The sequence below is a fragment of the Rana temporaria genome, chromosome 2 (genome assembly GCF_905171775.1).
Source record: "Rana temporaria chromosome 2, aRanTem1.1, whole genome shotgun sequence".
Lineage (NCBI taxonomy): Eukaryota > Metazoa > Chordata > Amphibia > Anura > Ranidae > Rana > Rana temporaria.
The window spans coordinates 468,182,157-468,254,245 of NC_053490.1; the positions used below are offsets into that span (position 1 = coordinate 468,182,157).

The 72,089-nt window shown below is 43.8% G+C and overlaps 2 protein-coding genes across 6 annotated transcripts in view; one reads left to right on the forward strand and one right to left on the reverse strand.

The window, feature by feature from the left end:
• The first annotated feature begins 7,572 nt into the window (after window positions 1–7,572).
• LOC120927788 lies at window positions 7,573–39,868 on the forward strand. Of its 5 annotated transcripts, none has more exons than XM_040338701.1 (12): window positions 7,573–7,805; window positions 14,402–14,983; window positions 19,554–20,117; window positions 22,590–22,662; window positions 27,337–27,443; window positions 29,680–29,755; window positions 32,953–33,071; window positions 35,412–35,513; window positions 35,699–35,925; window positions 36,614–36,686; window positions 39,020–39,082; window positions 39,384–39,868. In XM_040338701.1, exons 2-12 carry the CDS (start codon window positions 14,405–14,407, stop codon window positions 39,570–39,572), a joined length of 2,172 nt encoding a protein of 723 aa, XP_040194635.1. In that variant the 5' UTR covers window positions 7,573–7,805; window positions 14,402–14,404; the 3' UTR covers window positions 39,573–39,868. The 5 variants fall into 5 exon arrangements, with proteins under 5 accessions (XP_040194635.1, XP_040194636.1, XP_040194634.1 ...); XM_040338702.1 differs by having other exon boundaries at window positions 7,573–7,800; XM_040338698.1 differs by lacking the exon at window positions 7,573–7,805 and adding an exon at window positions 7,858–8,117.
• A 21,220-nt stretch (window positions 39,869–61,088) lies between these two features.
• Window positions 61,089–72,089, reverse strand: part of DCBLD2 (discoidin, CUB and LCCL domain containing 2) — a 134,906-nt gene continuing 123,905 nt past the window's right edge. Inside the window, exons 13-15 of the mRNA XM_040338703.1 lie at window positions 69,696–69,745; window positions 68,217–68,339; window positions 61,089–62,339 (exon numbers count right to left, since the gene is read on the reverse strand). Of these exons, the coding sequence (XP_040194637.1) occupies window positions 61,909–62,339; window positions 68,217–68,339; window positions 69,696–69,745 (604 nt within the window). The 3' untranslated portion in view covers window positions 61,089–61,908. The remainder of the gene's footprint in view (window positions 62,340–68,216; window positions 68,340–69,695; window positions 69,746–72,089) is intronic.

Genomic DNA, 72,089 nt, shown 5'->3' on the forward strand with positions numbered 1-72,089 from the left:
TGGGGGCGCAGGGCAAAAACGGTGCCCTGCGCCTACGTAAAAAAAGCGCAAGGCTACCTGAATCTGGGCCACTATTTTTAGCGTGAAAGCGCCTGAAAAACACCCCAGTGTGAAAGGGGGTCTTACAGCACTGGTTGTAGTATCCTCATAGGAACGCCTACAAATTGGGCTTCAGCTTGGGGTACAGTCAGCTTTAACAAGAACAAAGAAAGGGACTGAGTGCTATATGCACTTAATTCTCTGGGGGATTTGATTTTTTTTTTCTATGTTTTGGTGATACTTTAAAAGAAGCATAACCCACACATGAGTGCTAAGAGATGGTTGCTTCTTTATTTACAGTACAAGCTTTGTAAATGCTGTGTATAAAGCATGTAGGCTTAGACCAGGGGTGTCAAACTGGCGGCCCTCCAGCTGTTCCGAAACTACAAGTCCCATCATGCCTCTGCCTGTGGGAGTCATGCTTGTAACTGTTAGCCTTGCAATGCCTCATGGGACTTGTAGTTTTGCAACAGCTGGAGGGCCGCCAGTTTGACACCCCTGGCTTAGACCCTGTTTAACTATACCTCTATAAGCCTGTCCCATAACATGCAATTGTCAAGACATGCTCAGTGCACAACATCTTGCTTCTAATTGCAGTGCTAAGGGTGCACCAGGTCCTTCACAATCCTAGCTACACCCCTGCCAATGGTCACTGGAACAATAAAAAAGGAAAATCTTCCCAATGGGGACACAGACAGCAATAAAAACCTGTCAGGGGTTCTAATCGTTATGTACTTCATCCAAAATATACAGAAATGTGTGGGCTATACAACTGTAGACTGCCTTAAAGCGGAGGTTCACCCTAAAAAACATCTATGTACCATCTCATCCAGCATACTTGCATCAGCTACAGTTGGAAAATGGGAACATGATTGACGTCAGGCTATGGCGCGTCACGTGTTTCTGAAAATAGCCGGACTAGGTCTCGGCTCTTCACGGCGCTATACGGCGCCTGCGCACGGACTAGGAGCTGACTGCGCAGGCGCCGTATATACAGCCGAGTCCTATTTTGGCTATTTTTGGAACGCGTGACGCACCATAGCCGGACGTCAATCATGTCCCCCTCTTCATAGGAACGCCTACTTCCTGCGGGAGTCTGAAAGGAAACTGAGGGATTAAACGATAAATACAGCGCAACAAAAAAAAAAAGCATACTGTAGCTGATGCAAGTATGCTGGATGAGATGGTACATAGATGTTTTTTAGGGTGAACCTCCGCTTTAAGGCAGTCTACAGTTGTATAGCCCACTTCCACTTTCAGTTACAGGGCTATGTTTTATGTACTGCAGCTAAAGATACAAAGCACCAAACCATGAAATGACATGTTATAAAACGACCAAAATAAAATCATTTTCTACACCACTAAAGCATATTTATTGAAGGTGGACTGTCATCCTCAGAGATGCAACAACAATGACATCTAGTGACAACAATGAGGAACTACCTCAGTTTCTATCAAGCATCATAGCCATACCAGTAAAGTAGGGGTGCATTTATTTATTTGATTTATTATTAGTATTTATATAGCACCGAGAATTTATATAATGCTTAACATATGTATTGTACAGTCACATCTGTCCCTGCCCTCAGTGAGCTTACACTCTAAGGTCCCTAACTCATATTTATACATACACCACATACGAGGGGTAATTTAGACAGGAGACAATAAACCTACCAGCATGTCTTATGCCATAAGCTTTAGTTAAAGTAGATCTAAAGGGGGAACTTTTTTTCTTTTTGTATAGAGTAATTGAGGGTTATACCCCTGTCAGGTTTTTTTGCCATCTGTGTCCCATTGATAGAAAGTCACCAGGGGAGACCATTGGGAAGATTTCCCTTAAAAAGTGGAGTTCCACCCATAAATATAACATTACATCAGTAGTTTTAAAAAAAATGTCATTAGTCCTTTACGAAAAAAAATTTTTTTGGTAGATGCCTTCAAAGTGTTGTTGCTTGGCAGAATAGTTAATCTTCCGACTTCCTGCACCTAGGTGCTTAAGCTTCACCGCACAGACTCCTGGGAATGTAGTGGGTGTAACTTTCCAGGAGTCTGTGCACTCCCCAGTCTCAAAGAATCATGTGACTTGGACAGCACAGGTGCTGAAACCTGATCTGACACTGCTTGTGCAGCACTGAGCATGTGCGAGATTTGCAAGGCTGAAATCCAGGAAGTCATACAGTCTGGCTTCATGATGCACACACTTAAGATGGCCCCAGTCAATTTCTATTTTATAAAGTGTCTCAATGCTGTAACAACCTAACAAAACGGACCTTAGTTTACAGACTAACTTTACTAGAATACATTAAGCTTGTGTATTACAGGGGTATTTATATTTAAAAAGTGCAATTGTGGCCGGAACTCCGCTAACTTCCTGTCCCACAGCCAGTGAAAGGAAGTCCCTCCAAAGTGAGGGAATTCCGAGGTGTCAACAAAACTAGTGTCCCCTTTGGAATATTTCCCCTCTATGGTGTCAGTCCAAAATTCAGGATTTTCTTTTACTTTTGTTCCACCGTAAACAGGACAAATACATACCTCCCAACTTTTGAACTTAAAGGGGTTGTAAAGGTTTGTTTTTTTATTTTCTAAATAGGTTCCTTTAACCACTTTACTACCGGCACGATAATGCTGTTGTTCTGAGAGGACTTCATATGACGTCCTCGCTTAGGGGGTGCGCGCGCGCCGGCACGTTATTGGGAACCCGATGCGCGTGCCCAGCGTCCGATGGCTGCCGGGCACCAGTGATTGCCCAGTAACTGAGCAGGACCATGGATCTCTGTGTGTAAACAAAGAGATCCACGTCCTGTCAGGGATAGGGGTTCGATGCTGTGCCCCTTGTACATAGGGACACAGATCGGTCACCTCCCCCAGTCAGTCCCCTCCCCCTACAGTTAGAATCACTCACTAGGGTACACATTTAACCCCTTGATTGCCCCCTAGTGTTACCCCTTCCCTGCCAGTCACATTTACACAGTAATCAGTGCATATTTATAGCACTGTTTGCTGTATAAATGTGAATGTCCCAAATTAGTGTCAAACGTGTCCGGTGTGTCCGCCGCAATATCACAGTCACGATAAAAATCACCGATCGCCGCCATTACTAGTAAAAAAAATGTAAAAAAAAAAAATGCTATAAATGTATCCCCTATTTTGTAGCCGCTATAACTTTTGCGCAAACCAATCAATATACGCTTATTGCGTTTTTTTTTTACCAAAAATATGTAGAAGAATACGTATCGGCTAAAACTGGGGGAAAAAAACTTTTTTTTATATATTTTGGGGATATTTATTATAGCAAAAAGTAAAAAATATTGTTTTTTTTTTTTTGTTGCAAAAAAAAAAAGGGGTGATCAAATACCACCAATAGAAAGCTCTATTTGTGGCGAAAAAATGATTAAAATGTAATTTGGGTAAAGTGTAGCATGGCCGCGCATAGTCAAAAAATGGCTTGGGCAGGAAGTGGGTGAAAGTGCCTGGTATTGAGGTGGTTAAGCTAGTGCATTGTTGGTTCACTTACCTTTTCCTTCAATTTCCCTTCTTAGGCCGGGTTCACACTGTCGCCGCATGCGGCGCACAGGAGGGGTGCGGTGCGTGCTGGTTCGCTGGTTCAGGTCCGATTTCAGCCTGAATTTTGGGCTGAAATCAAACCTGAAACACACCAAAAAAGCATGCGTTTTTCTGACACACCGCACTGGACCCACTGCAGAGATATGTGAACCTGCTCCATAGAGAGCCAGTCACTTTCTCCTGCTATGCGAATTGAATGAGGGGAAACCCGCATTCAATTCGCATAAGTGTGAACCCGGCCTAAATGTTGTTTTTCTTTGTTTTCTTTGTCTGAATTTCTCACTTCCTGTTCCTCCTCAGTAAGCTATTCTGGCTGACTAACCCTCAGTCAGAACGGCTCGGATGATGGTGGCAAGCTTACTGAGGAGAAACAGGAAGTGAGAAATTCAGACAAAGAAAAAAAAACTTTTAGAAGGGAAATCAAAGGAAAAGGTAAGTGAACCAACAATGCACTAGCTTAAAGGAACCTATTTAGAAAATAAAAAACAAACCTTTACAACCCCTTCAAGAATGAGGGACACTTGAAGGAGGAAGCGACCGACAGCACGCTACATTCACTGTGGCAAAAGTGGGCGTGGTGCGGAGTGACAGCAGGACACTGAGCATCAATGCAGCCTCACTGTGTCCATCAAATTAAGCTTTACTGTGTCTGCAAATGCAGCCTCACTGTGCTCGTGAATGCAGCCTCACTGTGTCCATCAAATGAAGCTTTACTGTGCCCATGAATGCAGCCTTACTGTGCCCATCAAATGCAACTTTACTGTGCCCGTGAATGCATAAGAAGTGGCTTTCTATGGGGGCACTTGCTGAAGAGGTGGAGCCAGAAGTGCTGTCAGGGGACCTCAGAAGAAGAGGATGGGGCTGCTCTGTGCAAAACCACTTCACAGAGCAGGTAAATATAACATGTTCATTATTTGAATTGAAAAAAAATATTGAAGCTTTAATATCACTTTACAGTGGTAGTAAAATCTTTAAAATCAATGTTTTTCCAATCTTCTATCGTCCAACTTTGGTGAACCTGTGCGAATTGTAGCCTCAGTTTCCTGCCCTTGACTGAGAGAAGTGGCCCCTGGTGTGGTCTTCTGCTGCTGTAGCCCATCCGCTTCAACGTTGGATGTGTTGAGCGTTTAGAGATGGTATTCGATGAAGCTGACTTTCATCAGTCTTGCCTACACACCATCAGTCAAAAATCCGACCGTGTCCAACGCGGTGACATAAAACACTACGACGTGCTGAGAAAAATTAAGTTCAATGCTTCCGAGCATGCGTCGACTTGATTCTGAGCATGCGTGCATTTTTCTCCAATGGAGTTCCACACAGACGATCATTTTTTTCTATCAGTTTTTTATCCATAGGAACATTTTAAAACATGTTCTATTTTTTCTCACTGTTGGAAAACAAACTGATGGGGCCCACACACGATCGGTTTGTCCGATGAAAACGGTCCATCGGTCTGTACAGGGCTTTAGTCGGCTCCAGCTTGCTGGCTCTGGTTTTATCCTATAGTCTCCTCCTAAGTCGACACATGTCTGACTTCTCCCATGACCCCCATCCCGGTGGCACTCCCCCTGTTGACGCCTCTCCAGACTCCCTCAGAGACTGCAGACATGATCAGAGGTTGCGGACATGATACCAGAGATGGTTAGAGGCTGCAGATATGATACAGGAGATGTCTGAGGCTGTGGGCATGGTACAGGAGATGTCAGAGAATGTGGGCATGGTACAGGAGATGTCAGAGAATGTGGGCATGGTACAGGAGATGTCAGAGAATATGGGCATGGTACAGGAAGTGTCAGAGGCTTTGGGCATGGTACAGAAGATGTCCAAGGCTGTGGGCATGGTACAGAAGATGTCCAAGGCTGTGGGCATGGTACAGGAGATGTCAGAGGCTGTGGGCATGGTACAGGAGATGTCAGAGGCTGTGGGCATGGTACAGGAGATGTCAGAGGCTGAGGGCATGGTACAGGAGATGTCAGAGGCTGTGGGCATGGTACAGGAGATGTCAGAGGCTGTGGTCATGGTACAGGAGATGTTAGAGAATGTGGGCATGGTACAGGAAGCGTCAGAGGCTGTGGGCATGGTACAGGAAGTTTCAGAGGCTGTGGGCATGGTACAGGAAGTGTCAGACACTGTGGGCATGGTACAGGAGATGTCAGAGACTGTGGGCATGGTACAGGAGATGTCAGAGACTGTGGGCATGGTACAGGAGATGTCAGAGGCTGTGGGCATGGTACAGGATATGGTTAGAGAATGAGGACATGATGGTCAGAGACTGGACTGCAGACATGATACAAGAGATCAATGCAGCCTCACCAGTGCCCTTCATTGCCGCCACAAGGTGGCCATCATTACAGCCTCATTGTGCCCGTCATTGCAGCCTCAAGGTGCCCATCATTGGAGCCTCGCAGCTTCAATCTGCCCATTATTGCAGACTCACCATTCCCATCATTGACGCATCAAAATGCCTATCATTGCAGCCTCATTGTGCCTGTCATTGCAGCCTCAATCTGCCCATCATTGCAGACTTACCATGCCCATCATTGCAGCCTCAAGCTGCCCGTCATTGCAGACTTACCATGCCCATCATTGCAGCCTCAAGCTGCCCGTCATTGCAGACTTACCATGCCCATCATTGCAGCCTCAATCTGCCCATCATTGCAGACTTACCATGCCCATCATTGCAGCCTCAAGCTGCCCGTCATTGCAGACTTACCATGCCCATCATTGCAGCCTCAATCTGCCCATCATTGCAGACTTACCATGCCCATCATTGCAGCCTCAAGCTGCCCGTCATTGCAGCTTTAATGTGCCCGTCATTGCAGCCTCAAGGTGCCCATCATTGCAGCCTCATTGGTACTACACTGACTATGCCCATGCATGCAGTCTCAGCAGCCAGTACCTGGATTACGCACAGCGGGCATCTCTCACTGTGTCTCGGAGCTCAGTATGAAATGTTCGGCCGCACTGTCACAAAAGTCAGGCCCTCCGCATTGAGTTGCTGCCATGTGATTGGCTGATTAGCTATTTGTGTTACCAAGCAATTGAACGGGTGTACCTAATAAAATGGCCGGTGTGTGTGTGTGTGTGTGTATATATATATATATATATATATATAATATGATTCTGTATTGTAATTTCTATTTCTCTCTTTTGAAAAATAACAATAGATGACCTCTAACTTTCTGGACACCTTGATCTGTTAAAGGAAGTTGAAAAATAACTTACTGGCACCATTACCAAGCTAAAACAAAGAATGGAATGAATCTAAGAATGGGTGAATTGTAATACAGGCATACCCCACTTTTAAGTACACAATGGGACCAGAGCATGTATGTAAAATGAAAATGTACTTAAAGTGAAACAATACCTTTTTTTCACTTCTAGGGTGTAGTGGGGGGTCAGGGGCTGTAGTAGGGGGCCAGGGGCTGTAGTGGGGGTGTTAGGGGAACACTGGAACAGGGCGGGCAATGCTCTCGGAGCTTCAGCTCCTTCTACTGCGGCTGCAAAATGTCTGTACAGTACTTGTAAGGCACTTTACATACACTCGCGGGTATGTCCTTACTCGCGAGTGTATGTAAAGTGAGTGTACTTAAAGCGAGGTATGCCTGTATAACACCCTGATATAAAGAATACACAGTACACACACATACACACATGGGGCGCTCTCAATGAGAATCACACATGTCTGAGCACAAACAAAACACATAATGACGGCGTGCCCTCCCACTTCTACCATAGAGGAGGAGCCGCTAATCATTCCTAGCTCAGAGCACCGCCCCATCACTAGCGCACAGCGGAGGATTGTACCCGCCCATCAACACTGCTAGCCAATCCAATCCATAAAACTACCGGCCGCTCCCACCCACAGCGCTAACGGCCAATCCAACCCACAAAGCTACCTGCCGGACCCGCCCACAACTCTACCAGCCAATGACACCCACAAAACTACCTGGCCGATCGCGTCCACAGTACTACACCGGCCATTCAAACCCACAACACTGCTGGCCAATCACAGCTCTCATTGCTCCTATTGTTAATCCGTATTAACAGGAAAACGATTCGCCCACAGTGGAGGTGGGCGTGGCATCGGCTAGCGGTTGGTTGAATAGTTCCCATCCAGATCATGTGATCTCCTGGAGCGGAAAGGGGAAGGTGCGCGGGAGGATTCAACTTGGAGGCGGAAGTCCTTTTAAACGGGTGAGGTGTGTATGAGATCCCCGATTGTTTCCTCCCCCCGCTATTCTGCTTCGCTCACTCATTTCATGACAATGGACTGATAGATGGCAGGAATCCTGACACCAGATGTAGTGTTGTGTGACCCCACTGAGGAGGAATGTTCCTCACTTCCTGTCCCTGTGACACCCCTACCAGAGAAGTGCTTGTCACCTGGAGGGCACAGAGCCATTGTCAGCAGCTTTACATTGTCTCTTCTATTGCACCTTACCAGTCCTCAGATTGTGGTGTCTGCATTCGTTTTCTTTTATCAGGATTTTGTTCCTTTTATTTTCCTTCTGGTGATCCAGGAAATATCTCCCTCCTGTCTAGTCTGTGCTCTCTTCTCTATGGTATCTGTAGACAGCCATGGTTGTCACCCAGTAAGGATGAGCTCTGGCGTGTTCGTAAACCCCACGTGCAGAGCCCGCCAGGAGGTCATCACTGCGCTGATCACAGGCATGGAGACATTGTACGATGTGCGGCTGCAGAGATCAGGAAATGTCACTGCCTGTGATTAGCGCAGCGCCGACTTCCTGGCGGGCTCAGCACGTGGAGTGTGCGAACACGCCGGAGCTCATCCTTATCACCCAGGCTGGACTTCAAACAAGTGGGCCGCTGTATGTACCTATTACATGGGGGGGGGGGGGGGGAGAGTAGTTCACACAATGAGGACAAGGAGGTTTGTGCGTTCTCCTGAACGGTTTCATGAATTAAAAAAATAACAAAACACTAAAGTTAGCCCAATTTTTTTGTATAATGTGAAAGATGATGTTACGCCGAGTAAATAAATACCTAACCCGTCATGCTTTAAAATTGCGCACACTCATGGAATGGCGCCAAACTTTGTTACATAAAAATCTCCATAGGCAATGCTTTAAACATTTTTACAGGTTACCAGTTTAGAGTTATAGAGTAGGTCTAGTGCTAGAATTATTGCTCACGCTCTATCGCACGCGGCGACACCTCACATGTAAGGTTTGGGCGGCGTTTACATATGTGGGCGGGACTTGCGTGTGTGTTCGCTTCTGAGCATGAGCTACCGGGACAGGGGCGCCTTTATATTTTATAATTTTTTTGATCACTTGTATTCTTATTACAAGGAATGTAAACATCCCATGTAAGAGGAATAGTGTGTGACAGGTCCTCTTTATGGCGAGAGGTGGGGTCAATAAGACCCCACATCTCTCCTCCAGACTGGAAAGCATGAGATCGGGAAAAAAATTCAGCGGTCTCATGCTTTCAGCTGCGATTGCGGCTTTGTTTACTTCCGGGTACCCGGGTGTGACGTTATAACGTCGCGCCCGGGCCTCTGACGGTCATAGAGATGACCAGTGAAAATTATTATTTTTTGGGGATTTTTATTATAGCAAAATTGTGTTTTTGTTTTCAAAATTGTCTGTCTTTTTTTGCTTGTAGTGATCAAATACCACCAAAAGAAAGTTCTATTTGTGGGAAAAAAAATTATATATATTTTGTTTGGGTACAATGTCTCACTACTGCGCAGTGTCAGTTAAAGCGATGCAGTGCTGTATCAAAAAATGGCCTGGTCATTAAGGGGGCAAATACACATTCCCCCCCCCCCCTAAAAATCATAAAAAAAATTGAAAAAAAAAATTGTTATACTCACCTGAAAGGGCGGTTGCTATGCGGAAGTAGCTTTTCTTCCACCGTGGAGGATCTTCAGGCTCGTCCTACAGTATTAACCCTTTATCGGCCGCTAGCGGGGGTTAATACTGCACCGCTAGCGGCCGAATCCTGCGGCAAATCCGACGGTTTAGCGGCGCTATACTGCCACCGCGCCTCCAGGCACCAGTGTGAAAGGGGCCTAAGTAAGGATGGAGGCGCCAGGACCGAGGGATCGCCTGCGATTGCCGTCGGGGGACCGACATCGCGGACAAGTAAGTGTCCTTATTAAAAGTCAGCAGCTACACTGTTAGTAACTGCTGACTTAAAAAAATAAAATAAATTGCGGGTGGAATCCCGCCTTAAGTTGTTAAGGTATACTAAATAGCACAGTGCTCACACTATGTCATATTTCCCTTCTTATGGTGTCAAAAACCTGATTGATTGATCCTGCCAGTTCCTGTGTCCCCCTGTCTGTGCTGATCACGGCAATCATGGCTGCTGATCACCGATTAACGTGGTCAGTTTACATGCCTCCGTCATCCTCTGCTCTGACAGCGTGAGAGCGGCTCTCCTACCGCCCCTCTTGCTGCTATTTAGCTCAGGGTTTGACAAATTTGCTTGGAATCTAGGAGCCAGCTAATAAAAGTTAGGAGCCAAAAAACGCACCCCGTCCCGCCAAGCTCGCGCGCAGAAGCAAACGCATACGTGAGTAGCGCCCGCATATGTAAACAGTATTCAAACCTCACATGTGAGGTATCGCCACTATTGGTAGAGCGAGAGAAATAATTCTAGCACTAGACCTCCTCTGTAACTCAAAACATGCAACCTGTAGAATTTTTTAAACGTCGCCTATGGAGATTTTAAAGGGTAAAAGTTTGTCGCCATTCCACGAGCGGACGCAATTTTGAAGCGTGACATGTTGGGTATCAATTTACTCGGCGTAACATTATCTTTCACAATATAAAAAAAATTGGGCTAACTTTACTGTTGTCTTATTTTTTAATAAAAAAAAGTGCGCTTGTAAGACCGCTGCGCAAATACGGTGTGACAGAAAGTATTGCAACGACCACCATTTTATTCTCTAGGGTGGTAGACTAAAAAATATATATAATGTTTGGGGGTTCTAATTAGAGGGAAGGAGATGGCAGTGAAAAATCACATTAGAACTGCTGTTTTTTGCTACTTGTATTGTAATGTAACCTGTAATGCCAACGGCCACTACTTTGATTCCTTCTGCAGGCCTCAGCGTCCTTCTGTGAAGGCCACAAAGCCGCGGCCTCAATTACCGGCTGGCCGGTAATTGAGGCCGTGGCTTTGCGGCCTTCTGCAGGCCTCAGCTTCCCCAGGTGCCAGGTCACAATTTCTTGTCGCAATTGCGACCTGGCGCCCAGATTTTGTCGAGGCCTGATTTAGCTGCATGATGCGGCTAATATACAAATATCCCTGTTGTATTAGGCTGCAATTCACAAAAGTGTATATTTTTTATGAAAAGGCTAAACACCTTTTCTCACAACGCTGCTGTGTGGTCACCTGATCCCCCTGTGCTGACCATCCCCGATCTATGGAGAGAAGAGGGAGGGGCCGAGATTCCCCAGCACAGGGAGGATCATGTGACTGCACTGTGGTGTGAGAAAAGGTGTTTCAGCCTTTTCATTAAAAAAATGAATACGCTGTTGTTAATGACAGGATACCTGGAAGGGATACATGTACGTCATATCAGAGTGACTTTACAATCACTTTAAAGGGGTTGTAAAGGTAAAAAAAAATTCCGCTAAATAGCTTCCTTTACCTTAGTGCAGTCCTCCTTCACTTACCTCATCCTTCCATTTTGCTTTTAAATGTCCTTTATTTCTTCTGAGAAATCCTCACTTCCTGTTCTTCTGTCTGTAACTCCACACAGTAATGCAAGGGTTTCTCCCTGGTGTGGAGAAAGCCTCTTGAGGGGGAGGGGGAGAGAAGGCAAGTTAGGACACTCTCGACTTTGCAGATAAAGAAAGGAGCTGTGTGTTAGTGGGCGTCCTGACACTCCTGCTCGTCCCCTCAAGAGGCTTTCTCCACACCAGGGAGAAAGCCTTGCATTACTGTGTGTAGTTACAGACAGAAGAACAGGAAGTGAGTGTTTCTCAGAAGAAATAAGGACATTTAAAATGCAAAATGGAAGGATGAGGTAAGTGAAGGAGGACTGCACTAAGGTAAAGGAAGCTATTTAGGAAAAACATTTTTACCTTTACAAACACTTTTAAGGTGAAAACCCTCCAGTACTAGTTCACCCCTTTAGAGGAGTACAGATGTCATTGCTGACCTTCTGAAAATGTTAGTTGTCTGGCCTGGAAATAACAAACAAAGACAAATCTCCTGCGCTCCGGTATTTTTGGAAGATGTTATGGGATGGTAAAGTTCAATTAAAAAGTATCTTCCAGAGTCTTGCAGCCCTCCTCAGAATCGTGGGAATTCATGAGACTAAAAAAGAGAATGGAGGGCGCACCGACCTAGTGTGATACTGCTAAATGAATTTTATTAAAATTGTTAAAATAAATCATTGTACTCACAAAGTGGAGTTAAAAATCAAGCCTTGAAAGACGATACAGCAGAAGTCCAACAACATCAGCAGGATACGATATTCACTTGAATCTACGACCGATGTTAGGGATGACGCGTTTTGGGGGCGTACCCCTTTCCTCAGAGCTTGGTGGTCTGAGCCCCACGGTGAGGGAACACTGCAGACCACCAAGCTCTGAGGAAAGGGGTACGCCCCCAAAACGCGTCATCCCTAACATCGGTCGTAGATTCAAGTGAATATCGTATCCTGCTGATGTTGTTGGACTTCTGCTGTATCGTCTTTCAAGGCTTGATTTTTAACACTTTGTGAGTACAATGATTTATTTTAACAATTTTAATAAAATTCATTTAGCAGTATCACACTAGGTCGGTGCGCCCTCCATTCTCTTTTTTCTTTCTTAGTTGTCTGGCCTGTTCATGTGTAATACTTTCTCAGTCACTGCTTGAGAATAAGTATATAGATCAGTGACTAAAAACCTAATCATTTGATCCTTACTAAACCAAACATTATCTAGGGCAGTGGTCTCCAAACTGTGGCCCAGGGGCCGTATGCGGCCCTTTGCGTGCTTTTTTTTCTGGCCTTTGGGGCACAATTCCTCCCAATGAGCTCAACTATGGGGCACAATTCCTCTCACTGACACCAAAGATGGGGCATGGTTTACTCCCACTTATACGGGACATTTCTACTCCCGATGGTTCCAGTCAAATGCAACCCCCCCCCCCCAGAAAATGGTATGAATTCTTTCCATAATATTCCTTCCTGGTCCTTGTAGGAAAATACCTCTTTGTCTTTTAGGGGGGGCTCCTCCCTTTCAATGGTGTGCTTTATCACCTGGACATACCAGACACCGTCACCGGGGATAATCTAATCCCAAATGGTTCTGCTTCTTCTAAAGAGTCTTCGGCAGACAAATCTTTTGACATTCGTCCTGAAGTCTGAAGAGGGGAATTACTAGTAGACGGGCCCGACTGGGAGAGATCAGTATCTTTGTTCTGAAGGGGTTGAACCATATTTTGTGGTGGTAGAGTAGCCGCTAACTCGCAGAAGGAACCTTCCTCAACTTGTGTAGGGCAGCGACTTGTTGACTATTCAGATCTGTCAGCTACGTTTTTTCTGAAACCGTTCTTGCAAACCAGCTTATCTGGTAGAGGGGTAGCTCCTCAAGACCAGCACTTTTTGTCTGTAGTATGAGCTGCATAGGAGGACCTGTTTAACATTATCATCGAAAGTAAATGAGAATCCAAAATTTTGGGTTGTCGCCAGAGCAGGAATAAAGGGAAAATCTTCCAGTGGGGTCACAACCGGGGATTTCCCTCCACTGTAGAGGGATTTCCTCTGTTTGGACTATGGGACAGGAAGTGAAGGGAAATCTCCCTTATGGGACACACATGGCAAAAACAACTGATGGATTTTAACCCTCCCTTACGCTTTGCAATTCTTTTTAACCACTTAAGGACCGGAAGATTTGCCCCCTTAATGACAGGCCATTTTTTGCAATATGGCACTGTGTCTTTTTAACTGACAATTGCGCGGTCGTGCAACGCTGCACCCAAACAAAACTGGCATTCTAACCCCCCCCCCCCCCACACAAATAGAGATTTATTTTGGTGGTATTTGATTACCCTATTTATACTGACAGATCCCCCGTTCTGGCTCTCTGTGGAGTGATCGCGGGTCGCCGGCGGACATTGTGGCCGCTGTACAGCTATGGCGATTCGCGCAGGAGAGCCAGCCTGACGCCGACGGCGGCTGGTCAGCAAGTACCGCATTTATCGGCGTATACCGCACACTTTTTTAAAATCAGGGGAAAATCTTGGGTGCGCGATATACGCCGATCCCCGCTTCCTGCGCTGTGTTTGAACGCCGCCGTCGACATATACAGAGCGCAGTACACTCAGGTACACTTGGCCAGGCTCAGGTCCCCTTGCGTTCACGCCCTGTGCCGCCTCCTAGCCTTTATGCGAGAGGAGCCGAGCGTGGCCGAGCGTACTGCGCTCGGTATATGGCGGCTGCGTTCAAACACAACGCGGGGATCGACTCAAAAACAGCGCGGGAGAAGCGGGGAGGATACCACCAAGACCGCAGACAGACGCCTGAACGGACAAGGCCGCCGTTGGACACCGGGCAAGACACCGACGAGGGGCATTCAAACTAAGTATTTTCTTTTTTTCCTGAAATTTCCCTTCCAGGTTGGGGGTGCACGCTATACACCGGGCGCACTATATGAAGATAAATACGGTAGTTTTATACTTTAACTTTTCTTGTGTCTTTTCTGTTGATGAGTGGTTACACGTTTCCTGGCACATACGTGGCTACAGTCTACATTGGTTGTTCTGCCCTTGTCAAAAATCAGGATCGCACTTTCTAAAATTAATAATAACTCTTTGTATTTTGTAGGTGATGGCACTTCCGGACACTGAGAGGAGGTCATCTGGCTGGAAATGCTCCAAAACTGCTCTTCAGGAAGAAGATGCCATAAACCTTGTAAAGCAGTTTGCAGAATTGAAGCGTAAAGAAAGGGAAAATGACCCTGAAGTGAAACGCGTAAAGAACAAATATAAGCTGAGGGCCTCGGCTTATGCATCCCCTTGTAATATTTTACACACTGGACGCCAATCTCCTTGTTCTCCAGGCCTGGGGCTTCTACCTCTGCTCCCCTCTCAGAAATGTGAGCCCCAGGATCCTGGAAATGAACCATTTAAACAATCATCATCCTTTCCAGTGAAAAAAATGGACAACCTGGTCCCCTCTGGCGGGCAGCTGCCACACACCCCTTCATCTACTGAGCCTAAACAATGTCATGTACTGAGGGAGATTCAACCCAATGTCAGCAGCTTGCAGGAACTGTCTCAAACTGTCCACAACTCTAGTATATGTAACACAGCTGTAATTATAAGTAATGTAGAGGATGTAAAAATATCCGACCCTTTGAAAGACCCAGAGAATGCGATTCCGATGTCTAAGATCAGTGCACACACAGTGAGTTTTCCATTGTTTTTATATGTACATAGGCTGCTTTAGGCAACTCGGCATTTTGACAGTTTTGATAATGTGAAGTAGGGCAGTCAAATGATCAACGGTATAAATATTTATTTGGTCAGATTCCCAGGATCTTTTGTAATAGTCTCTTTTATTAGACTTTAAAAGTAGGAAACAAGTTACCTGGATTACATAAACTGCAAACAAAGTTCAAGTTTTGCAATCTGCCGTACATCCATCTTAGTCATACATTGGATCTTTCAGTGTTTAAAGGGGTTGTAAAGGTACACTTTTTGTTTCCCCCCTAAATAGCTTCCTTTACCTTAGTGCAGTCCTCCTTCACTTACCTCATCCTTCCATTTTGCTTTTCAATGTCCTTATTTCTTCTTAGAAATCCTCACTTCCTGTTCTTCTGTCTGTAACTACACACAGTAATGCAAGGCTTTCTCCCTGGTGTGGAGTGTCATGCTCGCCCCCTCCCTTGGACTACTGGAGAGTCAGTATGCCCACTAACACACAGCTCCTTTCTCTATCTGGAAGGTACAGAGTGTCCTGACTCTTCTGTAGTCCAAGGGAGGGGGCGAGCATGCCACCCCACACCAGGCAGAAAGCCTTGCCTTACTGTGTGGAGTTACAGACAGAAGAACAAGAAGTGAGGATTTCTAAGAAGAAATAAGGACATTGAAAAGCAAAATGGAAGGATGAGGTAAGTGAAGGAGGACTGCACTAAGGTAAAGGAAGCTATTTAGGAAAAAAATTGTACCTTTACAACCCCTTTAACACAGCTACATGTTTTTTTTACATACAATAGGTATAAAAATATAATGTCGGGTCACCTCAAGAAAACACCCAACCACGGGACAGCAGCTCAGCCTGTGATAAGGACCGGCTTCAGCCAATCTCCATCCAAACCACACCACCGATGCATTTTACATCACCGATAGGGCTTAGTCATGAAAGACCATGAGGCGAAACACGTCAGGGGAAGTTGCTTGTATGGAGACAGGCTGAAGCCATTCATTATCACAAACATAGGCTGAGCTGGTGTGCGGGCGTTGGATGTTTTCGTACAAGGAGTAGCATAGAGTCGGGACAAGCTCTTTCTTCTGCCTGCACCCAATAGTAGGAGGCATCTGATTTCTGGATGCATTTTTACAGAGGCACCCCAAGTTTTGCATTATCACAGCTCATCTCAAGACACATAAAATGTCCACGTCTGTTCTGTGTTTTGTCAAGTATAAGGCAGCTGTATGGTTACATATGTTTACATGTATTACATTGGTACACTGATTTATATTTTTGCAGAAAATAGCGAAAAACAAAGAGGGGGTAGGAGTAGAAAAGTCAAGAATGACATTGTAAAACAAGGCTAGTGGAATAGTCAGCCAAACATTCAGAAACCTTTCCTGGTGTGTTGGGTTCCTGCATTTACCTCATGTGAGGGACACTATTTGCAAGACAATTTCGTTTTTTTGTGTGGGCCTTCTTGGTGTGTGTGTGTGTGTGTGTGTGTTTTCTTTTTTTTTTAAGAATGACTGCTGTTTTCCACCTGCACCAGGCTTCAATGCGTTTTCCATATAAATCAGAAATGTACACACTTCATTGAATCTTGTGATGCTCCAGTTTGATACTGGAGTAGACTTTTCACAGGGAACCTGATAGGACAGAAATATGGGAGGTGTAGTTTCTTATCAAAGGCAGCGTTTTCTAACAAAAGACTGCTTTACTTGCTCTTCAATAGGACATGCTGCATCCAAAAAAACATGATGTAAAGCAAGTCAAACACCGTCTCTGGATTTCTATGGGCACTACTCAGTCAGTAAGATTTTGCTGACCTGCCCTCCACGTGCGTTTCAAATGCACATTGACACAAGCCCTTAACCACTTCATTACTGGGCACTTAAACCCCCTTCGTTCCCAGACCAATTTTCAGCTTTCAGCGCTGACGCATTTTGAATGACAATTGCGCGGTCATACAACACTGTACCTAAATTATATTTTTATCATTTTTTTTTCCCACAAAGAGAGCTTTCTTTTGGTGGTATTTGATCATCTCTGCGATTTTTATTTTTTGCGCTATAAACCTAAAAAGACAGAAAATTTTGAAAAAAAAAACCAATATTTTTTACTTTTTGTTATAATAATATCCCAATTTTTTTATACAAAAATGTAAATTTCCCTCGGTTTGGGCCGATATGTATTCTTCTACATATTTTTGTTTAAAAAAAAAAATCGCAATAAGCGTATATTGATTGGTTTGCGCAAAAGTTATAGCGCCTACAAAATAGGGGATAGATTTATGATTTTTTTTTTTTTTTTTTTTTTATTAGCAATGGCTGCGATCTGCCTTTTTTTTTTTTTGTCAGGCCTGCGATATTGCGGCGGACGTATCGGACACTTTTGACACAATTTTGGGACCATTCACATTTATACAGCGAACAGTGCTATAAAAATGTACTAATTACTGTATAAATGTGACTGGCAGTGAAGGGGTTAACACTAGAGGGTGAGGAAGGGGGTTAAGACCCCATTCACACCTGAGCGACGGCCGCGTTCGGCGGTAGCGGCGTATTTTGCCGCGGGTGTGAAACTTTCAATTTTTTTTTTTTTTTTTTCAAAAGTCTTCCCATTGCTGTCAATGGGAAAACGCCACTGTCGCCTGAAAAAAAGGGTCCGGGACTTTTTTTCAGGCGACAGGCGTTCGGCGTCTATGAGATGTGAACCATCTCCATAGACAGCAATGGGAATTCTCCCCTCTAGCGGCCGAAGCGTCCGGCGTCGGGCGTTTTGTCGCTCAGGTGTGAATGCAGCCTAAATGTGTATCCTGGGTGTGTTCTAACTGTGGGTGGAGGGGACTGACTGGGGGAGGTGACCGATGCTGTGTCCCTATGTACAAGGGACACAGATCGGTCTCCTCTCTCCCTGACAGGACGTGGAGCTCTGTGTTTACACACAGAGCTCCACGTCCCTGCTGTCACCGCCGATCGCGGGTACTTGGCGGACATAGCGGCCGCCAGGCACACGCATCGGCTTCCCAGCGATGTGCCGGGCACAGTGTTTCCCCGCTGCGTGCACAGGGAATGTAAACAACAGGACGTCCACTCGGCACTTGAGTAGCGCGCTGTGGACGTCTTTCGTCTATAGCGCGGATCTCAAGTGGTTAAAGGGGTTTTAAACGTTTGCTTTTGTGTTTAGTTTTTTTACCTTCATGCATCTTGCTTAACTGAGCCAGTTCACCTACTCGGCTCATCCTCTTCTCCACGGAGTCTTGGTGTTGATTGGATAAATTGATAGCAGCACAGCCATTGACTCCCGCTGCTGTCAATTAAATCCAATGACGTGGGGGCGTGGCCGAGTCATACACTCGGCGTCTATGGATGCCGAGTGTATGACACAGGAGTGTGCCCGCAAGGTAACAAGAGCTTTCCAGAGGGGTTATCTAATGCAGGGAGGAGCCGCTGTGGGACCCCAGAAGAGGATGTTCAGGGGCCACTCTGTGCAAAATGAACTGCATAGCGGAGGTAAGTATGATATGTTATTTAAAAAATACCTGAACCTTTACAATCCCTTTAAGGAGCAGGCTTAAAGGCTCTCAAATGTTCTTAAAGGCTAAGTTCACCTTTTGAAAAATAAAATAACAAATGCACATTTTTTATTAATAATAATATAATTATTATTTCTTTCTAAGGAGTCTGCAGAGCATTGTACTCACGATCGGCAGACCCTCAGGATAGCTGTCTGCCCATACCTTCGTCATGGATAGGTAGTTACTTGAGAGCAGGAGGATCAATGAACTATGAAGACGGTCACCAGTGCACTTGTAGTTTATTGATGATGGTATTTGTAGTCTATTCGTTCACAGGAAACTGAATGAATCACATGCTTGTATGGCCAGAGCCCTGCATCACTGTGCTGTTTTCAAATTGTGACAGTGGGTGGGGAGAGGATTCCCCCACCTGCTGTCACAGGGAGAGGAGGTGAGTGGGCAGATGCTGTAACATGTTTCATAGGTGAACTCATCCCTTAAATTGGCTGAAAAGAGTCAAAATTGTATATATATCCTGCCGCATTTGTAGGCTTTATCAGTGAGAAAATGCAGAGATCTACACTGATGTGCAGATGGCAGTAATGCACAGCAAGCATTCAATAATAACAACTCATCTGACAGCACTGAACTGGAATTTGGTTACCATTTGCTACTGTGTAGAGCAGGTCACGTATGTGTTCGCTTCTGCGCGCAAGCTCGTCGGGACGGGGCGCGTTTTCTGGCTCCTAACTATTTTAGTTGGCTCCTAGATTCCAAGCAAATTTGTCAACCCCTGGTGTAGAGCATATTTGTGTTACCCTTTGCATCGGCTCATTAAATAGGGTTGTTTGCCAAAATCAATGAAACCTACAAAATATTTTTATTTATTTAAAAAGACTCCATATGCACATGCAAGTTCCACACAAAGCAACTTGGATATTCCTAAAACAGATTGGACAAATGTCCCAGTAAGCCAAAGTGCCTTAAAAAACAACGGAGCATTGTGGGATCTTTCTTTCTTATTTCTGTTTTTGTATATTGCAGGTGATGGCTCTTCCTGACACCGAGAGGAGGTCATCTGGCTGGAAATGCTCTAAAACTGCCCTTGAAGAAGAAGATGCCATGAACCTTCTAAAGGAATTTGCAGAATTGAAGCGTAAAGAAAGGGAAAATGACCCTGAAGTGAAACGTGTAAAAAACAAATATAAACTGAGGGCCTCGGCTTATCCATCTCCTGGGAATGTTTTACACACTGGACGCCAACTTCCTCGCTCTCCGGCCCCGGGGGTTCTACCTCTGCTCCCCTCACAGAAATATAAGCCACGAGAACCTGAATATGAGTCGTCTGATCAGTTTTCATTTAAAGACATGGACAATATAGTCCCTTCTGGTAGGCAGCTGCCACGCAGCCCTTTATTGGCTGAGCCTGAACAATGTCATGTACTGGGAGGGATTCACCCCAATATCCAGAATGTAACCAGTATGCAGGAACTCTCCCAGACTGTTAACTCACCTGGAATTCGAAGTAATGAAGAGGATTTAAACATGCCTGACACTTTGGAAGACCTAGAGAAAAGGAATCCATTGTCAAAGATCAGTGCACACAAAGTGAGTCCTTTCATTGAGTTTACTCCAAGTACATAGGCTGTTTGTTTTTGGGGTAGCTTAAATACGTATTAAAATTGCTTTGCTGCCCTTCCTCTACACTTTTAAAACTAAAAATAGCGCCTAAAAAACTCCTCCCCTGCCTCTCCAGTGTGAAAACCAGAGTTCTTTCACACTGGAGCGGTGCGCTTGTAGGATGGGGGAAAAAAAGTCCTGCAAGCAGCATCTTTGGGGCGTTGCGGGAGCAGTGAATACACCGCTCCTAAAGCGCCACTGTCATTGAAATCAATGGCCAGTGCTGCCAAAGCAGCGGCCCTTTGCAGGCGCTATTAAAGCGGTTGTAAACCGCATAAACTTTTTTTTTTTTTTTTTTTTAAACCTGCAAGGCAAAAGGCATAATCAGCCAGTATGCACCGCATACTGGCTGATTATGAAATACTTACCTCGGAACGAGGTGAGGAACACTTACCTGGTTCACGCCGAGCGAGATGTCATCTTGCTCCGGCGTGTCTTCCGGGTATCGCCGCTCCAGCGCTGTGATTGGCTGGAGCGGCGATGACGTCACTCCCGAGATTTAAATTCGGCAAGGTCCGGCGGCTGCCGGTCCTTTAGCCGAGGATCCCCCCTGCACATGCGCCGCTGCAATCAGCGGCGCATTGCGGGGGGGAATATCTCCTAAACCATACAGGTTTAGGAGATATTCTTGATACCTACAGGTGAGCCGTATTATAGGCTTACCTGTAGGTAAAAGTGACAAAAAAGGGTTTACAACCACTTTAACCTTTTTTTCAGCCGGTAGCATGGGTTAAAAGCCCCCTGCTAGCAGCCGAAACGCCCCGCTATAATGGCAGTAAAGCACTCCCGCCCCAGTGTGAAAGTGCTCTAAGTGTTACTAAACCCTGGACCCTGCAGTCACTATATCTGGTCTTGCACAGTACATGGAAATTCAATTATTTTAGTAAATATAATCTGCTAAATACCTTTTTCTTATCAGCAGTATAAAGCAGTCTTGTGACTATCAGTGTCTTGTTAAAGCTTGTAGGAAGAGTTTTTTTTTTTTTTTTTTCTTCTTCTGCAACAACTGTCCTATAACGATGCAGGACCCCCTGACCCTCTGTCTGGACAGTGCTAATTGGCCCTGTGCTGATCACATGCCCCATCCCAAGAAAAAAAACTCTCTAGCAGTACACACCAAACTGAGCATGTGCAGCTTGTCCCCTGGCTCTGTATTATCAGGAAATTATTAGGAGCCAGTGGAAGGACGAGAAAATCAGAGAAGACAGGTTCAAATAACCCTTTTACACAATGCAGAGGATTAACCCCTTAGGTTCCACTGTGAGTATAACTAGCATGCTTTATTGCATATACAGACTGATTTTACTATTGTGGGTTTAAAACTTTAAAGTTAAACTTTAGTCAAAAATAAGTCCTGCTAGAATTACTGCAGGCTGGCTCCTTTTGCAGGTAAAACATTAAAAATAAGTGCCTATACTGTGTAAAATCCAATAATACACTGCATCACCCTGCTCTGCACATGCTCAGTTGCTCTCTCCTTGCAGGCACTGTTGAATTTGTAGAGAAAGATCTGTTGATAGCCTTGAGGCCCCTTTCACACCAGGGCGGGAGGTGTGGTGGCGGTATAGCAGCGCTATACTGTCGGAATTGCCACGGTATTCGGCTGCTAGCGGCCGAAAAAGGGTTTATACCACCGGGTATAGCCGCGGTGTCCCATTGTCTTAAATGGGAAGGAGCGGTAAACACACCGCTCCAAAGATGCTGCTGGCAGGACTTTTGGAACGGTCCCGCCACAGGCTTTCACACTGAGACTGCAGGGCAGGAGTTTTTCAAGCGGTATTAAGGCACTATTTGTAGTGCTAAACCGCCTGAAAAAATCCTTAGTGTGAAAGGGGTCTTAAGTGGAATAAAACCCTTCTATCCTTTACCTCCAAAGAAGCTGCTTCTCTTTGATCTGCAAATGTGATCAGTTACAAAGTGTATGCAGTTTTCTGCAGGGGGGGGGGGAACTGATGTGACATCAACATTGTGGTGTGAACAGGGCAAAAGAGAAAGTGATGATCTCTATCTGTGCAATGAAAACTGGTGTCAATGTTCATAAAGACTCACTAAAACACGCATGAAAACTGATGTTAAAACTGCACGTTTTTTCCATTAGTTTGTAAGCATGCATGGTGTGAAGGAGGCCTTGGATGTCCTTGTTGCTGAAGTAGATTGTGTGACACACACACACACACACACACACACACACACACACTGAAGTGGCTGGGTGTGTATGATATGGTACTTTTAGCAAACAATAATATGAAGCACATGGAGTTAGGTTTTTGAACCTTTTTTTTTTTGTTTGTTTGTTTTTTAGTAGACGCTGCCTGTGTACAGTATACAGAATGCACGGCTCCAGTTTGTACAGTAAAAGTTATAACATGTAAGAAAATATTACCCTCTTTTTAATTTTAGGAAACTACTGAAGAGGTGAAGGTCTCGAGCCAGACTCATAATATCAGGAGAATAAGTGAACTACCTGTTCAAGGCAAGTATTTATTTAATAAAGTGGTGACCAGCTAAAATGTTCATTTATTTATCCATTCAATTTAAAGTTTTAAAATAATATTTAAATTTGACAGTATTAAAATAAAAATTTGAAAGGATGTAATCTGACATCTTTCTAATACCTGTTTATTCAGTAGCAGAGAATCTAGAGAATAAAATGGCGATCATTGCAAAATGTTATGTCACACTGTATTTGCGCAGTGGTCTTTCTTTTTTTTTTTTATTCTAAAGTGTATTTTTGTGCGTGTACTCGAGAGGAGCCGGACTGCAGGAGTTGGGAGTAGGAAGGCCTCCCCCAGAGGCAATCTGCCACCTTTCTCCATGCCCCGGGTGGCAATGGTGGGTGTGTGAGGGGGTCCTCCCACACAGCCCGCCCTACCTGCTCCGCTTTGAAGCCCAACGGGGCAGAGGGACTCCCTATAAGGGAGTGAGAGGATTTGCCCGCTCAACCAGCCCCGTTAGTCCTTCGCCTCTCTTTTTAGAGACCGCGTGGTCAAAGTGCGTGCATGTTAACCCAATTTCGAGTGCGTGTAAGTGTGGTGTTTTTTTTTGTGGGAGGGGGGTGGGTGTACTAAGCGCAGGCTTACCTCGCATAGCACACCCACCGGGAGCCGGGCTGAGACCACCAAACTCAATTCACATGTAGCTGAGACCGGGATCCGAACCCCTAGCTGCAGAGGTGAATGGCTTGTCAGCGCAGTGCCAATCGCGTTGAGCCACCGCAGCCCCCCCTCGCAGCGGTCTTTCAAACGCATTCTTTGGGGGGAAAAACACAATTTCATTAATTTAAAAAAAAAAAAAAAACGTAAAGTTAGCCCAATTTTTTGGTGTAATGTGAATGATAATATTATGCCAAGTAAATAGACATCTAACTCGTCATGCTTTGAAATTGCACACATTCGTGGAATGGTGACAAACTACGGCAGTGTTTCTCAATTCCAGTCCTCGGGGCGCACCAACAGGTCATGTTTTCAGGATTTCCCTCAGATCAAACTGCTGTGGTAATTACTAAGGCAGTGAAACTGATAAAATCACCTGTGCACAATAATGGAAAGCCTAAAAACAAGACCTGTTGGTGCGCCCCGAGGACTGGAGTTGAGAAACACTGAACTACGGTACCTAAAAAAATCTCCATAGGCGGTGTTAAAAAAAACGGTATCCAGTTACAGAGAAGGTCTAGTGCTAGAATTATTGCTCTCACTCTGACGATTGTGGCGATACCTCACATGTATGATTTGAACACTGTTTACGTGCGGGTGTGACTTGCGTGTGCGTTTCTTCTTTTGCTGCGCGAGCTCTCGAGGACGGGGACGCTTTCAAAATTAGTTTTTATTAAAAAATTTTACTTTGTCACTTTAAAAAATAAAATATGTAACACTTTTATTGCTGTCACAAGGAATGTAAACATCCCTTGTGACAGTAATAGGTGGTGACAGGTATTCTTTATGGAGGTATCGGGGGTCTAAAAGACCTCCAATACCTCCTTTGCACTTTAAAGTATTTAGAGCGCCAAAAAATGGCGCTTCTGAATACTGTATATATTTTTTTAAACGGCATCATTGCCAGCCAAGTAAACCGGAAGTGACGTTATTCCAGAAGAGCCGACCGTCCGCTCTAGTTTCCAGCCTAGCATGCAGTCGGCTTTTGTCTTTCATTTGTAACCTACTTTTATGAACAGGAAAATCACAACGGTAACTACATTCAGCTGATTTTCTCAATTTGAATGAGAATTTTCTTAACCACTTAAAGGCGAGTTCCAGCCATTTGTATGTTTATTAAAAGTCAGCAGCAACAAAAAGTGTAGCTGCTGGCTTTTAATAAACAGACACTTACCTGCTCCAGCGACGCGCCGGCCGGGGCTCCGCTCCTCTCCCCCCCTCCCCGGCCGGCGTCTTCATTCTCAGTGTGGGCACCCGGCCGTGACAGCTTTCGGCTTCACGGCCGGGCACCCACTGCGCATGCGCGAGCGGCACTGCGCATGCGCGAGCGGCCCGGCGCCGCGCCGTGTAATTGGCCAGGAGATCGCCTAGGTCCTGTGACGTGTCCTAGGCGATCGCCTACAGCAGCCCCTTCCTGAAGGCGATTATGCTTAGTCGCCTACAGGAAGGAGGAAGTGGGACAGGAAGTCCCACTCTTGCTGAAGCCCCCACTCCCCCCCCCCAAAAAAATTACATGCCAAATGTGGCATGTAAGGGGGAGAGGAGTGGGTTAAGAGGAAGTTCCAAATTTGGGTGGAACTCCTCTTTTAGGACCGAGCCCCATTTCTCTTTCGTTCATGGATGGACACAGCCTTAATCTTGACATAGTGGGATTAGCCTATCTATCTTTAGGAGTGACTAGGCAGAAGTGTTAACTTCAAAGCAGAACTGTCCTGCCCAGGGTGCGGTCCCACTGACTATATCCCCTCAGCCTGCACCAAGCAATTCAGTTTTTTCTGCCAAACTCAACAAACCTGCAGACAAAGGTACATCCGCATGAAGGTTTGCCCCCACCCATCTCTCAGGTGGGGGGACGTCTTCGCGAAATCGCGATCTGGTGGACATCTCGGGTCCCCGATCGGTGGGTTTGCAAAGTAGTGTCTTCAGGGTACAAGATAGAGCTTCTATCCTGCCCACCAAACAGATTGTTTTTTCCCTCCAACCGCCAGCTACAACCGACTCGTCAGGAAGCCCTATTTGGGGCAGTACAAGACCTGCTGAAAGCGGGGGGCTATTCCTGTCCCAGTACAGGATCGGTTAAGGGGTTTTACTCCAATCTGTGCATAGTACCAAAGAAGGAGGGCGTTCGCCCAATTCTGGATCTCAGGGCCCTCAATTGCTTCATGTAGGTACAAGATTCCGGATGGAATCGGTTCGCTCTGTCGTCACTGCCCTCCAGCCGGGGGACTTTCTGGCATCCTTGGACATCTGGGATGCCTACTTACATGTCCCCATATGCACAAAGCATCAGAGACTCTGCGCTTTGCGGTCGGGGAAGACCACTATCAAGTTGTGCCTCTCCCCTTTGGCCTGGCATCGGCACCAAGGGTGTTCACCAAGGTGATTGCCCCAATTCTCGCCCTACTAAGACAACGTGGCATCGCTGTCGTGGGCTACTTGGACGACCTGCTTCTGAGGGCCGCTTCAGCCTCAGAATTAGAGGTGAGCGTGTCTATAACATCAGACCCTCAGACACTTGGGTTGCTACTGAATATTCAGAAGTCAGTAATGGTAACGACTCCATGCCTAGTATATCTGGGATTGATTCTAGACTCCTCAGAGGCAAAGGTTTGCTTTTCGGTGGAAAAGTTGCAGACCCTTCAGGCTGCGGTGCGGTAGTTGACATCCCAGAAGGGTCGTCACTCCGCTTTTCATGTGAGTCCCGGGCCTCATAGTGGCCTCCTTCGAGGCGGTACCATAAGCGCAATCTCACACGCTAGTGCTACAGAAGGAAATTCTGTCCAGATGGGACAAGCGCCCATCATCCCTGGATTATCTAATCGGGGTGAGCCACTTGGTCAGGGCCTCCCTTGTTGGTGGCTGACCTCACCGACACTTCTGTCCGTGAAGTCGTTCCTTCCTTTCACTGGATAGTCATCATGACGGACACCAGCCTTAATGGTGGGGGAGTCTGGGGGGTTCAGTCGACCCAGGGTCGCTGGTCTCCAGAGGATTCCCATTTGCTGATCAAGGTCCTGGAACTTCGGGCGATCAGGCTGTGCCTCTCCACATGGTCTCAGAGGCTACGAGGGCATCCAGTCAGGATCCAGGTGCCTCAGAAACACCGTTTGAGAACATTAGGGAAGTTCCCTTGTTGACACTTTCTCAGAAAGTGGTCCTTTCGGTGGCTGTTATGTCAGTTAAGAAAAAAGAAAAAAAAAAAATTATATATATAATTTTTTTTTATTTTTTTACACTGTTCTTTTTTTAAAAAAAAAATAAGTGTAAATTTTATTCCTAGTACAAGGAATGTAAATATCCCTTGTAATAGAACAAATCATGACAGGTCCTCTTAAATATGTGATCTGGGGTCAAAAAGATAAAAAAAAAATGTCCCTTTTAAGAGCTATGGGCGGAAGTGACGTTTTCACGTCGCTTCCGTCCCGCTAAGGTATGGAGACGGGTGGGGGCCATCTTCCTCTCACTCGTCTCCATACCCAGCACGAGAGAGGACCTGATTGCCTCCTCCACTACCGATGGCTCCGGTAAGCGGTGGAGGGCGCGGGAGAGCGGCAGGGGGCCCCCCCTCTCCCGCCACCAATAACGGTGATCTCGCAGCAAATCTGCCACAGAGACCACCATTATCGGAAACCGGACCGCCAGCTGAAGACGAGGATATCTGGGTTATGGCAGCTAACAGCTGTCATAACAGAAATATCCCTCTTCAAAGAGAGGACGTATATAGTTGTGCGGCGCTCCGGAAGTAGTTACAATGTAAGACTTTGTTAATATGTAGTACAAAGTGGAAGGTGTAGGTACTCATTGCATTGAATTGCATTTCAGTTTTAGAGGTGCCATTACTGGAAAAAAAAAAACTGGTTGCTTTGTTTTATTGACATTTGCCTTATAGTGTGAGGCTAATGTTTTTTATGCTCCTGTTTTGATAAGAGGTAGCTTTTTTGTTTATATGCATTTTAGATGATTTTGAAACGGTTTTCATTTATATTTTGGTGCAGGGTTGAATCAAATGCGTATTTCAGGAATATTGGAAAAGATGCCTGGCTATGAGTGTCGCGGTGAAGACCTGGAGTTCCTGACATACATGAAGGCCAAAGTACTGAAGGTAATCACACTACCTTAAACACACATGTAAGCTTTTTGCTGCCAGGGCTGTTTTGCACACATGCTTAAAAATGTATTTGAGGCCTGAAGATTGCATAGACAACACCAGTTCCAAAAAAGTTGGGACACTGTAAAATCTGCATAAAAACAGAATGCAATGGGCTACAAGACCCATATTTTATTCACAATAGAAAAAAAGAAACCCTATTGTATGTTTAAACTGAAAAAAAAATACTATTTTAAGAATAAAAAAAAATGGTCATTTTGGAATTGATGGCAGAAACATGTGAGGCTGCAGAACTCAACAGGCATATAGTTAAAGCAGATTTCCTGATGTAAGTACAGTTTTCATGCTGGAAAGCAACAGCAGCTTCCAGAAGTGGCAAGATGGATGCGGCTCCAAACAGCATTTGCTGACGGCTTGGTAATGACAGGAAGTGGAGGGAATGTGGCTACATGTTTCCACACGCCTGCTGCGCTCTGCAGCCTCACAGTGATGCTATGGAGGTCTATATGGGTTTTTTGACCAGCCTTGATCCAATTTTATCTAGTGAGTGCATTTTTGTTGTCTTTTATTTTTTGTAAAATCGAGATATATAATGTTATACTTACCTGCTCTGTTCCCGTGCATTTGCACAGAGCAGCCCGGATCCTACTCTTCTTAGATTCTCAGATCCCTCTTCTGTGCTCCTGGTATCCAGAAAACGCATTTCAAAAAAGTTATACATTGATTTTCATTTTAATGATTGAAAAACGTATTTCATCCCCGATCAATCGGCAAGATTTCTGGCTCACAGGTGTCTTCTATACGGATAACAATCTGAGATTAGGAGCACTCTCTCTTAAAGGGAGTGCTCCTTATCTTAGCTTGTTACCTGTATAAAATACACCTGTCCACAGAAGCAATCGCTCATATTCCAATCTCTCCACCATGGCCAAGACCAAAGAGCTGTCCAAGGATGTCGGGGATAAGATTGTAAACCTACACAAGGCTGGAATGGGCTACAAGATAATCGCCAAGCAGCTTGGTGAGAGGGTGACAACACTTTTATTATTATTTTATTTATTTAAACGATTATTTGCTAATGGGGGGGGGACAAACAGACGTGACATCAACATTGTGGTGTGAACAGGACAGAAGAGAAAGTGATGATCTCTATCTGTGAATTAAAAAAAAAATATATAAAAACTGGTGTCAATGGGCCAGATCCTCAAAAGAGATATGCAGGCGGATCTGCTGTTCCGCCTACGTATCCCTGTTTCTATCTTTGGAACTGATCCACAGAATCAGTTTCCAAGAGATAGACAGAAGATCCGGCAGGTGTAATAGTTTTACACTGCCGGATCCTAAGATGCAGTACCGCGACCGCCGCTGGGGGCATTCATCGTCGAAATTACGCGTCGGGTATGCTAATGAGGAGTTACGTCGATCCTCCAAGCTTTTTCGCGTTCGATACGTCGCCGCTACGCTAGTTTCCCGTCGCTTAGTTACACTTTTGTAAATCAGCCCTACTTTTACACAGCAGGCGTACTGCTATGTAAAGTATGGCCGTCCTTCCCGCGTCCAATTTTTTAATTTTACGTCGATTGCGTAAGTCGTACGGAAATACGCTACGCGCTGATCAAAAAATGACATCACGTCGCGCAAAGCACGTCGGGAAATTTGCGTCACAAGCATGCGCAGTACGTCCGGCGCGGGAGCGCGTCTAATTTAAATGGGACTCGCCCCATTAGATTAGGAACGCCTTGCGCCGGACGGATTTGAGTTACACCGCCGCAAATTTCCAGGTAAGTGTGTTGTGGATCGATACCTAACTTAGGAAATTTGCGGCAGTGTAACTTAAATCTGTTAAGTTACGTTGCGCTGCGGGGCTGTGGATCTGGCCCAATGTGCATAAAGACTCACTAAAACGTGCATGAAAACTGATGTAAACTCGTGTCTCTGCAAGTGAAATCTGCACAGTGTATTTATGCATGTATGGCGTGACCGAGGCCTTGGGTGTCGTCGTTGCTGAAGTAGATGTGCGACACACCCAGCCACTTCAGTGAGTATGATATGGTACTTTTAGCAAACTATCTCCTCACATATGAAACGCATGGAGTAAATAGTATGGAACTTTTTTTTTTCTTTTCTTTTAGTAGACACTGCTGTGTACAGTATACAGAATGCACGGCTTCAGTTTGTACCGAAAATGTAAGAAAATATTACCCTCTTTTTTTATTTTTTTTTATTTTAGGAAACTACTGAAGAGGTGAAGGTCTCGAGCCAGCAGACTCATATTATCAGGAGAATAAGTGAACTACCTGTTCAAGGCAAGTATTTATTTAATAAAGTAGTGACCAGCTAAATTGTTAATAAAACTTTAAATTGAATGCATAAATATATGATTTAATTTTAACAGTATTAAAATAAAAATGAAAGGATGTAATCTGGCATCTTTCTAATACCTGTTTATTCAGTTTAAAGACACATTTGTGTGTGTGTGTTGTGTGTTTTTTTTTTTTCACCGTATGAAAAAAGGACTCTACTGGTACCAGGGATAAGGCGCATAATAACTTTTTAATATATTTTATTTACAACGTAATAAAATACACAAGTGATGATAATCCCTATTAAGGTTATATCTTCATTGCTCAAGAGTATAAATCGCTGTACATAATGTCAATGTCTCAAATCAAAAGGTCAACCATTTCTCAAAGATGCTTCCTCAGGAAATTTTCTTTGAATACAAAGAAGAGTAAAGCCACGTACACACAACGTTTTTCTCGACGTGATTCTTGTCAAGTCTGCCTTGCATACACTCGGTCGTGAAAAAATATATATGCTCAAGCAAAGCGCAGTGACGTACAACACGTACGGCGGCACTAAAAAGGGGAAGTTCCATTCGATTGGCAACACCCTTTGGACTGTTAATGCAAATTTCCCTTCTCATAAACCTGCTTCTGAGCATGCACGTTTTTTTCCCGCCGTTAAAACCTACACACGACCGTTTTTCACGACGTGAAAAATGATGACGTAAAAAAATTAAGCATGTTCTAAATTTTTCATGTCGCAAAAAATGCTCTGGAGCCTACACACAGTCGTTTTTTAATGACCAATTTAAAAAATTGCATTTTTCTCATCATGAAAAACGGTTGTGTGTATGTGGCATTACATGTTCCTCCAGAGCAAGAAAGATGACAAACGTGGCAGCCCACAGGCCCAACCAGTCAGATATGTTTTAGACAGCTTACATAGCTCATGAAGTATTAAAGCTTCATTTTATTTAAAATGAACAAACGTCATATTTTACCTACTGCACAGAGCATCTCCGATCCTCTTCTTTTCAGCCCCCCCCCCCTCTTAGCGCTTCCTTACCAGAGCTCGCTCTGATCCAGCGATGAGACAGAAGCAGGAGCCCATTGGCTGTCGATCACAGCCAGTGAGCCAATGAGGAGAGAGCATGAGGGGCCAAGCCATGGCTTTATGTGTCTTATGGATGCAAAAAGCAGTTGGCTTTCTCTGGAGGCAATGCTCAAGCTGGATCAGGGTGAGCTCCGGTAAGGAAGCGCTGGGGGGGGGGGTTAAGGAAAATTCTTCAGCCTTTAGAGCCACTTTAATGAAGAAAAACATGATATATATTTTCTCATCGGCCAACAGAAATATCAATTATCCCGGCACAACAGGAGACACAGGCTATTCAGGATAGAAGATGGAATTTTCTAAAACGGTTGTTCTCAACCCTGTCCTCAAGTACCCCCCAACTAAGGATGAGCTTGGGCGTGTTCGCACACTCCACATGCAGAGCCCGCCAGGAAGTCTGCACGGCGCTGCGCTAACCACAGGCAGGGAGACATTTCCCGATCTCTGCAGCCGAGCATCGGGACAATGTCTCCCTGCCTGTGGTTAGCGCAACACCGTGCAGACTTCCTGGCGGGCTCTGCACGTGGAGCGTGCGAACACGCCGGAGCTCATCCCTACCCCCAACAGGCTATGTTTTGGGAATTTCTCTTAGATAAAATAGATGTCCAAAATACCAAGTCATTGACTCTAATTTTAAAGCACCTGTGCAAGATAAAGGAAAACCTGCAAACATGGCCTGTTGGGGGGGTACTTGAGGATGGTGTTGAGAACCATTGTTCTAAAGCACCATATACACTATCCTGAAGTTAAGGACAGCACCATAAACAAATCCTGGTGGCTTGTGACCGTAGGTCCTATGATAAAGTTGTAATATAGATTGGGCCAATTAAATTCCTTCAGAGATGGACTGTCGTCTGGTAGGAATGTCATCTGTAAGGGCTCTTTCACATGGAGCGCCCGTACAGGTCCGCCTGTCATCCGATCCCCTATGGAGGGGATCGGATGAACACGGACCATATGTCCGTGTTCATCCGATCCGATAGACAGATGGAAAAGTAGGTTTTTCGGCTGTCAGCGGGCATGTCACAGCCGCGGATGTCAGCTGTGACATGCCCGCTGACAGCCGAAAAACCTACTTTTCCATCTGTCTATCGGATCGGATGAACACGGACATATGGTCCGTGTTCATCCGATCCCCTCCATAGGGGGGAGCGGAGAAAAGACAGGGCGGTCCCTGCACAGTGTGCGGTGACCGCCCTGTCATACGCCGGCTCAGCGGGGATCAACGGAGCGATCCCCGCTGAGCAATCGGAGGTGCACGGGGCAGATCATTACTGATCCGCCCTGTGTGAAAGGGGCCTAAGTAAAAAAGGGGCTCTATGCAAAGAGGGCTTCACACTCCTCTTGGCGGATATAAATACTTGCCTGCCTCGCGCCTTAGACTGCGATCACCTGAACCCCTGCCAAGTTTGTGTTTTTTTGGTAAATGCAGTTTAGCTAGCACTGACCTGCTGCACAGTCACTGATCCACTTTTGTTTGTATTTGATGACCTGGTCATTGAAGTAGAGTGTCTGTTATACAGTATAAATGACCATTTCTATTCAATGCCAGATTTTCAGGTTGGTGCCATTCCAGTGTCATTCCAGACCAAAAACTGGAAACTGCGGTAGAGGCGGATGACCACTTTTGTTATCCAGTAACCCACAGCAAATAAGGATATGACTGTCTTTCACTGATCTTCTAGTGGTAAACTGAGAGTTGGTTGGATGTTCTGATTTACCAGTCATCTTAATACCAAGTGTCTGAAAGACGTCTGTTTGCAGCCTAGACTTTTGTCTTTCATTTGTAACCTACTTTATGAACAGGAAAATCACAAAGGTAACTGCATTAAACTGATTTTCTCAATTTGAATGAGAATTTTCTTAAAATGTAAGACCTCGTTTAATATGTAGTACAAAGTGGAAGGTGTAGGTACTCATTGCAGTGAATTGCATTTCAGTTTTATAAGCGCCATTACTGAAACAAACTGGTTGCTTTTGGTTATAGACATTTGCCTTGTAGTGTGAGTCTAATGTTTTATGCTCCTGTTTTGATAAGAGGTTGCTTAATTGTGTATATGCGTTCTTGGATGATTTTGAAACCTTTTTTAATTATATTTTGATGCAGGGTTGAATCAAATGCGTATTTCAGGAGTATTGGAAAAGATGCCTGGCTATGAGTGTCGCAGTGAAGACCTGGAGTTCCTGACATACATGAAAGCTCAAGAGAAGGCTAAAGTACTGAAGGTAATCTGACTACTGCAAACGCACGTTTTAACAGTTTTTCTGCCAGGGCTGTTTTTTTTTTTTTTGCACACATGCTTAAAAATTAATTTGAGGCTTGAAGATTTCATAGACAACCCCAGTTAAAAAAAAGTTGGGACGCTGTGTAAAATCTGCATTTGATGCAGTGTGCGGAGTATGGTCTGAGTGCTGCCCCCCTCCCCCCCTCAACCTCTGCAGCAATGCTGGTAGCACTCATGTGTCTATTTCCCCAAAGACAACCTCTGGATATGATGCTGAGCACATGCACTCAACTTCTTTGGTCGACCATGGCGAGGCCTGTTCTGAGTAGAACCTGTCCTGTTAAACTGCTTTATGGTCTTGGCCATCGTGCTGCAACTCGGTTTCAGTGTCTTGACAATCTTCTTATACTTTAGGCCATCTTTATGTAGAGCAACAATTCTTTTTTTTCAGATCCTCAGAGAGTTCTTTGCCATGAGGTGCCATATTGAACTTCCAGTGACCAGTATGAGAGAGTGAGAGCGATAACACCAAATTGAATACGCCTGCTCCCCATTCACGTTAGACCTTGTAACACTGACGAGTCACATGACACCGGGGAGGGGAAATGGCTAATTTGGGCCCAATTTGGACATTTTCACTTGGAGGTGTACTCACTTTTGTTGCCAGCGGTTTAGACATTAATGGCTGTGTGTTGAGTTATTTTGAGGGAAAGATCATTCCTTCAGTGTTTTCGCATGAAAAGGTAAATTAAAATATTTACAAGAATGTGATGGGTGTACTCACTTTTGTGAGATAGAGTGTGTGTGTGTGTGTGTGTGTGTGATTATTTTTTTTTTTTTTCCTACAGACTAAATAATATGCATTTATTTCAATATTATTTTTAACACCAACGATGTAGCAGAATACATTTTGGCCGAAATTGTATTTTATTGGATATTTATTATAACAGAAAATATAACTTTTTTTTCTTTTTTTACTTTCGGTCTTCTTTTTTTGTGTTTTTGTTTTTATATCACAAAAAAAAGGAGAGGGGGGAAAAAAAAACAGTGGCGATCAAATGACATCAAAAGACAGCTTCTATTTGTGTGAAAAAAAATAGTATACAAATTAATTTTGCGCGGTCATGCAACGCTGTACCCAATCGCCAGCACAGTACTGAATCGCTAAAAATGGCCTGATCATTAGGGGGTCAATTCTGAAGTGGTTATCCAGATATCCTGTAGACTGGTTAAAGCGGAGTTCCGGCCACAATTTCAATTTTTAAATATAAATACCCCTGTAATACACAAGCTTAATGTATTCTAGTAAAGTTAGTCTGTAAACTAAGGTCCGTTTTGTTAGGTTCTTACAGCATTTAGACACTTTATAAAATAGAAATTGACTGGGGCCATCTTAAAGCGGGGGTTCACCCTGTTAAAAAAAAAAAAAAAATGTTTTTTTTTATTAGACCATTACATTCGGCATCGTAGCGCGAGCTACGGTATGCCGGTCTTACATTTTTTATCCCCGTACTCACTGTGCTATCGATGATTGAAGAATCCGGGGAATGGGCGTTCCTATGGTGAGAGAAGGTGATTGACGGCCGGCCCTGGCACGTCACGCTTCTCCGGAAATAGCCGAAATAGGCTTGGCTATTCACGGCGCCTGCGCATAGCCTGTGCGCAGGCGCCGTGAATAGCCGAGACCTACTCCGGCTGTCTTCGGGGAGCGTGACGTGCCAGAGCCGGCCGTCAATCATCCTCCCTCTCCATAGGCACGCCCATTCCCCGCGGGAGTCGGATTCTTCAATCATCTATAGCACAGTGAGTACGGGGTTTAAAAATTTAAGACCGGCATACCGTAGCTCGCGCTACGATGCCGAATGTAATGGTCTAATGACGTGAAGGAGGGTGAACTACCGCTTTAAGTGTGGGCATCATGAAGCCAGACTGTATGACTTCCTGGATTTCAGCCTTGCAGATCTCGCACATGCTCAGTGCTGCACGAGCAGTGTATTTGGTTTCAGATCAGGTTTCAGCACCTGTACTGTCCAAGTCACATGATTCTTTGAGAATGGGGAGTGCACAGACTCCTGGAAAGTTACACCCACTACATTCCCAGGAGTCTGTGCGGTGTAGGTTAGGAAGCTTAAGCACCTAGGTGCAGGAAGAGGGAAGATTAACTATTCTGCCTAGCAACAACACTTTGAAGGCATCTAAAAAAAAAAAAAAAATTTCTTAAAGGACTAATGACATTTTTTTAAAACGACTGATGTAATGTTATATTTATGGGTGGAACTCCACTTTAAGAGAATGTCGAAATACACTTAATTGACTGTTGAGTTTGACTTTTATTTTCTAGGCAGAGTTGCTTTGCTTACAAAAGGATCTTGCAGCAACAACGCAGGACAAGGAACTGGTCAATGGCAGGAAGGATAAGATTGAAGAGGATATTCGAAGAATGGTAATATTTTACACCTATTCACTTTCATGTGTTTGTAACATGCCTCAATGCCCTTTAATGATTTATGTACCTTCTGATGTGTGTGGATGCATTTCATATATTTTTTTTTTTTGCCATGTCAAGCACTCTAGCATATAGGTGTGCACAGACCTTTATGACTTGACTGTCGTTAATCTGATTTGTAGAAATTGGTCTTTAAAAAGACTTTAAAGCTAGGAAGAGCCTTCCTGAGCAGGACAGGGGATGCCGCCAGTGTCCAGGGTCTGACACCCGAAGATGTTTTCAAGCAGTTAAAACATTTGACCATTCAGAGTGTACATCAGCAGGAGAAAGCTCAACTACTGGCTGCAAAGAAAGAAGTCACTAGGAGACGAGAAGAAACGGCCAGTGAAACAGGACAGGACACAAAAAGGTAGATCTATCTCTATATTAACCTCCAAATGAATACGCAGTACACAGCAGCCCTGCATACTCTGATAACTCTCAATTTCTGAAATGCTTATTTTCTGTTAACCGCTTGAACTCAGGAAGGTTTTACCCCCCTTCCCAGACCAGAACTGTGTGCGTAATTGGCCACAGCCGATTAGCTGACTTCAGCCAGATCTAAAACAGTTTTGGGGCTTTCACACTGGAGCGGTGCTCAAGCCCGAGGGGCTTTCACACTGGAGCGGTGCGCTAGCAGGATGGTAAAAAAAGGTCCTGCTAGCCGCATCTTTGGAGCGGAGAAGGAGCGGTGTGTTTACAGCTCCTCCTCCGCTGCTGCCCATTGAAATCAATGGGATATCGCTGCTTCGGCAGCGCATTGCAGGTGGTTTTAACCCTTTCTCGGCCGCTAGCAGGGGGGTTAATGCACCCCGCTAGCGGCCAAAATGACCCGCAAATCCGCCCATATCGTCGGCGGTAAAAATAGTGGTGTTTTACCGCCGACGCTATGGGAGGAACAGTGTGAAAGGGCTTTAAGTAAACCATGCATCTGACTGTAAGAAAACTGCCCCAACATCCAAGTACAGTTTCCTTTGTCAGCCCACTATATTGCAAATCGGACATTGTGACTTCCAAAAATATTTTAATCATTTTTTTCCAATCTTCTTGTTTTACAGTTTACTGATATCTAAAATTGAATCCTATGAAAAACGTGTCAACACAGCAGAAGAGAGTCTCCAACGGCTAAATGTAAGATCACTTCTTATTTGTTACATCCATATTGCCTGCATATAAGAAAGACACACATTCTGATGGAACACAAACCAAAGTAATCTCTAGGAGAAGAAACAATAAGGGGGTTATTTACTAAAGGCAAATCCACTGTGCACTACAAGTGAAGTCACTGTAGATCTGAGGGGGACATGCAAGGAAAATAAAAAATAAATGCATTTGTTTACTTGCACATGATTGGATGATAAAATCAGCAGAGCTTCCCCTCAGATCTACAACAATCTAGAGTGACTGAACTTACAAGTCCACTTGTAGTGCAGAGTGGATTTCCCTTTAGTAAATCAACCCCGATGTGTTGGTTAGTTTTTTGCTCCAGTTTTTATGAATCCCATTTACTTTGCAGGAAAGATGCACCTTGTGAGTAAATCTGTTTAGTTAAAGAGGAAGTAAACCCTGGTGGGTTTTTCTTCCTTTCTTCTTCCCTGAAAAGTAAAGGCATTGGGCCAGATCCACATAGATCTGCACCGGCGCAGCGTATCTTACGGTGGCGTAGTGTATCTCTGGCAGCGGAATTCAAATCGGCGATTAGGGGGCGTGATTCATTTAAATGAAGCGCGTCCCCGCGCCGAATGAACTGCGCATGCTCCGTTTTCTAAATTTCCCGCCGCGCATTGCGCAAACAGACGTTGCAAGGACGTCATTTTTTAAACTTAGACGTGACTTGCGTCCATCCCGATTCACGGACGACTTACGCAAAAAGAAGAAAAAATTCAAATTTCGACGCGGGAACGACGGCCATACTTAACATGGCAAATCTAACTATACGCTGCAAAAAAGCAGCTTTAACTATACGCCGGAAAAAGCCAACTAGAGACGACGTAAGAAAATGCGATGACCGCGCGTATGTTCGTTTATCGTCGGAAATGGCTAATTTGCATACCCGACGCGGAAAACGGTGTGAACGCCACCCAGCGGATGCCGAAGTATTGCATCTTAGATCCGAAAGGCGTACGAGGACGTACACCTGTCGGATCTAACCCAGATGCCGTCGTATCTTGGTTTGAGGATTCAAAACAACGATGCGACGCGGGTAATTTGAAAGTACGCCGGCGTATCAGTAGATATGCCTGCGTACTCTGTCTGTGGATCTGCCCCATTGTATATGAGCTGCTCTAATAACAAATTAACAGAAATATTTTTGTGAATCACTCTTCCAAGAGTGTGGATCACTTTTCAGTGCCCTAATTTAGACAATGAGTCTGTGTAAATAGTTATATGCATATGTGTAAACCTATATTCAAAAAATGATTATGAATAAAAATGGGTAGAGATAAAAGATTAAACAAAGCCGTGAGTCACTCTTCGGAGTGTGTGAACCGCTCTACTTGGTGTTCTCAAATAAAAAAAAATAGAATTGGAATATTATTAATGTCAATCACTCTTTTTTTTTTTTTTTTTTAGTTTAACAGTTCACTAGTGCAGTTTGCTTTTTGAGTTCATGTAGGTCAGGGGTGTCAAACTCAATTTCATGGTAAGCCGCATCAGCATTATGATTGTTCTTGTATCTGTGAAGCCTCGTACACACGACCGGTTTGGCAGTTTGCCTTTGGCAGTTTTCCTGGCAGGAAAACTGCCAGTAGAGCTTTTGGCCTGCAAAACCGGTCGTGTGTATGCTTCCTCACAGTTTTCCCGAAGGCAAAACTGCCGGCAATCCTGACGGGAAAATAGAGAACCTGCTATTCTATTTTCCCGCCGGGATTCCCGGTAGTTTTCCTATGGGGAAACACTGCGAGGGAGCGTACACACGGCCGGGATTCCCGGCCAACACTCTCCCCACAGTTTTCCCGACGGGAAAACCTCTCGTGTGTACACGGGGAAAGTTACCGAGCAGGTTCTCGGTTGTCCCGTTGGGATTCCCGGCGGACTTTATACCGCCGAGAATCCCGGTCGTGTCTACAGGGCTTAAGATTAGATGTCCAGAGCATCCCCTCCCCTTACATTAGATGTCAAGAACCACCCCACACTTTAGAAGTTGAGTCCCCAACTCTCCCTTACATCACAGTGCACCCCCCTATCTTATGCTGCTGCTGGGAAGAAGCTGGAGGCATTGCTTGAAAGTATGGGTCTGGAGGAGGGCTGGAGGTGCGAGGGCCACATGAAATGGCCCGCGGGCCTTGTGTTTGACACCTGTGATGTAAGTGATTTCACAACATTTGTTTTTTAAAGTTTTTTTTTAGATGTCAAATATTGGTTCCTTTTTATACTTACAAGGCACAGATTATTGGCATTTACTGCGTTGTGCAATCAGAACAAGTCACATTTTAGTATGTGTTTTTTTTTTTTTTGCGTAGGATGAAATAATAACTTTGAAAACTCAAAGTAAAAAAACAGAAGAAAAGAAATCTGAGCTAGCGGTAAGTTTCCACCATTCTTTCACACGTTTTTATTTGATGTTCAGAATGGATTACAGATAGTTGTTCATGTGGGTAAAGGATCCTTATTGTCTGGTCTGTGTTCCTGTATATCTCATAAGACTGGAAACTTGCAGACAATAAGTATACATAAAACGTGTGATATAGTGAGGCCAGAATGGTTGTTTTATTTAGTTTTGGATTAGGGTTATTATTTATTTTATGTTCTATATGTCTCGGTCAGGGAGAGTTCCCTTCACTTTCCCAGTTTTCAGTGTTTTTTTTTTTTTTTTTCTCCCTACAGCAAAGTGTACAGAAAATGAGAGAACAGATTAGCCAATGCTTGGAACAGTCGGCTCCTCCAACACAGACAGATCTTTCTGAAGAGGACCGTGAAAGAATGAACCGGAGACTGCAGAGGATTCTCCATAGAAAAAAACTTTATCTAGAAAGAGAGAGAATTCTTCAGAAACTAAAACGCGACCTGAAATGAATGGATCCGCAGTGTAACTTGTAGTATTTTATTTTGGGTCAAACTTACTTTTAGGCATTTGCTTTTTATTGACCCTGAAGCTAAGTTTAGTATACTGCACCTTGTAGTACGCCTCATTCAAAAAACAATAGACGTGACAATTGCAGGGGATTTTTTGTGAAGAAAAATCAATTATCGAATGTAAATTATTATTTTTTTATCTATAATGCAAAAAATTGTCGTGTGTACAGCCCATCTGAAAGCTTGACATTATCTGCAGTCACCACTAAACTGTTAAAATAAATGTCACACTAGAACTGCGTTGTATTTTTATTGGTGATATGAAATGTGAAACTTTTAGGGCCCATTCAGATCTTTTTAGTGCAGTTTATATGCATTACACATGTTATTTAGAATGAGTTTATGAACTAACAAGCATTAGACTAACTAATCTTCCCTGTGTGAACATTTCACAGGTCCGCTCCAAGGTAATCCAGGTATCCTGTGACATGAATGTCCTGGGTTCGCTGAAGCGCAATATTTTGGGTGCAGAGGAGAGTCCAAATGGCAGTGTCATAAATTTGAAATGCTGGTCTACCACCGTAAAACACAGAAAGTGTTGATGTGGAGCAGTGGCGTTGCTAGCCAGATGTGGGCCGCACCAGGGTGACACTCACAGGTAGCAGCACCACTAACACCGCCCACTTCCCTGTGGCTCGGGCCGCGGCTGAGACTTTTTCTTATGGGTGTAGAAGTACCTTTTCGTCAGTGAAACCTCTGATGAATTTATCAAGGGGATTCTCTAAAACGGTGGACAAACTTTCCAGCAACAAATGTCCTATGTCGGCTAATCCGATCATGTGTACACAAGTCCATCGGACTAAAGTCCAAAGTATAAACACATATGCTCAGAACCAATGCTAAAGATCAGACAATAGCAGAAGTTGCCCAAAGGGTGGCGATAAAGAGCAGAAAAACCACATAGTGTGTCTATTACATCTAGGGCCGAAACAACTAATCGATTAATCGATTATGAAAATTGTAATCGATTAATTTCATAATCGATTAATCGGCCAGTAACATAATGGGGTTAAAAAAACTAAAATTAGCCCTTTATAGTACAAAAAAGCAAATCTTTACTGTAAATATGAATTTCACTGTCCCACAGTAAAAAAATTAACCACTTACAGTAGCGACTATTTGCTCTTTTTGTACTTATTTTTGTTTTTGCCAAACCCTATTATGTTACGAAACATCTCAGGCCTGGGTTCACACCTCTGTTGTTTGGTGCTTTTCCTATGGGACACGCTCACATCCATGATTTTTTTTCAGCTGCTGCGTATTTGGAAAGGGCAAGGAGTTTTTAACGCAAAAACGGTGCTATTTAGTTTTTTTTGGTTCAATATACTTCAATGGAGAAGCTGCAGAAAAGCATGTGATGTGTTTTTGCGGCAATTTGTGTTTTTTAATCTGCCCAACAAATTGGCCCAAAAAAATGCTAATTATTTTTTTATTTTTTTAAGGCTATTATCCGATTAATCGAAACAATAATCGGCCAACTAATCGATTATGAAAATAATCGTTAGTTGCAGCCCTAATTACATCACTACATTTGTGTTGGCTGAAAAAGTCCTGCCGTGTGTATGCATACCATTACAAGCAGCCTCAGTAGACCAAGTTTTAATCTACAAAATCCTATAAATGTGCACAGAAGAAACTTCTAGAGCTTTGCCAGATCATATTTGCTGGTGCATTCCCACCAAATAAGGCTGAAGGCATCAACTGCAATCATTGAAAGAGGGAACATCGTCAATAGGAATTGATTTGAGGACTGAAATGGCAGGATCTAGTTTCGGCACAACGCATTTATTTATTTTTTTCTTAATTTTCTTTTCTATAGAATATATTTAGATTAAGAGCATTTTTTTTTTTTTTTATTAGAGGTAGACCGATATGGGTTTTTCTCTGGCCGGTGCCGATATTTAGAAAACTGTGTGAAACTAACAGAGGAGAGAGAAGCTATCAGCTCGATGCCTCGAGTGGGCAGGACCCAGCAGCTAAATTTCACCAGCCAATGATTGGCCTGCTTTAGAAAGGGGAGCGGGGCCACATACACGTAGCGGCCATGCCCAGATACCATCCCAATCGCTGGTGTAATACCCGCCCACCCTGGCCCTGCTCACCTTGGCCGGGTCCGGCTCACCCCTGACATCGAGCTGACAGCTCCTCTCTCTGTTACTTGTCAGTTTCACGCTCAGCGCGGCGCTTGATGCTGCCAGAGCCACTGAGTGTGGAACAGGGAGGAGGAACGGCCGTCAGTGTAAAATATCAGCCTAATTTTGATAATAATCGGCCGATTTATCAAAAATGGCCAAATATCGGTCTACCGCTAGTCTTTTTGTATGTAGCCTGCCTTTTAGTACCCATAGGAGTTGATTTACTAAAGGAAAATCCCCTGTGCACTAGGAAGTGAAGTCGCCGTAGAGTTGAGGGGAAGATCTAAAATAAGGGGAAGCTCTGCTGATTTATATCATCCAATCATGTGAAAGCAAAAATGCTTTTTTTTTTCTGGCATGTCCCCCTCAGATCTACAGCAACTGCACTTCCTAGTGCACAGTGGATTTGCCTTTAGTAAATAACTCCCAGCGTGTCTTATTTTTGCTGTGGAGAATCAGGTGCTGCAAAGGAAAAGACTGGTCCGCCTCGTGGTAACATTGGAAAGCATTTGTCGAAAAGTCAATTTGTGGAGTAGAGAATGCAGGGGGTAGCAAACCCTTTGCATTTTCTACTACAGTGTGAGGATCTCTCGCTTTTCTCCATTTCAGTCTCAAAGATGTTTAAAGGTTCCATCTCTGATTAAGGAATAGAGTCGGGGAGGAGTGTAGCGTTTTTGACTCATGGAAGCTGAAGGTTCTTGGAGGGCTGCAAGCTTCCCATATAATTCATAGGGGTAGAGAATTCTGCATTAATCAGACAGGCTGTGAGGGAGCCAGAGTTAGAGGATGGAAGCGGTATCACTTTGTCCCCTTTCACACTGCGTAGTTTTTTAGGCGCTTTAGCGTAAAAAAAAAAAAAAAAGCGCCTGAAAGAAGCTGCATCTGCAATCCCAATGTGAAAGCCGGAGTGCTTTCACACTGAGGCGCTGCGCTGGCAGGGCATCAAAAAAAAAAAAAAGTCCTGCAAGCAGCTTCTTTGCACCGCTCCTAAAGCCCCCTTCCCATTGAGGGAGCTTTTTTTTAACGCCAAAGCGCCTGAAAAACACCCCAGTGTGAAAGGGGTCTTAGCGGTGCTTTACCAGCGTTTTTTGGGCGCTGACAGTGTGAAAGGGCTCTGAAAGCACTCGGCCTTTCACATTGGGATTGCAGATGAGGCTTCTTTCAGGCGCTGTACATGCTCTTTTTAACGCCAAAGCGACTGAAAAACGGCCGAAAAATGCCCCAGTGTGAAAGGGGTCTTTAGGAAAGGGAATAGCCATCTTCTTTATTTTTTTTAAATTACTGTTCTAGGAAAAATCCTGGAAATAGGAGGCTCTGAATGATTGGGGCTGTGCACCCCAGGGTAAACTACAGGGAAGACCTCTATAGCTGTGTATTATTTAAAACAAATGTACAAGTGTTTTATTCCCTTTTAAAAAACAGAGGACTTTTAAAATATTTTTGAAAGCACCTGCTGTATAAAATGTTGCTACCATTCATAATACTAGTGTCATTATTTCACTCATTGTAAAGTTTTTTGTTTTGTTTTGTTTTAAATAACAAACATGTCATACTTACCTGCTCTGTGCAAGGATTTTGCACAGAGCTGTCCAAATCTTCCTTTTCTGGGGTCCCCCGGTGGCACTCCTGGCTCCCCCTCCTCCTCTTCATTCAGTGCCCCCACAGAGAGCCGCCTTACATCGGGGCACTCGTGCGGGCAAGCTCCCGCGTACTGCTGCTGCGACCATTAACACAGACAGCAGGACTTGGCCCCGCCCCGCCGGGTCACTGAATTTGAATGATAGCAATGGCTCCCGCTGCTGTCAATCAAATCTAATGAGGACACAAGACAATCTGTCCAATGAGGACACAAGACAATCTGTCCAATGAGGACCCAAGACAGCGGCTGGAGCTGCTGGGCTCGTTCTCGTCGCTGGAAATATCGAGTCGGGTTCAGGTTAGTAAAAGGGGGGCAGCTAGACCACAAAAGGTTTTTCACCTTAATGCATAGTGAAAAACATTGAGACTTTACAACTCCTTTACAGTGGTAGTAAACCCAAAATCCATAATTTTCCTCATTAGAAGCAGTGTGCTATCTGCTTAGGGCCCTTTCACATGTGCGGACTGTATGTCCGCATTTTCATCCATCCGTTGCGGATGAAAACGGGACATACATTGGTCCCTATGTGATTGCAGGTGTCAGCGGATGAATATCCGCTGACACCCATAATCATCCGCACCCGCAAAGCTCCGATTTTTGCGGACGGAAGAAAATCCTATTTTTTCTACCGTCTGCGGATCGGATAAACACGGACATACGGTCAGTGTTCATCCGATCCCCCCACAGGGGAGAGCGGAGGAAAGACAGGGCGGTCCCTGCACAGTGTGCGGGGACCGCCCTGTCAGCCGACGGCTCAGCGGGGATTTTACGGAGGATCCCCGCTGAGCTTTACAGACACACGGAGGCGGATCATTACTGATCCGCCCCGTGTGAAAGGGTCCTTACTGTCAGTTTCATCGTTCTCACTTGAGCCTGTTAGTAGCTGTAGCCTGTTTTTCTACTTTAGTGATGTCACCAGCACTAAAGCTTCCCTGGATGACATTATTAAAGAGGCCACAGGAGGTAAGAGCACTCTGCTCCCACAATCCAAAAAGGAGAAAGAACCACGCCGTAGGCAAGGGCCCTTCTTTACCGCACACAAGCGTTTTTTTCGTCCGCCCAGTGCGGCAGGTAAAAGACCTCAGGCCGATAAAGCGCCTGCAAGGAACAGAGACGTCCCTGGTTTAGCAAACCCAACAAGCCTGCAAACAAATCTACGTCCGCATGAAGGTCTGCCCCCCACTAATCTCTTGGGTGGGGGGGACGTCTTCGCGAATTTGCGACCCGGTGGACATCTCTGGTCCCCGACTGGTGAATTTGCGAAGTAATTTCTTTAGGGTACAAGATGGAATTCCTATCTTGCCCACCAAACAGATTTTTCCCCCTCTAACCTCCAGCTACATCCGACTCGTCGGGAAGCCCTACTTGGGGCAGTTCAAGACCTGCTGAAACGCAGGGTGGTTATCCCTGTCCCAGTACAGGAACGGTTTCAGTGGTTTTACTCGAATCTGTTCATAGTACCAAAGAAGGAGGGCGTTCGTCCAATCCTGGACCTCAGGGCCCTCAAATTGCTTTGTGAAGGTAAAAAGATTCCAGATGGAATCGGTTCGCTCTGTTGTCACTGCCCTCCAACCAGGGGACTTTCTGGCATCCTTGGAGATCAGGGACGCCTATTTGCATGTCCCCATATGCACCAGGCATCAGAGATGTCTGCGTTTTGTGGTCGGGGAAGACCACCATCAATTTGTGGCTCTCCTCTTTGGCCTGGCATTGGCACCAAGGTGCTTGCCCCAATTTTGGCCCTACTTAGACAATGTGGCATCGGTATCGTGGGCTACTTGAATGATCTTTTTCTGAGGGCCACTTCAAGCTCAGAATTGGAGGTAAGCGTGTCTATAACCTGTCAAACCCCTGACACTTTGGCTGGGTGCTGAACACTCAGAAGTCAGTAATGGTACCAACTCAACGCCTAGTGTATCTGGGGTTGATTCTGGACTCCTCAGAGGCAAACGTTTTTCTCCCTGTGGAGAAGTTGCAGACCCTTCGGGCTGCGGTGCGGCAGTTGACATCCCAAAGATGGTCGTCATTCCGCTTTGCATGTGAGTCCTGGGTCTCATGGTGGCCTCTTTCGAGGCAGTGCCATATGCGCAATTTCACACACAAGTGTTACAGAAGGAAATTCGTTCCAGGTGGGACAAGTGCCCATCATCCCTGGATTGTCAAATCTGGGTGAGCCACCTGGTCAGGACCTCCCTAGTTTGGTGGCTGACATTACCGGCACTTCTGGCCGGGAAATCATTCCTTCCCCTTCACTGGATGGTGATCATGACGGACACCAGCCTTACCAATTGGGGGGGGGGGGGAGTCTGGGGGTTCAGTTGACCCAAGGTCGCTGGCATATGTCAACCATCGGGGAGGAACAAGAAGCTCGGCTGCAGCGTCAGAGGTCACTCACATCCTAAGGTGGGCAGAAAGGAGCGTACCGGCCCTGTCGGCCGTATACATTCTGGGCGTGGAAAACTGGCAGGCGGACTACCTGAGTCGATAGATGCTGGACCAAGGAGAATGGTCTCTACACCAGGATACGTTTCAGCTCCTTTGCCAAAGATGGGGCACGCCAGACGTAGATCTCCTGGCAGCTTGACTCAATTAGAAGGTATTGAAATTTGTAGCCAGGTCAAAAGACCCATGGGTAGATGCGACAGATGCGTTAGTGGCACCGTGGAGTCAGTACCGGCTAATCTATGCCTTCCCTCCTCTAGGGCTCCTTCCTCATCTGCTTCGCCGAGTTGAGACCGAGGGGATTCCAATGATCCTAAATGCTCCAGATTGGCCTCCTCGGTACGCCGACCTAGTGCGTCTAGTAGCAGACGTCCCTTGGTGTCTACCTCTGAGAGAGGACCTGCTGTCACCAGATATCTGCCCTGGCTGTCTTTTTTCAGCGACCCCTGGCGGCTCACTCTCTAGTGTGAACGTTTGTACCGAGGGTTCGGCATGTGGCCCCTCCGGTCCGCCCCCCACTACCTCCGTGGGATTTGAATCTGGTCCTCTCGGTGCTTCAGAAGCCACCGTTTGAAAACATTAGGGAGATTCCCTGGTTGACACTTACTCAGCAAGTGGTCTTTTTGGTGGCTGTTACGTCTATTAGACGGGTTTCTGAGCTGGCAGCCTTGTCATGCAAGGCTCCTTATCTGATCTTCCACAAGGATAAGGTGGTGCTGTGTCCGCAGCCTTCTTTCTGCCTAAGGTCATTTCGGCCTATCTCAATGCGGACATTGTACTTCCATCTTTGTGTCCTCATCCGTCGAATTCTAAGGAGACAACATTGCATTCCTTGGACGTTGTCCGAGCTCTGAGAGTATACTTATCTACTACGGCTCTGTTCCGGAAGTCAGACTCACTGTTTGTTTCGGTGGCTAGTCCCAAGAAGGGCCTAGCTGTCTCGTCGCCCACCATCTCGAGGTGGATCCGACAGATCATGATTCAAGCTCACGCCATAGAGGGTCGGGTGCCCCCCTTTCCTGTCACAGCGCATTCGACCAGGGCAATAGGCGACTCTTGGTTTTGAAGGAAAAGAGACCGCCGCTCTAGATGAGTGCAATAAGTGTCCTCCTCAAAGATCGTGGGTGCTGGCAATGCACAAGGCAAAAATCAATGAAAGGAATTCATGGACAGCCGCACTCCAAAATAAACCTAAAAAGGTAGCCTTTATTGTTGTAAAAGGCACTACAAAACACAGCACAGCAAGTAGAGGGATAAAAAGCTAATGCGTTTCGCACAAAAATTCAGTGCTTAGTATGACTAAGCACTGAATTTTTGTGCGAAACGCACATTCATTGATTTTTGCCTCTTGGTTTTCCGACTTTAAGCGTCGGTTTCCCAGTTGTGTAAGGCGGTGACCTGGTTGTCCGTTCACACATTCACTAAACATTACAAAGTTGATGTGAGTGTATCTTCGGACGCTTCCTTCGGCCGCAAAGTTTTGGAGATGGCTGTTTAGAGTTGCAACTGAGCTCTGTTTTGTTTTGGAGTGAAGTTTAATTGTATGCTGTTCCCACCCCTCGTTTTGACACTGCTTTGGGACGTCCCACGTTGTCAAGATTAAGGCTGCGTCTGTCCATGAACGAAAGAGAAAATAGGATTTTTGTACTCACCATAAAATCCTTTTCTCTGAGTTCATGGATGGACACAGCACCCACCCCTCCTTTTTTAAAGTTTGTACTGCTTTTGACGAACTGAGCTGCTGAGTGGATATAGCCAGTAGGACCGCCCCCTGGGCGGGGCTGTTCAGCTTTGATGTTGTTAACACATTCTGCCTAGTCACTCCTAAAGGAAGGCCAATACCCACTTTGTCAAGATTAAGGCTGTGTCCGTCCATAAACTCAGAGAAAAGGATTTTACGGTGAGTACAAAATTCCTATTTTTTTCTATTCTCTTTAACTACTTCAGAAAACTCTATCAAGAGACCTTTTCAGATTTCCATTCATTAGGATTGCCTCTAAGGACCGGTTCACACTGCTGCGTGGTGCAAAATTGCATGTGATTTGCACCACACTGCAGTGTAAATCACATGCGATGTGATTTCAGCCATACAGATAGTATTGCATCGCATTCGGTCTAAACTCGTACAGGACCCTTTTTTTTTTTCTTTAGACGTCCTCGGCTCCTCCGGCCACTGGGGGGCGCGCGAGAGCCGGCGGCGCGCGCCGCATCACTGAGATGCCGATGCGCGTGCCTAGCGGCCCCGAGGATCGGCGGTTACACAGACAAGGACGTGGATCTGTGTGTGTAAACACACAGATCTACGTCCTGTCAGGGAGAGAGGAGACTGATGCTGTGTCCCTTGTACATAGGGACAAAGATCAGTCACCTCCCCCAGTCAGTCCCCTCACCCACAGTTAGAAACACCATGCAGGGTACACATTTAACCCCTTCCTCGCCCCCTAGTGTTAACCCCCTTTCCTGCCAGTCACATTTATACAGTAATTAGTGCATATTTATAGCACTAATCGCTGTATAAATGTGAATGGTCCCAAAAATGTGTCAAAAGTGTCCGAAGTTGTCCGCCATAAGGTCGCAGTCCCAATAAAAATCGCAGATCGCCGCCATTACTACAAAAAAAAAAAAAATAATTCTGTCCCCTATTAGTAGGCGCTATAACTTTTGCTCAAACCAGTCGCTTATTGCGATTTTTTTTTTTTTTTACCAAAAATATGTAGAAGAACACGTAATCGGCCTAAACTGAGGGGAAAAAAAAAGGTGTTTTTTTATATATTTTTGGGGGATATTTATTATAGCAAAAAGTAAAAAAATTTTTTTTTCAAAATTGTCGCTCTTTTTTGTTTACAACGTAAAAAATAAAAACCGCAGAGGTGATACTGCCAAAAGAAAGCTCTATTTGTGGAAAAAAAGGGATGTCAATTTTGTTTGGGAGCCACGTCGCACGACCGCGCAATTTTCAGTTAAAGCGACGCAGTGCCGGAAGCTGAAATTTCGCCTGGGCAGGAGGGTCGTATATGTGCCTAGTAAGCAAGTGGTTAAACAAAAATACGAGGTGGTAGAAACTAGGACTGAGGGGGTTCTTGATCTTTTTAGGCAGTAGCTTTGAAAATGTTTCACTGTCAGTAGGTGGGTAGGTTTTGTGTAGTAAGATAGGAAACTAATCGTTTAGTCACTTCCACCATTAATTTAGGGGGGAGGACCTCTGGGGGATGCAAAAGGATCTGGGGGTCCTAAGTAGACCAAACTGCAGCAAGCAAGTCAGCACACCATTAGTATACATTAAAAAGGAGATTCACTCAAGAAAAAGTGATACTAAAGTCTTTTTATTTATTTTTTTCGTTAAAAATAACAAACATGTTATGTCTACCTGCTCTGTGAAGTGGTTTTGCAGAGCAGCCCAGATCCATCTCTTCACAGGTCTCTCTTCGGTGCTCCTGGCCCATCCCTTCTGTTGAGTGCCCCCACAGCAAGCAGCTTGTTATGGGGGCACCTCACCGCAGCTCACTGACTTTGAATGACAGCAAAGGGGGCCATAGGCACCGCGCTGCGGTCTCAGTCAATAGGGGGGGGGGGTGTTGGGTCCTGGACAGCCGAGTCTCTCATGCAACATCACTGGATCTAGTCTAGATGGAGCTCAAGTAATAGGGGGGCTCCTGGACACAGACGTTTTTTTTTTATCTTAATGCATAGAATACATTAAGATAAATAAATAAAAAAACAACCTTCTCCTTTACAACCACTTTAAATTAATTCTAGCACTTCGCAAAACTCTGATGGCAAGCACATCTTCAGTATGTCATTACGTTCTGGTAACCAACCCTCAGGAAAGACTTGTTGGACCTGTAGAGAGTTTAGAGAAGGGCAACAATGCTAATAAGGGGGCTGGAGGACCTCAGTTATGAAGAACTACAAACATTAAAATTGTTCTCTCTTAAGAAGGGATATGATTGCAATATACAAATCTTTGAATGGTGACTTTGACATTGGGTGGAAACTACTTAACCTGAAGGTCTCTAAAGAAAAAAAAACATGTGACAACAAAATGAAGTTGGATGAGAAGCAGTTCAATCATAAATTGCTTAAAGTGGGGGTTCACCCTAAAAAAAAAATTCTAACATTGCATGGAACCGACCTATGAGACCGACAGTATGCTGTTTTTTTTTTGTGTACATACCATTTTAGGGCGATTTTCACCCCCGGCTTTCCCGCTGGAGTGGGCGTTCCTAATCACAGGCTGTGATTGACGTGCTTCCGACCGGCGCATACTGCGCATCACGAGTTGCCGAAAGAAGCCGAACGTCGGTGCGGCTCTATACGGCGCTTGCGCACCGACTTTCGGCAACTTGTGACGCGCAGTATGCGCCGGTCGGAAGCATGTCAATCACAGACATGATACTAGAGGATCAGAGACTGCAGACATGATACTAGAGAGGATCAGAGACTGCAGACATGATACTAGAGAGGATCAGAGACTGCAGACATGATACAAGAGATGGACTGCAGACAATGTCCCCATAACATGTAGAAAACTAGAAATTTATTTAGTATGAAATATCATAAAAAGTGGAATGACATAAAATCAAAAGAGAATAGGTCAGCAACTAATACCACAACTGTGATTACAACACTATACAATCATATCATATATAGGCTTCATTTAGAAAGCACAGTTACAGGTACACTGTTGAGTTGCATATCCAGTGTAGTATTCCAAGATTTGGTGAAGAGCTTGCTCTACATGTTACGCGCGTTAGCGCTTCCTCAGGAGCATAAGATATTGCATCTAAAGAATAGGTCGCATTGGGGGTAACCAAGCGATAATAGCGTGTTAGCCCCACAGTGGCTGGGCGGACAAGCTATATCAAGCCAGCCAAACGTGGGGAAATAATCAAAAACACTGATTTGTAAGCATACAAATGTTCGGACAGTCAAGTGCTGGTAGGCACTGGAAATTCGAATCCAGGGATCACTAGCATGCGGTTGTTTCAAAATTTCACAGAGCTGGGCTGAACAGGATATATATTAACATATCATAGGGCAATCCAAGAGATCCTGGGTATATAAACCCAGAGATATTGTATAGGATTCCCAGAACTAGTTCCTGCAGCCTGATCAGCAAGGTGAAAACCGCATGTGTCCCCAGGATAGCGATGACGCCGATTTATTAGTTCCTTCTTTCAATATCGTTATTTCGGGGCGTTGGCACATTACTCACTAGTGCATTCGCGATGTCACCACGCGTTGTATGCACATTAAAATAGGTCCCTTTATTATCAAATGTCCCCATAACGTCCCCCCAAACGACAGTGTATGCCATTTCATAAATTATGGTTTATGTATGTCTTAGTGATTGATTCACATCACAACTTCATTGATACTTTTTTTTTTTTTTTTTTGTATGATTTATGGATTTGCTCATTACTGCCCCACACATGCAATGCAAAACCAAAAATCATACAAAAAAGGGCATCAATTTAAAATCAATGAAGTGGTGATGTAATTCATTTACTAAGACAATAAGACATACAGAAACCATAATTAATGTTGAAATGGCATGGTCATGCTCATTGGTCACTTTAATGTTTTCATAATTTGGCAAATTTACATTCCACATAATGGTGCATCAGATATATGATATATAATATGTTATATTATTACTAGTAGTCAATGGCTGCTGGTGCTCAAAATTTAGGGGGGGGGGGGCGCAAACAAAAAACATCAAAACGCAGCCCCTGTGCCCATCAAATGCCACCACTGTGCCCATTAAACGCAGCTACTGTGCCATCAAATGCCACCACTGTGCCCATCAAACGCAGCTACTGTGCCAAACACAGCTACTGGGCCCATCAAATGCTACCACTGGGCCCATAAATTGCCACCACTGTGCCAAACGCAGCTACTGTACCCATCAATTGCTGCCACTGTACCCATCAATTGCCGCCAGTGTGCCCATCAATTGCCGCCAGTGTGCATTGTACCTGATGATGATGATGACTCTCGAGCAGCCTATGAGTGGAACTGAATGACGGAGGACAACCGTGGCCGTCTGGCATCTCGGGTCTTCCAGAGCAGCTGAGGCAGCCTGTGTGTGCACACTGCAGACAGTGTGAGGTGAGCCAAGGAGGAAGGCTCTGGGAAGTTCGATCCGGACCGATCGTTGGGGATAGACACTCACTCCACGAGTCTCGCATGTTGAAGATGGGTGGCTGAAGATGTCGTCAGCAGGGGGCGGGAAAAGAGGCGTGGCTAACACCCACGGCTCCTTTGAGTTTACTGGGGGGTGGGAAAAGAGGCGCAGCTAATGCCCAGGGCTCCTTCGGCTGCTTTCACGTCATTGGCAAGGCATATAGCGGCGTGCGGGTGACATCATATAATCGATTTTTGCAAGTCGTAGCATCGATGCTGCATCGTGGGTGGTCGAATCGTGATGCATCGATGCAACGATTAATTTCAACACCCCTAGTATGTAGCTATGTATAAAGAATTATAAAAATTAATAACAGGATGAATCCTTTCCACTCAGACACACAGATGCATGTTGTTTTTTTAGACCCTTTATTAAAAACACAATTGTCTCACAAAATTCTTTATTTTATGTACAACTTATTTTTTTCTTCAAAAACACATAGAACTTTCTTTCTTTATACAATCTACAGTCTAACAACATATACAGATACAATGTGCCTACAGTACATGCTGAGATCAGACATATTACATTCAGAGAGCACTGTGGATTTGGAAGAAACGCACATTTTAGATACAATAGAAGTTGTGTCCATTTTATATGTCGCAGATAAGTGATACAAAAACCTCTGAGATTCTGTAGCTGTTACCGCAGTGGGTGAATTTTAGGACTCAGTACCTGGAGAAGTAAACATTATGGGGGTTATTTACGAAAGGCAAATCCACTTTGCACTACACGTGCACTGCAATTAAAAGTGCACTGAAAGCACTTAGAAGTGACGTCGCTGTAAATCTGAGGGGTAGATCTGAAATGAGGGGAAGCTGCTGATTTTATCATCCAATCATGTGCAAGCTAAAAAAAAAAAAAAAAATATTTTCCTTGCATGTCCCCTTCAGATCTACAGCGACTGCACTTTTAAAATGCACTTGCAGTGCAAAGTGGATTTGCATTTAGTAAATAACCCCCTATGTCCTCTCATCCCAATAGTTTTTCTGGAGTTCAACCCCCAAACCACAGGAAACAGACAAATGGTAGAATTATTTAATGTTTCGGACATTGGCCATAACTGAATCATCAGATCCTGCGGGGAGGGGAGGATCTGTGCACACAGGATCAAGCAGCCTTTTTACATAACGCAGAGGATTAACCCCTTGCCTGATTCACACCTATACATTTTTAGTGCTTTCTGCATTTTACAGATTCGCACTACAGTCCATCTAACATGGTTTCCTATGGAACACGTTCTGTAGTGCAAATCTGCAAAAAGCACAAAAAATGCATAGGTGTGAATACAGGCCTTAGGTTCCACAGTAAGTATAACAAGCATGCTTTACTGCATATACAGACTGATTTTACCGTTGTGGGTTTAAGTAACACTTTAAGGCTCTTAATCTGTACACTTATTTGGGTTTGTGACACAAGTCAGAAGATCAACTTGGTAATTCTTTTAAAGGCAGCTTTGCTTTAAGCAAAGTCATGTCTACAACTCTGAAATGGGGGGTAGGGGGGACCTTCATTCTAGCAGACACCTCCCCTTCCTCACCACACAATCTACTATATAGGCACTGCAGAATTCCATACAGTAGGACTGATGACTGTGACCAGCAGCATAACTGTCAGTTAAAGTGGTAGTAAACTCAGCCGCCATGAACAAAAAAACATAAGGGCAATAGGTTAAAGGGTAATGCCACTTTTGTGGGGGGAAAAAAAGCAAATAAAAAAATAATAATATAGTGTATACAATTGCGACACAAGTCACATGGTGATTGAATATTAAAAATTACCTTTCCTTTTCAATCTACAGCTGCTGTAATTTTCTGTAAAGTGCAATGCAATATGGCAGCCTGGAGGTGTTCTATACACAGAGTGTGTATACAGAGTATGTACAGCACGCCCCTCAGAATCATTTCCTGCTTGTGTGATTGGCTCACTGATTTTCCCAGAAGTCTGCACTAAGATACAAGTCAGGCATTAGGCATCCCCTGCAACAAGTGTCATTTTTTAGATACTCCCAATAGGAAATCACATCTAAAAGGGATGCAGACCCTGCAGGTTTCCTTGGAGTCCTGCAGGTGCAGCAGCTGACTGAAAATTATGAAACCATTAGTTTCACTTACCACATGGACACACACAGGGATTTCTTCAGAACAAATGGTAGGAATCTGCAACAAAATCCTTATAATGTACATAGATCACTGAGAGGGGAATGTTTTTTTTTCTCAATGAAAGTCGAGTTACTCTTTAAATCATGACACTGCACATCGCTATATTATTTCCCAGAAAAGCTTGTATTGTAAGTTTTTTCTTCTTACTTTCAGTTTATTATATCCTGGCCGAAGCCTGCGCCATCTTGAGTATTCCTTTCCAAATCCAGCAAGACAATGCTTCCGCCCTCTCTCAATGACAGTCCGTAAACTCGTACACGCGCATTATGAATTACCCAAGCCTCATTTTTATTCTTAACAATATTCTTATGTTAACCCGCCAAGGGTTACCATAACTTGCTTCTCCGAGGGGGATCTGGGCCCAAGTACCAACTCCTGTGACGTGGCTGGTCACATGGGGTGTTTTAGGAGCTTTGCTGAGGGACGGCACTCTCGCGATATTGAAATGCAATGACGCGAGTAATGATGACACTGGCATGGCAAGTGGCCTTCTTCACTGACTGCATACAGATCATGCTATGGATGAAGGACAAAACGCACATGTGTCGGTGACATCACTAAAGTAGAAAAATGGGCTACAGCTAGTAACAGGCCCAAGTGAGATTGATGAAATCGACAGTGAGCAGCAAGTTATAGCACACTAGGGATGAGCTTCGAGTTTGAGTCAAACTCGTGTTCGACTCGAACATTGCCTGTTCGCCGAACAGCGAACAATTTGGGGTGTTCGCAGAAAATTCGAAAAGCCGTGGAACACCCTGTAAAAGTCTATGGGAGAAATCTAAAGTGCTAATTTTAAAGGCTTATATGCAAGTTATTGTCATAAAAAAAAAAGTGTTCGGGGACCCGGGTCCTGCTCCAGGGGACATGTATCAATGCAAAAAAAAGTTTTAAAATCTGCCGTTTTTCCGGGAGCAGTGATTTTAATAATGCTTAAAGTGAAATAAAAAAAGTGAAATATTCCTTTAAATTTTGTACCTGGGGGTGTGTATAGTATATGCCTGTAAAGTAGCGCATGTTTCCTGTGCTTAGAACTGTCCCTGCACAAAATGTCATTTCTGAAGGAAAAAAAGTAATTTAAAAGTACTTGTGGCTATAATGAATTGTTGGCTCCCGGCAATACAGAGAAAAGTAATTGATAAAAAAAAACAAATGCGTGGGGGTCCCCCCTAATTCAATTAACAGGCCCTTCAGGTCTGGTATGGATATTAAGGGGAACCCTGCGTCAAATAAAAAAAAAAAATGATGTGGGCCCCCACGCATTTTTTTTTACTTTTCTCTGTATTGCCGGGAGCCGACAATTCATTATAGCCGCGAGTACTTTTAAATGACTTTTTTCCTTCAGAAATGACACTTTGTGCAGGGACAGTTCTAAGCATGGGAAACAAGCGCTACTTCACAGGCATACTAATAATCTTCTAGATTGTAAGCTCTAACGAGCAGGGCCCTCTGATCCCTCCTGTATTGAATTGCATTGTGACTGTACTGTCTTCCCTGATGTAAAGCGCTGCGCAAACTGTTGGCGCTATATAAATCCTGTATAATAAATAATAATACTATACAAACCCCCTAGGTACGAAATTTAAAAGAATATTTCACTTTTATTGTTTTACTTTAAGCATTATCAAAAATCGCTGCTCCTGAAAAAAAAGATTTTTTTTAAACTTTTTTTTGCATTGATACATGTCCCCTGGAGTAGGACCCAGGTGCCCACTTTTTATGACAATAACTTGCATATAAGCCTTTAAAATGAGCACTTTAGATTTTTCATGTTCGAGTCCCATAGACTTTAACGGTGTTCGGATGTTCGAACAAATTTATTGCCTGTTCCCATGTTCTGATGCGAACCGAACTGGGAGGTGTTTGGCTCATCCCTATAGCACACAGCTTCTAATGACAATTCTGGATTGTGGGTATACTACCACTTTAAAAGGAGTTGTAAAGTCTCAATGTTTTTCACCTTAATGCATTAAAGTGGAGTTCCACCCAAAAATTTAACTTCCGCTTTTCGGAACCCTCCCCCCCCCTCCGGTGTCACATTTGGCACCTTTCAGGGAGAAGGGGGTGCAGATGCCCGTCCAAGACAGATATTTGCACCCACTTTCAGGCAAAGACTCCCGTGGGAGTCACGCCACTTCCCGTACCCCCGCTATCTCCTGGGAAACACACTGTATGCGGGAGAGAGCTGGGACTAGCAAGGATGGGCCGCACCGTTCGCGCATGCGGAGTAGGGAACCGGGCAGTGAAGCCGCAACGCTTAACTTCCCGATTCCCTTACGAGGATGGCGGCGGGGGCAGCCGAGGGAGGAGCGATTGCTTGTCCTCGGCTGCCGACATCGCGGGTTGCCCTGGACAGGTAAGTGTCCATTTTTTAAGTCAGCAGCTGCAGTATTTGTAGCTGCTGGCTTTTTAAAAAAATATAATTTGGGTGGACCTCCGCTTTAAGGAAACATTTTCTCAAAAGGAAATTCTTTAAATGTTGTTTTCCTTTGGGAAAAATCGTACATATTGCACTGCACAAAAGAAACCTGTACAACCCAATACATTTGGGATTCCATTCAAGTAGCAGGTCTTGATGACATTAGGGGCTTTTGAACAAAATGTATTAATAATGGCAAAAAATCTAATGCTAAAGAATGTTTTCACAAAATTTTCATACGAATGAAAATTTAACGTATAAATATGGCCAACTTGAAGCTCCTGTGAGAGTCACAAATTCCAGTATAAAGGCTTATCTTATTAACCACTTAAGACCCGGACCATTATGCAGGTAAAGGACCTGGCCAGTTTTTGAGATTCGACACTGCGTCGATTTAACTGACAATTGCGTGGTCGTGCGACGTGGCTCCCAAACAAAATTGGCGTCCTTTTTTTCCCCACAAATAGACCTTTCTTTTGGTGGTATTTGATCACCTCTGCAGTTTTAATTTTTTGCGCTATAAACAAAAATAGAGACAATTTTGAAAAAAATGCAATATCTTTTACTTTTTGCTGTAATAAATATCCCCAAAAAAGATACAAAAATTTTTTTTTTCCTCAGTTTAGGCCGATATGTATTATTCTACATATTTTTGGTAAAAAAATCACAATAAGCGTTTATCGATTGGTTTGCGCAAAAGTTATAGCGTTTACAAAATAGTGGATCGTTTTATGGCATTTTTATTAATATTTTTTTTTTTTTACTAGTAATGTCGGTGATCAGCATTTTTTTTGTGACTGCGACATTATGGCAGACACATCGGACACTTTTGACACATTTTTGGGACCATTGTAATTTTCACAGGGGGTGCTAAGGGGTTAAGTGTGCCCTAAGGGAGTGATTCTTACTGTATAGGGGCGTGGCTGTGGCGTCACTGATCGTCGTTCCCTATATCAGGGAATAGACGATCAGTGATGCTGCCACACAGAAGAACGGGGAAGGTGTGTTTACACACACCTCTCCCCGTTTTTCCACTCCCGTGACCGATCGTAGGACACCGGCGGTGATCGGGTCACGGAGCTTCAGACCGGGTGGCGCACGCGCGACCCATGGCTGGGCTCTTAAAGGTGACGTACCTGTGCCCAGCCGTGCTATTCTGCCGACGTATATCGGCGTTAGGCGGTCCTTAAGTGGTTAAGTAGTGCAGGAACCAATCTGAATGTGCAAAGTGCAGCAACTCATAGCAACCAGTCAGAAATCCTAACTGATGTGCAGTAATTTGATTGGCTGCTCCAGGTACTCTACCCCAGCACATCGTAACTACGCTCTATATTGACTTCCCAAATAAGTCTGACAGATTTAAGTTTTAGCTGAAAGGAACGGTTAGACCACAGTCTGTTAAATTGGTAGTATCTCCACTGTAGTAAAACAAAACTACTGTAGGATAGATGTGTCACAGTTTGGGTACCATAGTCTGTAATATACATTTTACAAGGACAGTTTGTTACTGACCCAAAATGTCATTAAACAGTAGCCAAGAGCAGATTTGTTGGCACAAAGTCCTTTCAATTCACAATTCTTTGTATATATACAGTAACACTGATCCACTGCAGGATACGGCGACATGAAATCATCTAGAGAGTGCACATCTCACCTCTGTTATAAAATGGGATGACTAGTCACCATAGACAATTTATGGTCATGGACAACAAAGCTGAACCAAAAAAAAAAAAAAAAAAAGACAGTCATTACCAACAAACAATAGTAAAAAAATCCTCACAGCATTTCTGTGTTTTCAGGCTAGGTGCACACACATAGGAGGGCTAGTACAACTCATCATTGTATCATGCTGCCCCAAGCACAGCTCAGTAGGATAAACAGGCAGTTAATAAATATTGTCATGTCGATCAGGAAACCCCCCCAAAGCTTCCATTGCAGAGGCCGAAACTTTATGAGGAAGTGGCAGAAAAATAAAATAACGTTAAAGCGGATATTCAGCACCAGAAATCCACACAACTTACAAAAAAAGGTCTCTGTACCTGTACACACTAGGGATGTGCAAAGAGTGATGGCAGGTGGTAACTTCTAGCAGCCAATCAGAAATCACCTGAGAGCCGTGCTGGCTATACACAGGCAAATGCCTACTTGCCCTTTTGAAAAGTCCAGCATCTATATTCAGGACGCTTGTCTTTCTAGGATAGTCATAGGAGTCCATTAGAGCTGCACGATTCTGGCTAAAATAAGAATCACAACTTTTTTGCTTAGAATAAAGATCACGATTCTCGGGCGTAACATCTTTCACATTATACCAAAAAATTGGGCTAACTTTACTGTTTAGTTTTCTTTTAATTCATTAAAGTGTATTTTTTCCAAAAGAATTGCGTTTGAAAGACCGCTGCGCAAATACAGTGTGACATAAAATATTGCAGCAACCGCCATTTTATTCTCTAGGGTCTCTGTTAAAATGTGTGTGTGTGTGTAATTATATATATATATATATATATATATATATATATATATATATATATATATATATATATATATATATATATATATATATGTTTGGGGGTTCCAAGTAATTTTCTAGTAAAAAAAATACGGATTTTAAACTTGTAAGCAACAAGTGTCAGAAAATGGTTTAGTCTTTAAAGGGGTTGTAAAGGTACAATTTTTTTCCCCTAAAAAGCTTCCTTTACCTTAGTGCAGTCCTCCTTCACTTACCTCATCCTTCCATTTTGCTTTTAAATGCCCTTATTTCTTCTGAGAAATCCTCACTTGCTGTTCTTCTGTCTGTAACTCCACACAGTAATGCAAGGCTTTCTCCCTGGTGTGGAGTGTCGTGCTCGCCCCTCCCTTGGACTACAGGAGAGTCAGGACGCTCTCTACGTTGCAGAGAAAGGAGCTGTGTGTTAGTAGGCGTCCTGACTCTCCTGTAGTCCAATGGAGGGGGCGAGCACGACACTCCACACCAGGGAGAAAGCCTCGCATTACTGTGTGGAGTTACAGACAGAAGAACAGTAAGTGAGGATTTCTCAGAAGAAATAAGGGCATTTAAAAGCAAAATGGAAGGATGAGGTAAGTGAAGGAGGACTGCACTAAGGTAAAGGAAGCTATTTAGGAAAAAAAAATTGTACCTTTACAACCCCTTCAAGTGGTTAAACTGACTTATTTTACAGACCGAAGTTCATCCCTTTGAGCTAAAAACCAAATGTTACAATATGTATTACTTATCTCTGCCTAGGCGATGTTGTGATGAACTTGGCAGGCTGCCTGTTTTTTTTATTTATTTTTTTGACAGCTGTCAGCAGAGTAGAGAACTCTCTGCACTGAATCGATGAAATGCTGTTTTAAGATCGTGAGGGGGGTAGAATCGCAATCTCGATTCTTTAACGATTAATCGTGCAGCTCTAGAGTCCATAGTACTAGGCAGAGGTGAAGGGTTGTTAGAATGACAGGTCAGGGATGTAGAAACACACAATCGGTATTCATGCAAACACAAATTTGCTGTACACGCCAATAAAGTACAAAGAAAAGGTCATTATGGAGCCTTTCCTCTGCGGTTTCTCCTGCATCTGCTTTTCACACAATTCTGTGAATGCTTGTAATACATTTTCGATCTCTACATAGGTTTCTCACCCATGTGATAACCACCATTTATGAGGGGTCTTCAAAAAGTTTCCATAGTTTTATATTTTTGTGGTGAGGGCAGGAGGAGTTTTGCTGATGGCAATAAAAAGTTGGTATGATGCTGGGAAAAAATGCATCACAAAGGAAAGTGACTATGTAGAAAAGTGATGGCATTTGTTTTTAAAATTCTTAATAAAAAGAGTTTAATAAAAGAGCGGAAACTTTTTGAAGAACCCTCGTATTTTACAGTAAATAAAAAACGGATTAAAATTTTAGCAAATTATATCTCAAAAACAGACCCCATTGGATTGAAAAACATATAATAAAGGGTAAAATTAAGAGAAATGTGCACATAAAAAGGGTACCTGAGACAACCAAACCAGCACCAGAGGCTACTTTGTAAATTTGGTCTTATAATGGTGTACATACATAAACTGAGAAACAAACCTCTACGCTATAGCTTTCCTCACTAAATGCCTGTCTGCACTGAAAGAACGCCTGTCATCACTAGCGCACATACAATATATTGTCAAAAGTATTGGGGCACCTGCCTTTACTCACCCCTGAACTTTATTGGCACCCTAGTCTTAGTCCGTAGGGTTCAATATTGAGTTGACCATCCCTTTGAACAACCCGATAGAACAATTTTGGGATGAATTGGAGTGGAGATTGCGAGCCAGGCCTTCTCATTCTTATCAGTGCCTGACCTCCCAAATGCACTTCTGGAGGAATGGTCAAACACTCCCATAGACACACTCCTAAACCTTGTGGAGAGCCTTCCCAAAATAGCTGAAGCTGTTATAGCTATATATATATTAAACCCTACGGACCAAGACTGGGTTGCCATTAAAGTTCATGTAAAGGCAGGCGTCCCAATACTTTTGGCAATAGAGTGTAGAAAAAGTTTTTTTTTCTATGTGCACCCAAAGGTGAGGTGTAGTGAGCTGCGATAAAATGCAAACTTGCTGCATTTTATCACAGCACACAGGAAAGCACTGCATATCACTGCCAATTTTTGCACTTCAAATAAATTTGACAATCAATAAGAGCAAAAAAAGGAAAAAAAATAAATAAAAAAGGAATTGGTGATGTGCCCTCGTACCACAGCCGAAACGGACAGCTGTCCGCACACCAAACTGCTCTGGGTTTAGTGTGCAGGCAGTGTGAACAGACCCTTATGAAAAAGGTGACAGATGAAATAGTGAAATCTTTTGCCCAATATCCTCACTGTAAAAAGCAGATTAATTGGCTGCCACAAATTAAAGCACATCATTGTTCTTTGCACCTTGCTGGGTAAGCCCACTGCAAAAACATGACAAGTATTCGATCAGGAACCAGTGTTCAGTCACTTCCATATTGGGTGGATTAGGCAAAAGCCACGTAATCCAAAATACCACGGCAGTAGACTGAAGGGTAAGCTAGGACAGGTGGACTATGGACAGGAATTTGTAAGTTGTCCAGCTCTGCTGCAGGTACATACAAAGGTGTTTTGGTGAAGTAGTTTAGCGCTTCAATATAAAGCCTGTGAACAGTGGTTGAAGTCTTGTTTCAAATAATTAACAATGTGACTAAAATCTACATTTATGGACACACAGAATGCAAATGTGCTTGTAGAAAATAAAGCCATTTTGTTCCAATGAATAAACCGAAAAGCTCCTCTGTGGACACTTAAGGAGGTACATCCTTATTTGCTGTTGGTTGTGGCACCTGGTAGACCATCTCTTCCACTGGACATGCCCCTTGGGTCACTTTAGGAGTGTCATATAGTACCTGTGCAGACGAGGAACTGTCTGTCCTAGATAACAGTTTGTTGTAGGTTCCCACCAGTGTAGGACCTTGGCTCCCTGCAGCTTTAAAGGTGGAGGTGGAAGGCAGGCACATGGTTCCGGCAGGATGCCCCGACATATCCATCACAATTGGTGTGGCATATTCTGGTCCACTGGTGGGCAGCGGCTCTGCATAGGCATGATAAATGTCCTGGTCTGGAGAGTTGTAGGAATCCAGATCGGCATACCCTGGTTCTTTACCTTCCTCTGGCTTAAAGGTTGATCGTTGATGCAATGTGCCCACTGCTCCCCCAACTAGTGGCTGGGCATATTCTGGAAAAAATGCAGAGGTCAAGATTAGTTTCCATTCTAACCATGCAATCTCACATGACTCACATTTCTGTTGCTGTTTGAGAGGTCCCCTCGCTTCCTGCCTGGTGAAACATTGTGAGTAAGTTAGGAAGCGATAGTAAATCTCTCTATAAATCCTCAGATAGCAGTAAATACCTGACAGGGTTTTTTTAACTGACCCCTACTTCCCACAAAAGAAAGGAAAAACTTTTGGCTGGACATTAGAGTTCGGTGAACAGTTCGAGCCGAGCAGCAAAAGTTTGGTCTGAACATTGCCCGCTAATCGCCTCACAATGCACTGTGCCCCCCAAAGCACCCCCCCCCCACCATGTTGAGGGCATGTGGCCTGGTATAGCTCAGGAGAGGGGGCGCTCACTTGCGCCCCCTCTTTCCTCACCTGCCAGGCTGCATGCTCGGATAAGGGCCTGGTATGGATTGGGGGGGGGGGGGGCCCTTGATCCCCTTAAAATCCATACCAGGCACAAAGGGTTTAACATTTTTATAGTGTCTGCAATTTAAATGCCATTTTGTTTTTATATAAAATGTCAGTTTTGCTGCAGCAGGTTCTATACACAGTACATATACTCTACTTTACAGACTGACTAAGGGCACCACCAGGCACTATATTTAGGAGGATGTTTTCCTTCTTTTTGTTTCACTTTAAGCATAATTAAAATCACTGCTCCTGTAAAAACAATCTTTTAAGAAAAAAAAAAAAAAAATAGCATTGATACATGTCCCCAAGGTCAGTATCCGGGTCCCCATACCCTATTTATGGCCAATAACTTGCATATAAGCCTTCAAAATGGAAACTTTTGATTTTTCAAGTTCGGGGTCCCATAGACTTTAATAGGGTTTGCGGTTTGGGTGCGAGCATTTGCTATGTTCGAGAGATTTGGCACGAACCGAACCAGGGAGTGTTCGACCCAACTATACTGGCCATATATTTGAACCGTTTCCCGTCTTTGAGAACAAGCAGTGATATCAGGATCATGGCTGCACCTGCAGCCATGATCCTGGTATCAAAGCGATAGGCTTGCTTGTAGAAGTAATCTGAGCAGCTTTACAGCCACTTGATCGCTTCTATAGGGTGCAGAAGGGGCCTCCCCCTCCAGCTGTTCTCGGGCTCTCTTGAACACAGGATAGAAAGGTACATCTGTACCTGCTCCTGTGATGAATTAAACCAGAAGAAACTAAAACTTTGCCATTTCTGCTCTTGGTTTGTTGTTTACAAGCCATTACTGGCTTGTAAAGCATCTGATCAAACAGATCTCTCTGTGATCAGGTGCTTTTGTTTTATAAACGTTTATTAGGAGATTTTAGATACAGAGAAAAAGCGTAAAAAACACTTCTAAATTGGCTCAACACAGAGGAGTAAGCAACATTTATATTACCGATGATTGAAAGGGTACAACTCCAGACTAGTAAATGCAGGGAATCACAAAATGTCTAAATATTTTAAGAGTACCAGCATTAAATGAACATCGGTTAAGTCAAATATAGTAAAACCTTGGTGTGCGAGTATAATTCGTTCCAGAAACATGCTTGTAATCCAAAGCACTTGTATATCAAAGCATTTTTTTTACAGGGTATAAAAGAGAAGAGAGACACCTCTAAGTGTAGCAATAAATTGCTAATTGTTGTACCTTCATTAAATGTAACCATATTGCTACACTTAGAGGCTCCATTCTTCTTTTTTATACTCAGTTGACATGACGCTACTCTTATATCAAGACATCACTTGTATATCAAGGCAAAATGTATTAAAACATTTTGCTTGTCTTGCAAAACGCTCTCAAACCAAGTTACTCTCAAACCAAGGTTTTACTGTATGTTAAAGAGGAAAAAATAACAATAGTGAAAAAGAAGAGAAAGGCTAGATGGGGGGTGGGAGGTAGACGCAAAGAAGGGACCCGACTTCGGCATTGTGCAAGAACATAGATTTCACATTCACCAAACAAATGTATACAATGCATAGCATAACTGCAGGATAATGTGGGGTGGATACAATATCCAGGTAAGTGTGAGCTTAAAGACGAGCCAATGAGCCCACACTGTATGATACATTTATTACATTGTTCCTCCATGGTGCAGGGGGAGGGGGGATTGTGGAATCGCCTAGGCATAAGACATAAAGCGGAACTTCCCTTTTTTAGGTGAAGTTCTGCTTTAAATAAAATAATTATATATGATTTTTCTTTTCTTTTTTTTCTTTTTTTTAAAGTGCCCTGTCCTCATGTCCATATGCAACGCACTATTTGTGTATATAAGTGGGTCCTGAAGCGGTGTCCTTTTATGAAAGTGAGATCAGCGGTGATCCCGATTCTCAGACCCCTTTCACACTGGGGCGTTTTTCGGGCGTTTTTTAGGCGCTTTGGCGTTTAAAAAAAGCCTGTAAAGCGCCTGAAAGAAGCCTCATCTGCAATCCCAATGTGAAAGCCCAAGTGCTTTCAGAGGCCTTTCACACTGCCAGCGCCCGAAAAACGCTGGTAAAGCGCTGCTAAGACCCCTTTCACACTGAGGCGCTTTTCAGGCGCTTTGGCGTTAAAAAAAGCTACCTCAATGGGAAGGGGGCTTTAGGAGCGGTGTATTAACCGCTCCTAAAGCGCTGCAAAGAAGCTGCATGCAGGACTTTTTTTGACTCCCTGCCAGCTCAGCGCCTCAGTGTGAAAGCACTCAGGCTTTCACATTGGGATTGCAGATGCAGCTTCTTTCAGGCGCTTTTTTTAACGCTAAGACCACTTTCACACTGGGGTGTTTTTCAGGCGCTTTAGTGTGAAAGCACTCGAGCTTTCACATTGGGATTGCAGATGCAGCTTCTTTCAGGCATTTTACAGGCGCTTTTTTTAACGCTAAAGCGCTTGAAAAATGCCCCAGTGTGAAAGGGCCCTAACTGCTGATCTCAGGTCATACACAGTTTATGAAGCTGAGGTAATCAGTTGAGAACATGTTCTTCACTGATTATCTCACCACAGTGAGAATCTGTAACTGACTGTCACAGAAACGACCAGTTTATGAAGGTGCGATCTCAGAACCTCACTGGCGATCTGTGACAGAATTCTCACTTTCTGATTCACCATCTCTGAGGTGGAGAATCAGAGTGAGAAGCGTGAAGCTGGCTGAGTATTGTGGAGGAAGAAGGAAGTCTTGACTTCCATGCTTCACACACAAGCAGCCATACAGTCAGATCACATCTTCTCCACTTATTACACACCCCAAAATTAGCAGGTTAGGAATTTATAGTGTATATATTATTATTATTATTATTATACAGGATTTATATAGCGCCAACAGTTTACGCAGCGCTTTACAACATCAGGGAAGACATTATAGTTACAATACAATTTAATACAGGAATGATCAGAGGGCCCTGCTCATATATATATATATATTTATATATATGTATACATCATCATATAGCATATATATGTGTGTGTGTATTTATTTCTATGTATATCTATAGATATATATAGATGTGTGTGTATATATATATATATATATATATATATAAAAAAAATATGCACACACACACACACATATATATATATATAAAAATATATATTTTTTAAATTTATAAATATATAAATAAATATTGTTTATATATATATATTGTATATCTAAATCAATATTATATATATATATATATATATATATATATATATATATATATATATATATATAAATTCTACCTGCATTAAAATGCTATTATTAAAGTCATTTTTATATAATTTTTTTATTTATTAGTAAAAAAAAATTGTAAACCCTAGAATATGGTTTTACCCATGGACTGTTCTATTACAGTTATACAAGGTTTATATTTGTATACGTTATTAAAAATAAATAAAATGAATGATCATAAATGTATTTTTCATTTATATGAATGGTGTATAGCTGCATTACATATGTGGATTTCCGTTCATATACTATACACCATTCACATTTAAATAGGCACATGTATGAGCTTTAAATATTGATAAAAACAATGTATTTTAATAATTAGGTTAATGTATATTGTTTGGTAGGAATGTAACTTTATTATTTTATTAATATGTGGTGTATAATGTGTGCTGATTCGTGTTCAACTTTTGTATTTTTTACTTCCTCATACTGTAATCCCGCTACATCACGTGAGATTACAGTGAGAGAAACAGTTCTCAGGAGTTTGTAGATCACTCCATGTTGAAAAAAAATGCCAAAATATGCATAAATAAAGCCAAAATTAGCAATTAAAAACACACATTTAAACAATGTGCCAAAATGTGTGTAAAAAAACTGAGTTAAAAAAGCACTTATTATTTTCATGTAATAACAGTCTTTTTAACTTTGGTTTCACTTTAAAAACTCAGCTGCTCTGTAATCACACAGGTGTATGAGGAGATCACAGGCAGCCCCTCCCTCTTCTACTCAGATCTCAAGTGTTCTCAGAGGAAAAACTTCTCATCTATTCTCATTCTGAGAACAAATGTTCTCAGCTTCATAAACAGGGTGCCAGAGGAGAAGATTTTTTTCTGAGAACTGCTGAGAACTGAAATGAGATAAATTATCACCGTTTGATAAACGTACACCTATTTGTGTATATAAGTGGGTCCTGAAGCGACCACCAGCTCGAACTGTATATAGTCAAAGAAAGAGAATGTCACCAGCATACCATGGATCTCCAGAACGAGTCCAAAGCTTTATTCAGCAATCACATTGTTACAGCAGATAGCAATGATTAAGAGCCACACAGGAGCCCTTCATCAGGCATCTCAAGGGGTCCTGTGTGGCTCCAAAAGACAGACAGAATATGAGATTGTAACTTCATACAGTACAAGCGCCATTAAAATTGAATTTGAGCAAAGTGATGGGTTCTATTGAAAGCTTACACCCCCTTCACTGATACTTACATTTGTTACACTCGTTAGAACCGTCGGTTTCGTGACATTGGGCCAGATTCTCAGAAGAGTTACGACGGTGTATCTCAGGAAACACCGTCGTATCTCTGTTTCTGAGCCTGGGTATCTATGCGAGTGATTCCTAGAATCATTTTCGCATAGATACGGCCAAGATCCGACAGGTGTAAGTCACTTACACCGCCGGATCTTAGATGTAATGCAACGCCGGCCGCTAGGTGGCATTTACATTCAGTTCTCATTTGACTATGCAAATGAGCCTGATACGCCGATTCCCGAACAAATTTGCGTCGCTTACGTTGTTTCCGTAAGCGTAAGGTTACCCCTGCTACATGAGGGGTAACCTTACGCCAGTCCGCCGTATGCCATGTTAAGTATGGCGTCGGGTCCGCGTCGTCTTTTTCCGCTGGTTACGTCGTTTTCCTAAGTCGTTCTTGAATACGACTTTACGTCAATGACGCTCACGTCGGCGTCATTGACGTTTTCCGTCGTGAGCTGGAGCATGCGCACTGGGCTATTTTTCAGCCCGGCGCATGCGCAGTTCAATCGGCACGGGGGCGCGCTTAATTTGAATACAAGCCGCCCCCTTTGAATTACGCGGCCATATGCCGGGCCAATTACACTACGCCACCGCAAAATACGGAGCAAGTGCTTGGAGAATACGGCACTTGCTCCAGTAAGTTGCGGCTGCGTGGTGTAAATGGCTTACGCTACGCCGCCGCAGATTCTACGAGAATCTGGCCCAGTGTTTGTACCTGGAGATTGGCCACTCAGATCCAAGCACTGTGATCTGATAGAAAGAGAAGGTAGCGCCATGCTCCTGCCCCCGTATACTGATAAGCACCATGTATTTCCATCAGAGAACAAAGTGTCAGAAGGTAATGTGCATGTGTATGACCTTCAAAAGAACCTGTCATTTAGCCTTAAATATAAAAATAAAGCCCCAGTTTACAGGACAGACCAGTACCTGCTGACATGGCCACCTCTCTTGGTCGTAGGCGGCTGACTTCACAGCTGCTGTACCTCACTGGGGTCTCCTCGTGTTCCGCTGATTTAGCAGGAAGAAACTGCTTCATTCCTTTCCACCAGCCTGCCAAATACGGAGGGAGAAGCGTTTACAATAAAGCAACCTGCTCTTCCTTATTATCACATTAGTTAAAATTATGGTTAATTTTTTAAATAAATGCTAAACATTCTAAACTATACATATCTCTGAATTCTGAGATGTTTGTTTATAGAGGACCACAAGAGGTCGGAGATTGGAGAATATAGGAGTGGGTTTAAGTGGAGAGTTAAAGTGGAGTTCCAGTCCCCAAATATAACTTTTTTTACATGCTCATCGTCAAAGTTTCTACTTCTACTCCAACATTTCCTTCTTATTTGCTTTAAATTGTTTAAATCTAACCTGATCTCTAAAGCAGGCAGGGTTCACTGCAGTTGTGGGCATCTCAATCCCGCTCGTCTTTATTTCTGGGATTCAGTGCAGCTGGCTACACAGCATGCACCTCCCCGATCTTGTGCAGTAATGTCACTGTGCGGCGCTGTTTCATCATGGCAGATTGCCATAGCAACCGCGACAGAACATCTCACTCATTGTTATGGCAACCTGTCAATCACAGGACATCCCGGAAGGAAATCACGTGAAATTTCAATATTAGGCGATTCCCATGGACTCCTTGGGATAGGTAGTGCCGATATCCCAGAACTCCATGGGAATCTCCTTGTGACGTAATGGCCTAGGTGGCCGGAGCTGGATGTGCTGCAAGAAATAATTGAAAAAATAAAAATAAAAAAGGTATTTAGGAAAGAAAAAAATGGCCATTTACAAAGGCATTGCGGATGGGAATCATTACAGGTTAAATGGGCAGAACTCCGCCTTAAGTCTAGGTGCTGGCATGCCACCACTATGCTCATTTCAGTGCAAAAAGACAGAATAGCCACCCCACCAGCTCTTCTCAGAATTCATTGAGCTCATGAAACAGGGTGCCCAAAATGCACCAAAACGCCTTTTTTTATCCCACGTTTGTGCATAAAGAGTATCGCCAGATCACCACCAGGTGGAGCCATACTGCAACAATTCTAACAATACTTCCTTACTCCTTGGGGAAAAAATTGTGCGTTTATTAGTATTATACAAAACCTATATAGCAGCAACGAATTGCGCAGCAGTTTACAAAAGGAATGTAGACAGTACAGTTACAATATGATTCAATACAAGAGGAATGAGGGGGCCCTGCCTGTTAGAGCTTACTTAATTGTTAACACTCAAAAAAAACTCTACCTATATTATGCCATTATTGCAGCTGTAGTTCTCAGTTTAGCAGTAAGTGTGTTTCTAACAATCAGATTTAGGCTTCAGATAGACTAGACTTTGGATAATTGCTCGTAATGCCCAACAAGTAGCTGCTGCAGTTCATGAACCACAGGAGTCGGTATTCGCACTCACCTGCACGATCCCAGTATGGCAAGTCGTATGTACCTTCAGATTTCTTTTTTCTGGTGCACAAAAAAAGAGTAGAAAGAATTAGAGTCATCTCACATTCAACTATTCAGTATATTCTAGGAAGTGGTTAAGGAAATGCTACAGACTAAAAACATTCATTTTAAAAGTGTGTGTGTGTGTGTGTGTGGGCAAGTGAAGGGGGGGAAGGGGGCATTTTTTAGATTGGCCTATCATATATTGCATCATATATCTGCAAACAATGCCACCAATTTCAGTATTTTGGTGATAAATAGGCCATTTTCAAACTAACAGTCAAGAGATACTGAGCAGAAGTACTAATGGGAGTAACTACAACCACCATAATAAAGTAAAAGAAGAATGGATTAGAACTTCTGTCTCCATAAGGAGGACCTGTCATGCTTTATTGTTATCACAATGTTTACATTTGCTGTGATAGCAATAAAAGTGATCAAAAAAATTCCACTTTTGCGTGGAACTCAGCTTTAAAATAAAAAATATATATATAGTGCACACGTCCCTCACCCCATGTTTGCGTGCAGAGGCAAATGCATATGTAGGTCGCGCACTCATATGTAAATGGTGTTTGTATCACACATGTGAGGCATTGCTGAGAAAGTTATACAATATATAACTTTAGTTATATAATTGTAGCTCTTGACATTGATTGTAACTCTAAACTGATAACCTGTAAACATTTTTAAAAGTTGGCCTATGAAGATTTTTTAAAGGGGTTGCAAAGGTAACAAAAAAAAATTCCTAAATAGCTTCCTTTACCTTAGTGCAGTCCTCCTTCACTTATATCATCCTTCCATTTGCTTTTAAATGTCCTTATTTCTTCTGAGAAATCCTCACTTCCTGTAACTCCACACAGTAATGCAAGGCTTTCTCCCTGGTGTGGAGAAAGCCTCTTGAGGGGGGAGGAGGAGAGGAGTGTCAGGACGCCCACTAACACACAGCTCCTTTCTCTATCTGCAAAGTAGAGAGTGTCCTGACCCTCCTGCTCGCCCCATCCCCCCCTCAAGAGGCTTTCAACACACCAGGGAGAAAGCCTTGCATTACTGTGTGGAGTTACAGACAGAAGAACGGGAAGTGAGGATTTCTCAGAAGAAATAAGGACATTTAAAAGCAAAATTGAAGGATGAGTACTGCAGTAAGGTAAAGGAAGCTATTTAGGCAAAACATTTTTTTTTACCTTTACAACCCCTTTAAGTATTGTAGTTTGTTGCCTTTTCACAAGCATGCACATTAAAATTCAAGAAAATGGAGTTTGAAAAGCTGCTGCGCAAATACTGTGTGACATAAAAAATTTTTTTTTCAAAATGTTGCCTATGGAGGTTTTTTTAAGTATCATAGTTTGTCGCCATTCCACAAGCATGCGCAATTATAAAACACGACGACATGTTAGGTACCGTATTTTCCGGCGTATAAGACGACTTTTTAACCCCTGAAATTCTTCTTAAAAGTCGGGGATCGTCTTATACGCCGGTAACCTAACATGCAGACAGCGGCCGTCCATTTTTCAAAAGCCGCGACTCATTCTTCTGCTGTTTCGTGATAGACGGAACACTCGGCTTCCCAGAAGACACTTGTTCAGTGTTCCGCCCATCTCCGAGGACGAGAGGGCCTCCGTGATAGGCGAACACTGAACACAGTGTCTCCTGGGAAGCTGAGTGTTCCGCCTATCACGGAACAGCAGAAGGCGGAGGCACGACTTTTGAAAAAATGGACGGCCGCGGTCTGACCGATACTGCATGTCTTAGGATAAGGTAAGGGATCGTCAAGACATGCAGTGACACAGTGAGGCATGTAATGGGGCACAGTGAGTCTGGCATGCAGTGGCACAGTGAGGCAAGTAATGGGGCACAGCGAGCCTGGCATGCAATGGGGCACAGTGAGGCATGTAATGGGGCACAGTGAGTCTGGCATGCAATGGGGCACAGTGAGGCATGTAATGGGGCACAGTGAGTCTGGCATGTAATGGTGGCACAGTCTGGCATGTAATGGTGGCACAGTCTGGCATGTAATGGTGGCACAGTCTGGCATGTAATGGTGGCACAGTGAGGCGAGGCATGACTAGTAGGAAGGGGGTCATCTTATACAGCGAGTATATCCCAAAACCAACATTCTAGCTGGAAAATTAGGTGGTCGTCTTATACGCCGGCAAATACGGTATTCTATTCTATACTTAGCACAACATCATCTTTTACCCAAAAAATGTTGCATTAAAATTCAAGAAAATTGTGTCTGAAAAGCTCTGTATATACACATACATAATATATATATATATATATATATATATATATATATATATATATATATTATGTATGTGTAGAGATATATATATATATATAAATAATGTATGTGTATATACATACA

Bases quoted from the DNA above. Each gene is read 5' to 3' on its own strand.
- LOC120927788 (XM_040338698.1), top strand. From the start codon at position 7,884: ATGGCAGGAATCCTGACACCAGATGTAGTGTTGTGTGACCCCACTGAG. The intron at 14,984-19,553 runs GTGAGTTTTCCA...TGTATATTGCAG, and splicing joins CTAAGATCAGTGCACACACA to GTGATGGCTCTTCCTGACAC. The intron at 27,444-29,679 runs GTAATCACACTA...TTTTTATTTTAG, and splicing joins TGAAGGCCAAAGTACTGAAG to GAAACTACTGAAGAGGTGAA.